Raw genomic sequence first — 72,089 nt, forward strand, 5'->3', positions numbered from 1 at the left:
AGCAATAAAAGTAGTAATATAGTATTACATCTAAAATAAATTTAAAATAATCAAAAAATATCAGCTGAATTTAAGATATACTTCGGAGTAAAAGGGAGGAAAATGGAGGGTAACAGAATTCGCTTATATAATTTTATTTACCATTTCTGTATTGCTAAGTAAATAATGTATCTGTATGGAATGACATTATAAAACTTCTGTTCTATGCTTTACTGTTTCACAGCAATACAGAAAAATAATCAAAATTATATCGCCGAATTATTCTACTACCATCCAAATCTTCTTGCTTACTCCAAAAAATAAAAAGGAACGCAAGATAATATCAGAAAATACAAAATCTAATATTATATAGCGTTAAAACTAATGCAAAATAATATTACGGCGAACGCTAGATAATATTTTTTGCATATAATCTTGTATTATATAATGCAGAACAAACAGCGACCTCTTGTGTCTTTCTAATATTAGAAGTTGTGTAAGATAACGTTAGATTTTACCGGTTTTCAGACATTATCTAATATTAGGTGCTACTTGTGTAACGATTCCATTTTTAACACAAATGATAAACCAGGTAACGAATACAGGTATACATGAAATACTACTTAGTACACTCTATTGTAGAAAACACCATCCATTTTATCGTGAATGGTTTGTCTTGAATAACACAATTCCAACTGACCAATTTATAGACGTTCGCAACGCTCGAATACGCCATCTGGGGAGAAAAAACTAAGTTTAATGTAGTTTTCAGTTCAATATAGTTTCCTAACTTGGCCCATTTCGATTGCCAATTATTTATATTTCTCTCACAAATGAAACGTATTCCCATGAGTTGCTATTTGTTACTGATTGACCATTGAAGAATTTTCACTGAACAGGTAAATTTTCTCCGAAAGCCGTCAAGGAAATATAAGATTTGTTGTTGTTAATTTACGTCGCACTAGAGTTGCATGAATGGACTATTGGCGACGGTCTGGGAAACACCCCATAGGATGATCCGAAGACATGCCATCACAATTCTGATCCTCTGCAGAGGGGATGGCACCCCCGCTTCGGTAGCCCGACGACCTGCACGCGAAATCGAGCACTTTATGGTAGAACAGTTTAACGAGGACCAATACCGCACACCATCGGTCCCTACGCAGTCCCCTTTACTGTGATCCAAGTGGTCACCCATCCGCACGCTGACCGCAGCCAGTGATGCTTGACTTCGGTGATCTGCTGGGAACCGTGTCTTACTGATCAGTCCACTGTGGGACAGAAATATAAGAACTTGATTAGTGAAATATATTTTCTCACGGAAGTTTAACCACTCAGAAAGGTGATCGGAGGTGCGCCAGTCGAATTCGATGAAAATGCTCCCTCAGTCACTCATCAATATTTACTTCCAAAAAAGTTTTGTGCAGTGAGAATCACCCATAAGACTTGCTAAATTTGACTAATAAAGTAACTTGCTAATAAAATAATCTCATTATTGGTGTATTACATTCTCTGCGATTAATACATTTACAATGAAAATAATTCCATGAATTTAATTATCATTTGGATTTTCAAAGCAATGATAACTAAACCAGCCACGAGCACAATATGAGTTAATTAGAAGTGAAGGGAAGAATAATTCAAAATTTACAAATTTTACTTTAAGTTGTTTACTTTGTTTTTATAACTGTTGAAATTACCCTTTAACATTAACTGAGTAAGAGTTTAAAGAATTTTTAAATTTAACATGTTCTTTAATCTGTCATAGTACACTTTTTCAATAAATTTATTATTTCATTTCTAATTTTATCCTATTGCTCAAATGTTCTCCATAATTATATGTAATTTCTTTTCTTTCATGAAATCTCTCATAACAGTTTTGATTGAGAAATCCTATTGTTATTAGTTCGTATTTCAGCGTATCTATTTATGTTTTAAGAATGTGTTTCGTGTAATAAATATTTGATAGTATGCATATAACACATTGTATCTAATATGAATATTCTAATTAATAGACTATGTGTTCTCTAATTACGTTTTATCGTAAAGTTTGTTCTTTAAATTGTTTGATTTAACTATGAACAGTTCTAAAACTGAACGCTTGTATGTGTTGAACATAAAAGAATGGATGGTCAATCGTCATGTTTTACCTGCATGGCAATCATTTCTTGGGACAGTGCTTTGAAATTTATATAAATGTTGTTTGATTCTATAAATAGTCTGACACTTGTAAAAGATAATCGATAATATTCTTAATAAGATGTAAAAAGATGCATATAATCGTGAAAATGAAATACTGAATCTGAAACAAGTAATTTGGGTCTGCTTTTTTTTTCTGAAAATTCCGTACAAAATATTAAAAATTCTATTCCACAACAATATCTAAGTTATCTTTTCTTCGATCAATAAAATTATTTTCTGAAACCTCAAGCATCTTATTGATTGTTTCATCAACTCGGAATATTACAAAATTTTATGTAAATATTTGTATATAGGCTAAAATAAACGAGCAATCAAATATGATCTCAAAGAATGGATATCAGGAATCCCAAACTCCTCTTCTCATCTATGACAACACATTGCTGGACAGAAGGCCATAGTTTAAATTTTTCATCAGCTTATGTTATCCATGAATGTGTTGACCCAAACTTTTGGGCTAATTTCCTCATCATCAAAAGCAAAAGCTATATTGTTAATGATCCTGTTGTTCTTTTAATTTTCTTATCTCTTAAAAAATGTTTTTTTATGCTTTAAAATTCTTATCTTTTTAATTTTCTACACTTACTATTAATTTAACATTTTACTGTTTTTAATGTCAAGTTCTTTGTTTAATGTGATATAACCTCTTTCTTTAGTCTGAGATAACATCTATCAGATAAAATCATTGGCTTCATTAACCCTTCTAGATGAAGGTGTAACTTCATGACATCAAAATTAAGTTCTCATAAAAGTTTTAGGATTAGGAATTTTTACGCCTCATTTTGAATGAAATTTAAAATTTTCTCAAAGAATTTCCTTTGTAGTTATGCTTGAAGACTTGTGTTAAGTAGTTTTATTTTTTAGTGATAGTAATTTGATATTAGGTTTTATACATGTGTTTTTAATTTTGTTTGTCATTCTTTATTAGAAAAATGTCTGCAAAAAAACTGTCTCAAGAAGATTTGAGGAAACTTATGAAAGAAAAAAGAGAAAATTTAAAATCACAAAAAGTTGACTCACCGTTTGCAAAATATCCTTTGATTTATTATTACTCTTACTATTATTTTCGCATCCATTTAGCTGTATGTAAGTAAATGAATTGCCATGATTATTTTTTGTCTTGTTTAAGATTTGATGAGATTAATGATATGAGATAAAGTAATAAAATATGTGATAAGTAAATTTGAAACTAATAGCTATTTGTTTAACTATGTTTTGTTTAATTGTCTTGTTCAAGTATTTTTTTCCATCAAAATTATTGCCTTTATTGGAACCTGTTACATAAGGTTACTAGATGTATATTCTTTAATTATAGAATTTTATTGCTCAAATAAAAATAGGCCCCCAGCAGTTATATAAATTCTAGTATCATTGTTTCATAAAGTGGCATCTTGACTTCCAGTAAATTATCATTTAATTAAAATTTACTGGACTTCTTTAACTTTATTATCATTAAATTTATTTAGCGAGAAACAACAGTGTTGAAAATCCAACTAAAATTAAAATCTGTCCTGCTGAGATTTTTCAATGTTTTATTTATATATCAAACTATACTTATACTAGTAGCATCGCCAGCCAACAGCATATAGAGATTGCTTAATTTGTGTTGTTTAATAAAATGATAAATAGGATTAGAGGGAAAAAATGGTACTAAACACAAGCTTCTTTTTTTTAAGTCGTAAAAACAAACTATTGGATTTATTTTAAGGAAACTTTTGATGCATTTTATGTACAGTGAAATGTTAAAGAAGTACTCTTGGAACAAAGAAAATTGTTTGTTTAGAAGAAAGTAAGGTGTATTCTAATTCAAAAAAGAAATACATATATAGAATTAGGTTAAACAAATACATATTTTGAATTAGGCAGTTGCATTGATTTATATATATATAAAATTGATAAAATCATAATGATTAAAACTGTATAAAAACTGAATGTTTGCTAAAAATGCTATATTGACTACATATATAATTCACTTTTAAAGATTTACATTGATCCAATGGGGACCTAAACCTAACAGAAGATTATAACTGCAAATATTACCAAAAAGAAAAAAAAAAAAAAACCAGATGGAATCAATCAGCAGAAAACAAATGCATTAAAAAGTTAAAACTAAAATGCATAATTGGAAATTTGTGCTTTGAAATTCGCATCAATAATGCCATAAGACAAAACCACAAAGAATGAAATGAAGTTGGCATGAACCAGGGTGTTAAAATAAAGTCAAATTAATAAATAATGGAGCTATCGAAAGAGCACAAAGATTTATGATAAGTTTAAAGTGATTTGAAATTTTTTTTGTTATTATGTAGTATTAGAAAAAGTAGGATTTTAAACCATTTGGATTTATGATAGAATTGACCAAATTCAATTCTACACTGCTGGACAATTGATAAGGACGGATAACACTATCATCCATAGCAACCACAAAATGAAAGGAAGCAAAATGTGGAAAATTAGAATAAGTGCGGGATATAGTAAGAAAAAGTATGCGTATGCAAATTTTTTTTCCACTTCTGCTTATCACGTGATAGCGCTGATAAGAGCTTTAAAGGTTTTGACGCGTGTGGAGAGTTGTTGTTTCAAGTCAAAGTTTTACAGGAAAGATTTAGTTGACGAACTTGAAATTTTCGGCATGTCTTCCCGATATCACTTAGATGATTTTAAGCGTGGCCGAATTATTGGAAAGATCGAAGAAGGGCGAAAAATAACAGATGTTGCCAGGGAGTTCGACATCGCTCACAGCGTTGTTTCACGGCTGTGGAAATCATTTAAAACTACTGGAATGTGTAGTAGGCGGCACGGGGGAGGTCGTGTTAGAAGTACGACGCCTGCAGAAGACAGATACATCGTCCTATCAGCAAAAAGGAACAGGCGCACCACAGCTCAGCAGGTGGCAAATCAGTTTCTTGCTGCCACAGGAAAGCAGATCTCCCGAAAAACTGTTGCCAGACGTTTGAGGGGAGGAGGACTATACGCCCGCAGACCTGTTGTGTGTGTCCCATTGACCAGACAGCACCGTACTGCCCGTTTGCAATGGTGTCGTGAGCATCACAATTGGACTGAACAGGACTGGGCATGCGTACTATTCTCAGATGAGAGTAGGTTCAGTCTGTCATCGGATTGTAGACGCCAACTGATCTGGCGCGAGAGTGGTACTGGTTATCGTCCAGAAAATATCCAGGAAAGGGACCGATATCCGACATGCAGTGTCATGGTGTGGGCCGGCATCATGATCAATGGCCGCACGCGCCTACATGTGGTTGCGAATGGGACTATGACGGGCCAACGATACATTGATGAAGTTCTACTTCCTCATGTTCGTCTTTTCCGTGGTGCTGTCGGTGATAAATTTGTTTTTATGGACGACAACGCAACATGTCATCGAACACTCGCTGTTCAGGATTGTCTAGACAGCGAGGGTATTCAACGCCTCGTATGGCCATCACGTTCTCCAGATCTAAACCCCATTGAAAATGTTTGGGATGCTTTGGGGAGGCAACTTGCTGGTCGAAACTATCCTCCGACAAACAAGAACACCCTCATCTGTGCACTGACAGAGGAATGGGATAAATTGCCTCAACAGCTGCTGGATAATGTTGTGCAAAGTATGATACGAACTGTAGAATGTTGCATCACACTCCACGGTGGACATATCCCGTACTGACACTTTTCTTTAAGTTGCCTGCTGACATTTAGATGCATTGTTCCATTTTTCTGTACGCAGCATCCAATAAAATTTTTTTTTCCTTCAAATGTTTCATAGCTTTTGTACTTTCCAGAACAATGAATATTCTTTATTCTAATGTCTGAACAGTGTGGCAACTATATTTTCTCCTACTGGGTCTCATGTCTCGCTTAATGTTATGCTACATTGCAATTTGTGATCCGTCCTTAGCAATTGTCCAGCAGTGTAATACATAATATCAATTCAATTTTATTTTAGCCAACTTTTATGTAATCAGAGACCCAACCTATGTTACTTAAATGGAATTTTTCAACGCAACTATGACTGACAACGCAATCTGGTAACAGGTCTTTATGACTGTTAAAAATCTAGCTGCATTTCTGTCTGAAGCCCATTCAATGGAAGTTAGGCATCTATCAAATTATACATCTCTTATCATAAACTATTTATCACTACACTGTAACTATAAAAATTCTTGAGAATTGTAAAAATTTTGTTAGATTTATGGCGTTTATAATGTCTATAAATCTGTGTTTGTGTCTTTAATATTTGTTTTAAGACTTTCACTTTCAAATATCTTATATTGAGGTTACTACTTTCTTAACTTCTGTCCTTTTTTTCTTTAAACTGCACAGGTTAGGGGGCATTGTTTTTATGTTTATTTTATTTTAGTTGTGTCTCGCAGTCAGTTGTGTTATCTAGTTATCAGATTTTTATTTCAAGTAAGCTTTTGTTCGTACTTTTCTTATGTATTTGTCTTGTTTTTATTCTTCTGTATTTGCTTTATGTATTTTATATTCTATATTATGTATTATATTCTTTTCCTGGACTTTGGCAAAACCTTTGGGATACAGAGAGAGCAGTTTTAGACTTTTGTCTTGCTCTCTTGATAGATAAGGTTTTGCTTTTATGACTGTCGGAACTGGTACCCCCTGAAGACGTCAGCATTGGTTGTCATGTTTATCTAATTTTTTTTCATATTTTCATTGTCTTGAAATTTAAAACTGGAATTGAAATGGAATTGAGTGAGTGAATAACTTTATTTTTCTACATTTTTGTTTCGCAAAAAATATAATTATTGTTATAATTTTCCACAGATTTCTTTTTTTTCTTTATTTTTTAATTGTGTGAATATTTATTTGATTCTCTAAATTTTTTTTTCCATGTTGCTCTCATTTTATCAGCATTTAAAAAGTTTTCCCACATCCATGTTTTTATTGTATTAGTCAGGATACCAACTACTATAGATTTTACAGAATTTATGCAGGTTTTAATTTTAACTAGAACAATAGGAAAACCTTTGCTACTAAATGTTGTAAATTCATACTTCGTAATATTTTAAGTATTCCATTGTTTTTCAGCATTTTTTTTAAAACTGGCATTTTACTTTTTATAGATTTTTTATAATATGTTTACTAATCCTTATATTTTTTACTAACATTCAATTGTTATAATAACTTTCCTCATAACTGTATTGAATTGTTCGATAAAAATTTTTTTAAACAGTTTTTATGATAATTTCATTAGTTATGAATTTTAATCATAAAAAGGTTGCATTGTTTGAAGAAAAAAAAACTTATGGATTAGCAATTTAATTATCTTTTATTTTAGTTATTTATGAAGAGTGATCTATTTCTATGAAAAATTGCCCATAACTACCTAAAAGTTTCAATACATGTTATTATTTCACATTGATACTATAAATGATTTGTATTTCTATAATTTGTTAAGGTATTTTATAAACTTGGTTGATAAATATCATGCTTCTTCAATGTAATATTTTCAAATAACCAAATATTATTTTAAACTATATTTAGTTTATTTCTATTAAAAGTTCTTTAAGCTTTCATTTTTATTTTACATTATTGACTCATAATATTTTTGTTTTTGCAAAATATTTTCCTTAATATCTGATTACATATAACAGCTCAGGTCAGCTTAGTTGCACTATATGTAATATAGTAATAAAAAGTAATAATTTGTGGGTGGCTCATATTGGAGGAAAAACTCATAAAGAAGTAAGTTTTGTTTTTGCATAGTTGATTTGGTGTCAAAGTAATATGCAAGACTGGTCTTAATATGAGATACTTGATACAGTTATACATTTTATCTAAAAATATGGAATGAACTGGATCAATATGTGACTTTTTGCACTGATGACTATCAAAGGATTAATTAATACTAGACTTATAATTATCAATGAATAATTAAAGCTAGTTATTGAAGTCTTATAATTTTAATTTGGTTTTCTGAATCATTATAGTTTCGGAACAAAATCATTCTAGTTTTTTTCCTTACTGAAGGCTATGAGGTACATTTAAAAAATAAAAGCTTTGAAGTATATTAAAAAATTTTAAACTTATCAAATATTTTGGAATATGAATACAAAGAAAAAATAAATTTAAATACCTATAATGGGTAGTATAAACCTTAAGTACAGACAAATTTTTTTCTTCATTTCCTTGTTTATCTCTTAGCACTGTTTTTCAATTCATATTCATTAATTCATTTGTGTTTGCACTATATTTTTAGAACTCTATATTATGCTTCATGATATTTACTGATTATTGCTATCGAGTATTTCTTTTAGCGATGTCCTACTTGAGTTTTTCAAAGTTTATGGATCCAATTATAACCCTGCAACTTTAAGCTCTCCAAAGTTTTAAAAAAATTTTCTGCTCTTACTTTTATGCCCCGTGGCAGAATCGCAGCGACACGGCAACATTGTTGCAGAATGTTAGAGTTCTTGCAGAAAGATTTTTCTTTCGAGAAAAAAATTTCTTTTCTTTTCTACCGAAATTTAAATACGTCACATTTGAAACATGCATTTAGAAAATCACTTTTTGACGTGCTCAATATAGACGATAGTATTGTAAATCGATGTAATGTTTCGATTATATTTTTGGCAGTTAAAGATATTGATTTTTTGCTTAGATTTTACATTTCCCGATATATTACAAACAATATGAGAAATTTGAATCGTGCATTTGAGTATTTATTTTTTAATGCACTAATTCTATCGAGTTTCTGGCAGTTATTGTTATTGATTTCTTCATAGTTTTTTAATCCAATATTTTTATGCGATATACGTAATCTCAAAATGAAACGCGTATTTGAGGAGCCCGATTCGCATAATTTCATTGTGAATCTTATTTTTTGGCAATTATTACTAGGAATTTCATGATATTTAACTGTATTTTTTATTCTATAATTATTTACAAAATGTGAAGAAAATAATTTGTGTCCCCTCCCACAAAATGTGAGAATATCACCCTTAATATTAGAATTAAAAATTATTACATGTTTTACTAAAAAAAATTATATACTTTTTTTTGTAAACACAACACTTTTGTTATTTTAAATTAGTAACATATATGTTTGTTATTATTAAAAGTATCTTGCAGAAAGATATTAGTGCTAGAGAGTTNGTACATTTAAAAAATAAAAGCTTTGAAGTATATTAAAAAGTTTTAAACTTATGAAATATTTTGGAATATGAATACAAAGAAAAAATAAATTTAAATACCTATAATGGGTAGTATAAACCTTAAGTACAGACAAATTTTTTTCTTCATTTCCTTGTTTATCTCTTAGCACTGTTTTTCAATTCATATTCATTAATTCATTTGTGTTAGCACTATATTTTTAGAACTCTTTATTATGCTTCATGATATTTACTGATTATTGCTATCGAGTATTTCTTTTAGCGATGTCCTACTTGAATTTTTCAAAATTTATGGATCCAATTATAACCCTGCAACTTTAAGCTCTCCAAAGTTTTCAAAAAATTTTCTGCTCTTACTTTTATGCCCCGTGACAGAATCGCAGCGACGCGGCGACATTGTTGCAGAATGTTACAGAGTTCTTGCAGAAAGATTTTGCTTTTGAAAAAAAAATTACTTTTCTTTTCTACAGAAATTTACATACGTCACATTTGAAACATGCATTTAGAAAATCACTTTTTGACGTGCTCAATATAGACGCTAGTATTGTAAATCGATGTAATGTTTTGATTGTATTTATAATACATTACAGTTAATGATATTCATTTTCGCGTAGATTTGACATTTCCCAATATATTTCAAACAATTTAAAAAATTCGAATCGTGCATTTGAGTATTTATTTTTTAATGCAATAATTCTATCGAGTGTTTGGCAGTTATTGTTATTGATTTCTCCATAGTTATATTTTTTATGCAATATATGTAATCTCAAAACGAAACGCGCATTTGAGGAGCCCGATTCGCGTAATTTTGTTGATCTTATTTTTGGCAATTATTACTAGGAATTTCATGATATTTAACTGTATTTTTTATTCTATAATTATTTACAAAATGTGAGAATATCCCCCTTAATATTAGAATTAAAAATTATTACATGTTTTACTAAAAAAAATTATATAGTTATTTTTGTAAAAACAACACTTTTTGTTATTTTAAATTAGTAACATATATGTTTGTTATTATTAAAAGTATCTTGCAGAAAGATATTAGTGCTAGAGTGTTTTGTTGCAGATAGCTCGAAAAAATTCTGCCTCAAGGCTTTTATGAATTCATTGGTCATATACTTATTTATTATTTTAATCAAAGTAAAAAATCTTGAGGGTGGTCTTAAGTAGTTTAACAATGTATATATATATGGTATGTCTCTTTCATGTGTTTTAAACTGGATTGATTCCAGTGAACAATACAGTTATATCATAGAATTTTTAAACAAGGAATTGAGGAATCGTCCATTAAAATGACTTGTACAAAAGTGTTAAGTGGCATATCACTATTTGTGGCATTTCACTGTTTTTTCTCTTTGAGATTTATAAAACTCTAAAAGTTTTTTGATTAAGAATATCCTGAACTCAATCACAAATTTTAAATATATATTGGTGTGAGGGAATATTAAATAATTGATAGTGGTTATTTATTTATTTTTTAATCTAACAGTACCATAAAAATTTTTAATGCATTTACTTGAAACTATAATGAGTTGCTGAGAATTCATAAAATTATTCTGGAAACTTGTTAAAACAAAGTAACTATTCTAAACAAAATAACTCTAAAATTGAAAAAATGTATATTTTATTTTTCGTTTTGAATAAAATTTGCTTTTATCACACTTAAGCAGGGAAGATTAAGGATTTTGTTAGTTTGCCTTTTGAAAAAGTAGTCTGATGTATACTTATCCGAAAAAATGTCCTGACTTTTTTGAAATAAGTTGTTCTTTCTTTTTTTTATTTTTTTTGGTTTATAACAAAGTTTAAAAATGGTGGTTTGAGTAGTTTATAGTAGACTTTTACTGTTCATTGACTCATTGTCAATGAAAATGTTTATTTTGAAATTTTGTTTGAAAGCACAATATTTTTAAACACCTGTATGGACAAATATTTTCTTAAAATAAAAATATATAAATTGGGCTCTATATCCGATGGGGCTGTTTAGTCTAACCGTTTTTAATGGGTGTTGAAACAACTGTTAATTTATATCGCGTTTATGATATAAACAAGACTTTGTGTATCGGTCATATAATGAAAGACTTGTAGTAATAGAGGGTAATACTAAAGAGCATCGACTGTATTTATAGCTCATGAATATAATTTTTAAAATTTATTTTTCAACTTTACAGAATTATGTGAGACATTTTTTACAAGTTAAAATAAATAACTAGTTCGCCTTTTTCCATTGAAATTAACTTAAACAATTAATTGGTTTTACCCCTTGAACTGATAACAAAGTAGTTTTGTTATTGATGCTTTCATAATATATCTATTAGAAATCAAATAAAAATTCTAAATGAATGAGTACCATAACTTTATTCATATATATAAATATATAAACAATAAAGTTAATATCTTTAATAAGACTAATATCTCAACAACGAGTTTGTCATAAAAATATTTTGAAAATATAAAGTTAAAGCTCAGTTTTTGACTTATGATTGGGATAAAAGTTAACTTATGATTTGAATAAAAATATGTTTTCATTAATTCCAAATTTTTTGTTTTTCTAGAATTTACACAAAGCGAAAAAGGGCAGTGCTGACAACCCTCCAAGCAATGATATTGCAGTTGGAATTAAAAGATCTATTGAACAGCCAAATGTTCTGAAAAAAGCTAAAAGTATCTTTTTTTACTCATTTTGCATACCATTATATTATTATTTTGCTTCTACATTATTTATTTTATTCTCATTCTTCATTTTGTAATTTTCTAAATTGTTCTATTTAGTATTTGCAATATTTCTTTGGTTTAGAAAAATAAATTATATTAATCACAATGTAAATTTAGTCTGTGCATAATGTGCTTATAAGTTTTGCATGATTGTTAAAAGTTTATTATTAGTTCAATCAACCATAGCAAAATGTAACACAAGGTAAACAACCAAAATATAGCAGTAGCTACATCTGCCTTTTTAAATAAGTTGAAAATATACTTCATAGTTTTTAATCATACTTATTTTTTTGAGTTTGAGCAATTGAAACCTTCGGGGTTTTGTCCTGATTAGATACACAAAGGTCTGATTGTCCAAAAGTGATTATTCTTCTGTCTTTTTGCATCATACGCAGTTTGTATAATAATCAGTTGATTTCAAACTTCAAATACTTATTGCTGGTCAAGTTAGGAATAATATAATGGATTAGGGCTTGTGCTTCATTAAACTCCACTCTCAATCTAGTTAAAGATTGTTCTAATTCATATTGCTTCATTACACTAATTTATCCCTTTTACAGAATTGAAAATTTTTTACAAGTTTGTTAAAGCAATGAATGATTTAAATCCTTATTGTTTTAAATTTAAAATATTTAATTTATATTGTATTGAATCTGTATGTTTTAATTTGGTTTTTGTAGTGGAGTTTTTATTAAAAAAAAAATGAATTTACACTATGACAGTTAGCTTTTGATTACCATCATCTTTTTAATTTACAAGACATAAAATACATTGTTTTAGAACTATAAGTTTATGTTTTTTATATTAATGTCATTTTTTATATTAAGGCATCTAATCATATATTTATTATACATAGGTTTTTTTCTGCTACATTTTCAAATACATTAAATATAGAAGTTTTCTTCTCAGAAATTTCTTATTTTAAGATCTAAATAACAAACCTAAATGACAAGCCACCATACATAGAAGAAAAGTTTAGTTAACAGCAGTTTTTGTTTTGTTTTTGGTAAACATTATATTCAGAATTATATATTTCAAATATTTTGCTACTTTAAATGTTTTCATGATTCAGAATTTTTAACTTTTAAGTGATTCAGTATTTAGGAAATATAATTGTTTTTCTTTGCAATTGATTACACTGAGAATCTAAGTTTTTAATTTGTTTGTCATTGAAATTCATTAAAAGACATAACTATTTTATTACAAATTTAACCCATTTTTGGAACACATGTCATTTTATGATTTACCAACAAAATGATCAGTTTGTTTTCTTATTAAAGCATTTTGTTTTCATTTATAAATATTGAAGAGGTTAGTGTTTCAGCTTGACCTTCATTGACTTAGTCTCTTAATGGGAAGTGTGGCTGCTGTATAAAGTGAAAAAAAAAAATTCTGCTTACTAACTTTTACATTCTGACATGCGTGATTGATTAGTTAAAATTTTAAAGTTATCGAGCTTGTTTTAACTTTTACTTTTTTCCTTCTTTTTTTAGACAAGAAATTTATATCAGGTATATTTTATTAATTTTCTGTTGATTTTACAGCAGATGAGTTCAAAGTGCCTCAAGTTCCACAGTAAGCAATTTTTAAATATTTCATTTAAGTTTTGCCTCTATATTTTTATGCCGTCGCCAAGATTTTATCTTTTATCTCAAATGCTTAGATGTAAACGCCTATTTTTTGAATTGCCCTTTATGTTTAAGTTATGTTGTTTTTATAATTTTCTGCTGTCACTTCAAGGCAAGTTTGAATTTTTTGTATGGCCATTTATCTTTTCCTACGGTTTGTAATATTTTTATTGCTTATAGTATTTTCTGTTATTTATCAAAAGTTTACAAATTTGCTTTCAGTGTTACGTTCAATCCTGTTATTAATAATAAGCTAAACAGTAAAAAAAAAAGAAGAAAAAAACAAGTAAGCAATTTTATGATACAAAGGACAACATAACAAAAAAATTAAACATTTAATAACATTTTCTTACAAATTTATGAGTTTTTTTTAACTATTTTAGATATAAAATCAAAAGTTTTAAGTCTAAGTATTTTCTCATTCATTTTTAAGTATTTTCTAATAATAATGAAAAGTTTATTAAAATTTTAATATTTTTATTTGTAGTATCGGTCACAAGCTTCTTCTCTGTTTGCAACTTTCTATCTGACATTTCATGTGTACTTTGTTTCCTGTTAATTTGAAATTATTTCATTTTTTGAAATAAAGAAAAAGTAATTCCATTATTGCTTATATAAGAAGAAGAATTGCGAAATATAAAAATTATGTTTTGCTCTATGTCCTTTTTATGTAATATCAGTCACATTTTATATTCTCATTCTGAATAAATCATTTATAATTATCACTTTTTATTTGTGTGTATAATATTAAGCTGTTGAAAAACGTTCCATATAATTTTTTAAGAAATACTATTAAATATATATCAATGAAAGAAAAAGTTTTGCCCATATGCTCATCACCATCAAAGCCTCAGTCAGTACAAATGTGCCATTGCTTTTGCTAGAAAAGCAGGATATCATACTCTATTATGAATGTGAAGAGAAGCAGCAAAAGTGAATCGTTTGATGCATACTTACTTACTTTTCTATCCTACTTGCATTCCAGTGGATTACACAGTTCTCATGGAAACTGCCATGTAACATGTCGACTGTCTAAGGCTCAGTTTATGCAGAATAGATAGTAGCATTTTCTTATGTGCATATTTTTCAATGTAATAGTACACGTAAATGAGAATGTGAGGCTCATTTTTTGTTTAAATGCCAAATGTGCTATTTTCAAGGACTTTTTTTTTTAAAGATTAATAAAAAAGGGATTAACAAGGGATTTTAATCAAGGGATAATAACATTTATGTTTATGGCCCCTTTTTTGAAACAGTTTTAAGCATACATCATATGCTCACCAAAATTATTTTTGCGATATGAACTAATTTATAGCATTCACTTCTTTTTAATTTTATATACGACAAAATATATAAGATGTTTGGTTGATAATATTGTTTTTATTTTTAATTTTAAAGCTTATTCTATAAGTGAATTAATTTTTAATTATTTTTTAATTAACTTGTTTGTACTAAACAAATTTATCAGTAAATACATTGGAAAAGAAATTTTTCTCAGAATCTTGCATCACATTAAGATTTTAATACTTTTTTTGCACTGTGTCTAAATTTTTTTTTAATATAACAAAATTTTTAAGGCATGAATGATTTTTTTTAGCAATTTTCTAGTTGATTGATAACATATGAAATAAATATACAGAATACATATTATCAAAAAAGTGTAACAATGATGTTAATTGAGTTATCGTATTTAAGTAATCAATATATTTTGGCAAATTTCTTTAAAATAAGAAAAGCTTTTATTTCAACAATTCAATAATGTGTTTCTACGTAAAACAAGCAAATTAATTAAATTTCTATGGAGAAAACTTTTTTTAAAAGATCTATGCCTGAAATACTGAATGTAAAGATATCTAAATTTTATTCGTTAAATTTAACTCGAAAATATTATTGAAAATATATTTTTTTTCTCCTCAGACATTGTACATTTCAATTTTTCTTAAAATTTTGTTTTAAATGCAACTCTCCATATGATTGAACTTAAAGGAGAAGAGTTTGCTTAGAGATATTTTCTTTTGATGTGTATTCATAAGGTTGATATTTATTTTTCATTCTAATTTTTGAATCCTTAACCTTTAATTCTATTTCATTTGCTTTCTTTTATTAATGCAAATGGAAACTTATATTGTGATTTAAACTTTTGAAGTTGTATACGCTAAAAGTACTTAAAGATATATTATATAAATTTTTTATATTTATTTAGAGCTACAAAGCCAACTGCTGCAGCTAATCTCTTAGCTAGTTACTCATCAGAATCGTCATCTGATGATTCTGAAGATGAAGACAAAACCGCAACTGCGACTACATTTTCTGCTTTACCCACAGGTAAATAAATATATATTTTTTAATAAATATATTATACTATATGAGTGAAAAATAATGAAGAGCGAAATTTTAGTTCAGCTAATATTTTTAGAATTGGTACTTCATGCTCTGGTATAGAGTTGCTATGGTTTAGGGCATTGAGATACCATTATGAAAAACTAGGGTTCAATCCACAGTGAGTGTTTTAAAGCCTACTCAACTTCAGATAAATACGTTAAATGTTGGAGACTTTGTTCTCTGATTTGATTGAAAAACAACTTCTCACAATCTTGTGAAGAAAAGTGTTTAGTCAGTAAATACAAAGAAATAATTTCATTTTTTAAAGAAAGAAAGTTTTGTTATATTTAAGGTGTGAAGGGATGAAGAAGGTATGTGACACAATGAAAGATTTGATATAGTTGATTGATTATAAATGCCATATTATTTATCCGGAGTAATATAAGTATCTTATATTTTAATCTTAAGCTATAAATGTTTTGAAATAGGGCCAATTTATATTACATATGACAGCACGTTTTTGAGACCAACTTTTATAAAAATAATACTTTTCTTTATAATCTTAATTCAATATTGAAGTAATCCCTTAAAGTGGTTCTGTCATTTCTTTTTTCACTGTGCAAAAGTTACAAAAATCATAATTATTAAGATAATTTTATTAGAATTAGAAACAATTCTTTATGATTTTTTAATAATTTAAAAGCATGTAAAAATAACATGTTTCACACAAAATTAATTTAAACAATGAAAAAGTTCTTCAAAAATAAAAAGTGTTCAAAAATGTCATTTTAAATAGGTTATCATAAATTGTAAAAAAATAAATAATCATAATTGTAAAACATCGACATCATTGTATCATAATTTGTAAAACATGTAAAAATGTTATTTCATTTGTATAATTCTTTACATTGTGATTATTGTTTTAAAACCATTCTGTATGAAACATATTTAAGTATGTAATTTTTTAACAAATCTGTACATATCAAATTGAGATTTTTATTAATAATACAGTGAAACCTCCAGAACAGACCACCTCTGTGTCATGATCTCCATTTACGACCACGCTCGGGTGGCAAGAAATTTTTCCATGGAACTTGTGTTGAAGAAAAGCCTTTGGAGAGATCATCGAAACCGCTCACATTGACCACGGAAACCTCCAAACAAAATGCGGAAAAGGTCAAATAAGAAAACTGGAAAAAATATCAAAATCATCTATTATTTAGAGAGCTCATTTTTAGATTGAGAACCTCATGTTACAGTCAGAGTGTACTAAAGAGGATGCTTTTAATGATTTAGTTTTAGAGTTTAAAAGTAAATTCGAAAGAAAAGTTATTTAAAAATTTTTATGATATAAATTTAAAAGCAAACTTAAACAGAAGACATAATTGTTTATTTATTTAAAATTGTTTTATCATTCACAATTGGTAAATTGGTTTTTACACATAATTGTATCAGTAGGGATCATTTTTATTTACGGTAAAATTATTCATTGATCTGGTTTTCACGATGCCAACACAAGTGGTATTTCTGCGCCAAAAAAATGACACCGAGTAAAATTAAAATTGCTTGCTAGAATCATGTATCTTTGATAACATTTTGATGTCATTGGAGGTAAACCCTAACAATGACCAAAGTCCATCAACAACCATTTTATTGTGAAATAGAAAGTGGTCACTCCCGAAAGGTTTTACTGTAATACTTTACTTTTAATAATGACTTTCAATTTGCCAGATTTTTTTGATAATTCTACACCAAATGGAGTTCTTCCTGAATCTGCAAAAGTTCCAGATGACCAAAATAAAACCAAAGATGCTTCTAAAAAAGCTGAAACTTTACCTGAAGGCTTCTTTGATGATCCTATACTAGATGCCAAGGTAATAATTTTTTTTTATTTTTTAGACCTTTTGCTTAGATTTTGGCATAGATGATTTTATTCATTTCAGAAATCAACTTAATTTAAATCATGTTAAACTCTAGTCATGAAGTCGATGATTAAGTAATTTGAAATCTTTTTCATGTCCTACATTATTATTAAATAGAATTTTTTTTAACCTAATATGTAATTATGGAATTAAAAAAATTTTTTTTTTTTTATATAACCTATGTCATTGAGTAAATAATTTCATAAATTAAATTGTATATTCAATTCTTCATTCTATTATCATCATAGAGGTCAGTGTACAGTTACATTCTTGTTCCATTCATACAAAATTTCATATTAAAATTACTTCCAGTTTGAAAAGAACTTTCCCAAAAAACTAAGAAACAGAAAAAAATATATTTAGTTGATCACAAAATGTTTTTAAACTCTGATTTTTTTCTTTGGAATGTCAATTGGTGTCTTTTCCTGCTGACCTCTTAAAGTGGAATTACTGACCGATAACAAACATTTCTCAAATGATTTTTTTATAATTACAATATTACAATACAAGAAAATGCTATTACAATATTTTGTGACCCACAAATTAAGGAACAGTACATAGATTAAAGCTATCTTATTGTATCTATCTTGTTGTAGTTATAATGGACTAAAAACCTTTTTTTTCTTATTCTTATTAGCATAATGACACTCTTATGATCTTGCAAGTTGTTGTATGGTATCTCTACAACTAATCTACATTATTTTATTAAAATATTTATTTAACTTTCCTTTTAATTGATAAGTGGCTTCAACCTATTTTAAATTTCAGTGTTTTAAATTGTTATTTTCAATTTTGTTTTAAAAAAAATAGTAATAAAGCATTTTATTTTTGGTATATAGTGAAATTTTTTAAACTTTTATTCTGTTTAAACAAGACTTTTATATAGGTTGAATGCATTGGAATAGATGAAAACTTAAACAAAACATTTAAAGCCATTTCTTTATATTACTTTTATTACTTTACTATTGCCCATTCTTATACATCAAATTCATATTATTTAAAGTTATCAATAAATTGTGAAGTTGAACATTTTTATTACCCCATATGTTTATTTGTATTAAATACTTAAATCATATTGGTTAATCTATTTTTGTTTAATTAGTATTTTTGTTCTATGACAAGTATAATTTTTTTGTTCTTTTCTCAGATTAGACGTAATTTTTTTTTATTTTTTTTTTTTATCTTTCCTGCATTTTTAAAACAAGAATTAAATGTAAAAATCTAAATTTTTGATTAACAGTTACAAGTTTTTATTTAACATGCATTGTTCTTTCTGTTGCAAATGAATCTCTTATCAACCTGATAAACCAAATGATATATTTTGATCAATTGATATTTAAAGTTTGCAACTATAGCATGTCTATATTTTAAAACTATTAATTCTATAATATGCGTACAGAAAGAGGATATTTCTGATTGAGGTTTAATATTTTTGCATTTAATTAAGCTTAAATAATCTACTTTTATTTGAAAAGAAATATGAATGTGACAATGTTATAACTTTTATTGAAACTGTATTTCTAAATATCATGAAAACTTCATATTTAAGTCTATTAAATGTTTTTCACAAACATGAAATACTGCAACCAGTTTAAAATTGATGTAAGTACAGATCTTCTAAATACTTTATATAATAGTATCTTGGTACTAAATCTAAGTACTCTAGATCTTGGAAATCCTTGCAGACCAAAAAAACAGCAGTTGACAATAATAATTCTTTGGACCTCTGGCCCTAGCTTATTTTTAGTGTATTTGCTATAAATTTTTAGCTATATCCTATATATTAATTAGTGGTTTTATTGTTAGATTTATTTGTAATCTGTCACAGTTTGTTTATTTCAAATAGTTTTTCAGAAAATTCCTCTCTTAGACATTTAAGAAACCACATGTTTCATCACTTATTTAAATAAGCTAATAATCATTATATGATCAACTCTTGATATTTGAAACTTTTATTTATGTTTATTTGTAAAACCCATAACTTTGCAGCCACTGTAAACTAAGTGATAGATGTTAAGTACCAGAAAGGAATTACTGATCTTTTCTTTAGTCTTGAATCTATTCTAAGTTAATTTTTGAAATTTTTTATTTTGTACTTTTAAAGTGAAAAATTTCAAATGAATATATATTAAAACAGATTGAATATAATATTTTTCGGCATTATTTTTAAACAATACAAGCTTTGTGCTGTATTTTGGAACTATTGAGCTATGGAACATAGCATCCAAATTTATTATCAAAAATCTATTATGTTCTTGAAGGATGAAATGATAGATAAGGGAAAAGTTTCAGTGCAAGAGCAAATTAGGAAGTTCAAACTATGCAAATTTATTGTGAAATTTTATTTTAGTAACCAATTTTAAACTAATACATTGTTATTTCTTTATTATTTTAGGCTAGAAAAGTTGAATATGTAGATCCTCAAGAAGAAGAATGGGAAAGATTTAAGAAAAGTATAGCTGAAGAAACAAATGTGAGTGTATTTTCAAATTAATGTACTATAAATATTTGTATATTGGGATTTATTGTTGTTCGTCATGTATGTAATGTTTAATTTTTTATCAATCAGTTATTTAAATAACAACTAAATATTTCTAGTTATTTGAATTGCTGATTGTATTGCTACTCAATTAAACACAAATTTATATATTTTTTAAAAAGTTTTGAAATCATTGCTCTAAAAACAATTCTGTGATGTGGGTTTAATAACTGTTTAACCTAGTCATGTGAATAGAGATTCAGTAAAAATAGTTTTTTTAATGGTAAGTGGGCAACTTGGCACTGTAGACTCTGTTTTATGGAAATAAAAAAGTTGAGCTTCAATATGATGATTTTACTAAAAACGGGTTAACAAAATTAGAGTATCAATATGTAATAAGTTGAATTTTTTCCACATTTTTGCTTATCCTTGAAACTTTGTTTGGAAATTCTGAATTCTATAACTTTTTTTTATTTTTTTATCTCTACTTATACTTTTATATTCATCTACTCATCTACTACTTATTATAATCATCTACTTATACTCACAACTTCTCTAAAGTAAGCTGTGAGTATTTATTGTATTATTGGTTGAATATGTTTTATAGAATAATAAGCGAAGTTTTTATTTAATTTATATTCCCTTAAAGATGCAAAATATTCAAGCAATGAAGTCCATTGCAATCGTTTTACTTGTCAATAAGTGAGAGCCATCTATCCAACTGACATTATTTGTATCGTGGGTTATGTTAGGCTTTATTTGATTATTGTTGCTTACCTTTTTACGACCCTATTATTATTTTTTTTTTTTTAACATTCTTGCTGTTTTAGGTATCAAAATCCATTATAGAAGAAGATTTGCAAGAAAGTACTACGGAGCGTGAAATATTTCTATTAGATGAAGAAATGTAAGTTATCATTTCCTTCCTGTTGCTATTCTATTTCTAAATATTTTTGAACCATAGTTTAATTTTTTACAATTTATAAATACTTTACTGTGGATGTGGTGTGGAAAGATTGAAATTTATGACATGGCACCCAATTGCTGCTCTTTAAATTACAAACCAAGAGCTATTGACCTCCAAATAACGATCACCTTCCTTCTTGAGAAGAGAGCTAGCGAAATGACAAAATTGTTTAGTAACAATGGTTTGCCAGAGAAAAAAAAAAAACAGTCAAATCAATGGCATCAAGCGGGTGCTATGTCCTAAATTTTAATCTTTCTGCACCATTGCAAAAGGGTAGGTGGAAAAATCTCAATTTTTAGATAGGAAGGAATTCAACGTTCAAAAAAATGTGCCAAACCACAAAACATATGCTCATTCATTATATGGTAATGCTTATTTCCTTTGCATTTTTCACTTAAAAAAGAGATTTAGCAAGAAAAAAAAATTGAGCCCTCATACCATACTTGTTAATTCTTCCATAAAGTAATATTCCTGTTTTCCTTCGACTTCATTCACTGTATTTTTTGGGATTGCTCCTTACACTAATATTACTATAAAGATTAGCACACCTAGAAACAGTTATCAGAAGAAAGAAAAAAATCATAAGTAAGTACAATCTTGAGTGATTAAAAATCAAAACAAAATGATCATTTTTTGCTGCAAGAAATACAAATAAATGGAGGCTCTTGGACCAGCTCTAGCTTGAAAGCAGGATGCTATTTATCAAGCATTGAGACATACAAGTCTTTTATGTCCTGCGCCATCTCGTTTCACAATTGCTGTAAATTGAATAAACTCAGAGGATGTCCAGCTTGCCACCTCAAATGGTCCCAGATATGCTTGTTCCACAACAAATCTAGGGATCAAACAGGCTGGGAAAAGGTGGCAGTGGGGCTGTGCATTGTCCTGTTGAAAAATAGCTCCTAGGAGCCTTGACAGAAGTAGCAACATATCTGACTGAAGGATATGACTAATGTATCACTTAGCTGTTCTGGCTCTGTGGATCAATATTAGGGGTGATCATGTATGATTGCTCCCCACGCCATCACACTAGCTGTTGAAGTGATAAGCTAGGGAGGCTCAAAGAGTTCACCACCATGGAGGCTCCTCATTTATACATGGTGATCACTACAGACTAAATTAATCTTAAATCATCGCTGAAGACAACATGGTTCCATTGGGTTACAGTCCAATTTTGCTAAGAGTGACACCACTTGTTGTGTGTATACTGACTATGCGGCACACCACTTTAACACTTTTACAGCTGGTGTGACTGTATGGGGTGCCATTGATATGACATTTTATCACCCTTAATATTGATTCTATATGCCAAAACAGTCCAGTGGTATGTTCATGGCATCTTTCTACATGTGTGTTGCCCCTAATGAAAGGTTTACCAGGTTCCAACAAACAATGTTTGGCCATGCACAATAAGGGCTCATAGGAATGACTCTTCCACATTACTATCCTTCCCTGGCCTGTATGATCTCCTGATTTGTTACCAAATGAGAATATCCGGGACCACTTAGGATAGCAAATAAGACAGTCTTCAATTTTAGTCAATTTAGCTGTTATTTTACAGCAACTGTAGAACAAAATGCCACAGGAGTCAAATATGCCTGATCTTATGTATTGCTTAGTAGCGCTAATTTTTATTTGGAAAAATTAATGCCCATGAATTAAATTTAGATGAGTGGAAAAGTACATTCAAACCTTGATCTCCCATCATTTCAAAAAATGAAATTTTTTTTTGAAAGGAATAAAATTTTCTCCAGTTTAACATTCATGAGTTGAGAGATACTTCTTATGCTTAGTTTTTAAAAGTCAAGTAAAATTTCCTTTGGAGGACTGCGATGCATCCTGCGAAAATTGAAATGTAGCACAATTTTAGGAAAGATGTTGCTTTTTCCTCACTTGACTAGTGATACTAGCCTTGCAACTATGGCTTCTCGCCTACCCAACAAAATCTCATGTACAACCAGATGAACTAATCTAAGTCAAAATTTTCTGGCAAAAATATTAGATTCTGAAAGTAAAATTGGTATTATGGACTGTTCATATTGCATGACAAAAAGTAACGTGTGAGAATTTGGAGATGTAAATGAAAACTTGATAGGCTGACCCCAGGTATTGTGCTCATATGTTTTATTTTCACTATAAATATTTGTCTCAACTTTGTTATTTGAAGTCAGAAAAGAGGTTTAACTGGTTTTTATGTAACAAGCACACTTCCAAACCCATATTTGTTTAGACTTCAGACAAACTGATTAACATATTCAAGTTTTGGGTATAGACTCATTTAACAATTAACTATACTACGCCACAAAATTGAAAATTTACTTGTGAAAAATTCACCATTGGTGAAGTATATTTACCTACAAATAATTCAACGACCAGGTTGTCACTCTCATCTTTGAATTTTTCACATTCAGTGAGAATGGCCTTATATCATACCATTCAAACTAGGTCTAAATTTGGTTGCCTATCACAGAACACATCGGACTACACATCTTCGGGCATATTGACAGAAATGCATCGTCTTTGTTTTAAACTAATTATCACCTGGTCTAACAGGCTTAGTAATATTTGCTGGTGTAAAGATTTTAGTAGCATCTCTTTAAACTAATTAAATATGACATACTTCAGACGTATTGATCATAAAAAATCAGTGAACTTATTTCAAAAATCAAAGGCTATTAGTAATTTTGGAGAAAACCCAATATCTCCTGCTCCTCTGAATGCAGAAAAACTGTGCTAACCGAATTCTTAGTTTGCACATAACAATTACTAAGGATTCAAAACAGAAGAAAAATCTTAGAGAAGGAGTTATACATTACAGTTCATATGGAGGTGCCATCTGCCATAGCTGAAGGCTCTTGTCAAGTGTTTCAATCAAAGATTTAGATATTTACTAGGTGCTGCAATGGCATATTCAGTTAAGATATAAGCATGGAGAGTTGGGAGTAGTTAGTTCAAACCTGGTGGCTGACAAAACAATCAATACCCACCAAGAGGCATGTTAAATCTGTTGTGGCTGGTAGTGTTTGAAGAGAGAGGTACCAGTTCTGGCATTGTCCACATTGTCTGACCAGAATTAATATTCCCTGGCATACCTGTCTTGGCTGTTAAAAGATGAAACTCTAAAAGTGGGATCAGGTGCTTATGCTTGGGCTATGATGATATTTACCATTGAATTATCTGAGAAGAGTATATATTCTTGCAATCAGATGAATGCAAATTTCATGCTTCCTGAAAAATTTTCGGTCACGATGTCTAATATTGTCTGTCCAAGTTGTGTTTAATAAAGTCTTCTGTATCTTTCTATTCAATATAATGTCTTTCCACAGCTGAATTGTAAAGCAAAGAATTGTGCTGCATGATTCAATGGTAAAGCACTGAACTGTCTATTTTTATACCACCATCTATCCTAAGGATTAAATGAAAGACTGTATTGTATGAAAAACATTCAGAGACTTTCAACTCCCAACAATACTGTGCTAAAATGGCTTCCACCAGCTCTCAGTGCCATATGGTTGCGAAAGAGTGAATAAGGTTGGTTCCAGAAGCAGTCGTTCAAGTATAATGTTATAGCGCTTATAATCAAAATCTAAATTTCTGAAATTTGTCGGAAGATTTCTTATTAAACTAGATAAGCCCGACTACATGTGGTTTTATTTTTTTCAAATTTTTTATTTCATTATCAGCGTTGAGCAGCCGACCCAACTTTTGGTTTACGACTACCAATGTTCAACTCCGTCGCCTTGTAGGTTTGGATCCTATCCAGACGACAAGGGAACCCCTTGATCAAGTATTGGGAGAGATTGCCTTCATGTAAGATTTTTTAACCAAAGCCTGACTAGGACAGGGGCAGTTGCCCCGGGCTCCCACATCAGAGGGGCGTCCCGAAATTGAATAGGAAGTTAATTTTGCATTTCCTTCCTTATAAACTGTTTTTTAAAACAAAATATCAGTTCAGTGAAAAAACTGTCAATTTTATGTTTGCTTCTTCATTAATCTATATTTCATACATCCATGACTTTCTAGGGGCAGAATTGAGCTAAATTTTTGCAATTAAAATTCACAAATTTGATCAATCAAAATTCTGTATTTTTACATATTGCAAAATGCGATATGTTTTCAAAAATACAGGCTTCTGATTGGCTTAAGTAAGCCATCGTTAGTGCGAAAATTTAGCTGAATTCCACCCTAATGTCAGCAGTAACATGAATCTTTCATAGCTAGATGACAAAGTTAACAATCAGAAAACAGCATGATGGACATAGAATTGTCAGAAAATCAATAAAATGGACAGAATGATATTTCGTCTGACCTAACAGGAAGGCTATAGCTATTTTAGGTTCTAGTCAATTTTTTGTTCTACATGTATAATGAGGTGAAAAATTTAAATACCCCAATAAAGTTTGGTTCTTCATTACTGATGTAGTGAGGCAGAAGGGGGCCCCCAAATGCCCTTGACCCCAATTAGGCTAAGTCGGACCCTGTTTTTACAGGAACTACCCTGCATTTGCTTTACATGAAGTAAACCTCGAAAACGTCCCACAGTTAGCCTAAAGGCAAGGGGACTCTAACCCATGATCCATCTACCACTGAGGATATTTTAGGTCAGCACTGTAGTTACTGCAAGCCTGGTGTGGAATTCATATTGACCAGCCATCACTAGGATTCGAACCTGGGTTATTGAGAGGTGAGAACTCCATCCCCTGAGCCATCCTGGCTTTTAATATGTGCGACTGGTTTGTTGTGTAGGTGTTCTAGGTGCAGCCACTTAAACGTGGTAGGCTTTGAATTGTTTGACTAGCATCATTAGCCAAGTGAGCAATAAGCGGTATCTGTATGAAATTAGCACTCCATTTCATCTCCATGGGAGGCATTTTTTCCCCAGAAAGATATTTAATTTGAATTTTAAGGATTAAAAGTTAGTCTATTTTGCGGAAAGTATTTCCTTTTTCAATTTTGACCGTTTTAACGTGTCTAAAATTAATGAAACTTTTAAGGGGAAACAGATTTGATAAAAATTTTTTAAGCTCTTATGGACTAGTCACTTTTGCTGAATAATACTTTTCTCTCAGAAAAAACGTTGAAAAACAAGGTACACTATTCTTCACCTACCTGATTATAACATCTGATCTTATTTGTCTTTTTTAAACATTTTCGTTATTTGGCTTAGAAGCTCCAAATTTATCTCTTGCCCAAGTTGAAGCTTCAATTTCTAATTTTTCTCTGCAAAACCAAAAGTAAATTAAAAACATCAAGATATTATATTCGGTTGTATCTGTATTCTGTATAAAATATAGATACTATAATTAATTTTACCAGACAACTTATTCATTAGGTATCTATGATAAAAATTAGTCAGTATTATTTGTAACTTTTTGATTTTTAATTGTAGACACAACTGGCAACGAAAAAATAATCTTGAAGTACTAGCTGAATCTGTAAAAACAAAAGCTGCTATTAAAGAAGAACCTAAAAATGAATCAGATAGTACTGATGAAGATTTAGATGAAGATGAATTACTAGACTGGAGAATAAAATCAATTAAGAAAAAATGATTTAGTTTTCAAATTCCTATTGTTGTAATTATATCTTGTAAATATTTGTACAGATTGGAAATGATTAAAGCACTATATTTATGTAGATTTTTTCAACTTCAGTTTACTGAAATAATTGATAACAATTCACTCACTCTTTTTATTTTGGATTTTGTAAAATTATTTCTATAAGTGTACTGTATTATCTATTAGTTTGTGATTCAAATTTTAAAAAATTAAATGTGGTATAATGTAAGGACTATTACCTAACTCATTCATATTGGATTGTGGACAACTCTCCTCCCATTGTAGAACAAAGATTTTAAAAGTTAGATTAGTTTAGGTTAACAGCAATGTAGTGTATAGTAGATACCTTTTTTGAATTTATAGTTTTTTGCATTTTTTTTAAAAATATTTCTGGAGAACCATTGTGTTGATTTTTTTAAAAATTTATACATGCATAAAAACTACATATTTTACAATCAAAGATTAATTTATGAGTAAATATTACGAGTTCAGTTCATACCCTGAAGATTGTCATTAAGTAAGAGATCATGGAAACAAGAAGTTTTCAAAGTATTCAATATTTTTCAATATGTGCCACACATATTTTTAAAGAAATCCCTGTCAGGCTACATGTGCTGTTTAGATGCACTTGTATTGAGATATTGATATGTGAACCGCATTCCTAACAGAGTGAAATGAATATTTGATTTGTAATAAATAAAATGTAAATAAATTTTAACTCTCCAAGTATTAACCCAGTGGGTAAAATTGTACGAAAATTTCCTTGCTCTCCCATCAAATAGTATGGGAGAAACCAGTTATTTGATGCAAGAAAGCTTGCCACTAAAGTTGGAACTAAAACTCAGATGGTTAAATGAATTATCAGTAACTACTTCAAACAATGTAAATTTTTTAGTTTTTTATCACATTTTACATTGGCGTGACCGAAACGGAAGGTTCAGTGTCAGTTACGATGGCGCTTGGCGGATTAAGGATTAATACTTACTCTAATTAAAGTTTTATCGTTATTAACTCCGATGAGTGATTATTTATAATATACATTAGGTAGTATGTTTGCAAAAAGTTTGCGCAAACCTGCTATGCTTAAACTTGTATTTTAGTTATCATCCACTAGGCATTCAAATTTATCATCCACTGGGCAAATCATCTCAAAGATAAAAAACATTGTTAGAAAATGTTTGCAACTTTGGTAAGCAAGCCTACTGTGTTTCATTTATCATATATTTCATGTGTCTAAAATATTTAATTCATTTGCTGACCTGAATAATCATTATTCTGTATAGATATTCACTTGTGTAGATAAGACAAATACTTAGGCATTCCTTATAAATATTATAATAATACTTAGACATACTCTATAATTATACTATTCTTATTTAATATACTTCATGATTATACTCCACAGGAGTACTTATGCATTCCATATTCAATACATCTCCAGATAGATGCATCACTTTTAATTTTCTCTTAAATTTCAGTTCTGTTAATTATGATGAATAATAATTTGAAAATAGTACATAAGAAGGAGGGGAAAAATGGTTACCTTAGAAGACAGCACACGTCTTTGAAATGTTGAGCTCTGGAAAGTCAAAAATCAAATAATGTTCTTTAAATACATCCTTTCCTGTATTTAGATAGAAAATATTCAAATTATTAAAAAGTGGGAGATTAATATATTATAAATGCTGGAAACTTAAAAATTTTTGAAGTGAATCTCTAAACAAAGTTTGAAAATTACATAACATTTTAGTTTGTTTTCCTATTGGAATTAAGAAGTTATTAATTTAAGCTGCTGTAAGCCTTAAATTACAAAAGATTGTCAAAAATATATACTTTTATGACTTTTAATTAGTTATATGTCAAGTAAAGTTTGTTTTTTAACTAATTAAAAGACTTGTATGCAAATTAAAATGTAAAGTATTAGTTTTTCTTACAGTGAATTTGATATGCTTATGAAGGTGATTAAATTAAATGCTTGTTTTAATGGATTATATTACAAATTATATGATCTAATGTGATGAAATTAGATTAATTGAATCAATTCGTCTTATTATATTTGTTAAAATTATTGGGGATAATTTAATTTTGCGTAACAAAATTTTGTATTCAAAAAAAATATATTCTTTTTTTTAAAGAAATTTTATATACGAGAGTGAAACTTAGAGATATACACTATTTAGCTGCTCAGAAATGCTGCTTCTAAGTTAAATTACAACGGTTTGCCAAGGAACAACAATCTCAATATTATACTATTTTTGTCTAATAGATCTAATAAATTATGTATGTAAACTTCAGGTATTTTGTGCAAAGAGTATGCTTGAAAAATCACCTTTTCATGGTATAAAAATGCTTAAAGACATCTTAAGTTAATAGAGGTATGTATTGATTTGTTTTATCGTTACATTTCCCTCCATTTTTATTGCCAATAATTTATACATGGGTGATTTTTTGAAAACATAACAATTTGGACCAAAAAATTTCTTCAAATTTAAAGTCTTCAAAATCTAAATTTTTTTTTCGTATACTTATTTAGTTGCATTTATTAATATCTTACAGATAGCAGTGTAGTTTATGGACATTTGCTTAAGAAAAAAAAAATAAAATAGAAATTCACCAAATCTGAATGCCAGGAAAATGACATATTAGCTTAGTTTAAAAAATAGTCATTTTAAGCTAATAGTATGTAACTCAACTTAAGCCTTTATGTTAGATGGACCATAAATTACTTAAATTAATTATCCACTTTTAATCGACTGTGGAAAGAATCAAAATTTTTTTTGTTGCTGATATGTGCAGAATAAAATTGTGTATAATAATCGATCATTAAATAAATAAATAACTTTGATTACATCCAAGCATATTACAATCATATATAAACTTAGTATTAGGTTAATATTTGCTTTCCCTCTTTACAGTATACTGCTTAAAAAAATTCTGGTAGCATGTCAATGTCCTGGCATTCATAAGCCAGGATAATGACATATTTGCCATTTTATAGCATTCAACTTTAACATTTTGGCCTATGGCGTTTACATTCTGCTCAAAACCACAGGATTTCTTGAAATAACTCAGATAAATCTATGTAGTTTATGTTATTAATGATTTCAGAAAGTCAGGAAAATGACAACATAAAAACCTACTCACCTTGAAAAATTTTTGAAATAGATTTTGAACCAGAAAATTGGTTCTTTATTTATGCAACAAGGCATGTTCAAATATGACTGTATGTAATCAATCTATTAACATAAGATATTGATGGCTGGCACAATCTATTTTGATTATAAATCTCTAAATAAAAGTAGCCAGGAAAATGACAGATTTTCTTGTGACAAACAAATTATTGACAGAAAAAATTATTTTATAAGAAGTTTTTGTAAATAATACCCGCTGTGTATATTCTAGAAATGCTTACAACAGTTGAGATAAAAAAAATAGATATTAAAAAATTTATTCGAAGTTTTGAAGCTAGTTATATATTATTGGAAATATTGTTTGTGACATACCAGAAATTCATTTTGAAATTCAATTAAATTTTATAAATATACAAATCAGTCGATGCTAGTACAAGGTCATTTTAAAATGCAAACAGCAATGCTATTTATTGTTATTTTTTTAAAAATGTTCTTTTAGTTGTATAGTATTAGATCTTGGAGCAAGAGACTGTAAATTGTCATATTTCCTTAGAATCTGCCCTCTTACTAACTTGAGCCTTTCGCTCGATTTATCGCCCTTTTCTTTGCACATCCCTTATTGTCCTTTTCTTGTAAGCAGAAGGACTGTGGCTTCAGTTGTTTTTCAATCCTCGATTTCAACATCGAATTGTATACTGTCGTAAAATTTTTAATGAATTCAAGGAAAGTAATTAAATGTTAATTTTAAATCATATAGTTCAAATTTTTTTATTTATTTTTTTATTTAAAATTGCATTACATGTAATAACGTAACAGTTAAAGGAATATATTCTAATGAATATATTTCTACGAAATAGTGCTTTGTCATTATGGGAAAAGAGGTAGTTATCACTTGCACATAACAACATGACACTTATGAAGATTTTTTTACAAAATTCTTTAATGAATATTCATGAACTAGAAACTTACAAATTTCGCATCATCTTTTATTACTTACATTATCATTTTTAATATATTTTTTTAACTTCTTAACTCAAACTAATTTGCTCTTATGAATTTTTAAATCGAAAGCTATTAATAACTTATTAAGATATTTTCATTTGTTTTATAATTTTCTTGGTCTTTTTTTCAATTGTTTAATTAAGCCCTTGCTCAAGAACTTTCAAAGATAATAGATTATTTTTGTGATAAGTCTAAATTTAAATAATTGACATAATACTAATGCAAGCAATTTGACATAATGCTAATACAAGCATTTTATTGATAAAATTATAAATATTTGACAAAATAATTTTCATAAGATTAAATAATTTTTCTCATAACCTAGAGGACCTTATTTTTACCCAGTCGAAATCTAGCAGCGCTTATGACTGCACAGCCTTATTTGTATGTTGCGCGATAAATACATGTTCTCTTTTAGCTTACAATATAATCTAACAGTGTCTTAATTTTGCTCGTGACATACCAAGAGGAAAATATGCAATGATTTACAAGGACCAATATGGAACATATATGGATATCTTTTGACTTCTTTAATCACAAAACAAAATTGTTTTCCCCAGAGATGATTTTTGGCTTCACCTTTGAAAATGAGTTACAGTTTATTTGGTTCAAATGCAGAGAGGAGAAGAAAATGGTGACGGCCCTTAGTATCCAGCCAAATGGAGCATCCTTTTGACTATAAAACTATTGCTATTATATTTTTTATTATGACATTAAGATTTTTAACTGGAAAATATTTGGATTCAGAAAAATATTTTGTGAAAATTAAAATGTGATTTTGAAACAAATTTAGTAACAAACAAGCAAATATAAAACAAATTTTTTAAAGTTTAAATCCTTAAGATTTAAAAATTCAAAGCATTTTAGAAAAAAAAGTAAGATGTTGGAAAGAGTAATTTTCACTTACATTTAAAAATTTTTTTAAAATTTAATATATTAATGTAGACTATTTTTAAATGTTTTAATTAGCTTTTTTTTTCACCCTACACTAATTACACCCACTTTTTGCTCCAATCATCCACATACCTGTGCCTACCACTATTTTAATGGGCATTCAGGATTGCTATTATAAAATAAAAAAATAACTTTATTTTATCACTGCAACAAAATGTGTCGGTCATTATACTAAATAGTAAATAAATATATAAAAATTTTGAGCAGCGTAGAACATTTTCAGTATTGGCGATTGAAATGGACTCGGATGGCACATGGCAGAACTGTTTACCCATTTTCACAATTAGCTGTGGATTGTCATAAGAGTGGTAAGTACGTTAGCAGGGTTGCCACTCCACAGGGAAAACCTGGAAAATACTGGGAATTTTTAGTTTTTCTTCACAAACTAGGAAGATACATGGAATTTTGTTTTTCATTTTCATCTTTTAAAATGTGGTGACCACTCAAAGCTCAATCAATGGCATATTTAAGGATGATATTTCAGCCATACTAAACTATTTAATTTACTCTAGCATTATTTGTTTTAAATATGTTCAATTGTACCTCTTTTTCTCTGAGTTTTTCCGGTAATTAAATTTAGTATAGTTAGTACACAAAAGTGCAGCGATAGTGTGTTTCCTCTTAATATATTGTGTATACTATCTACAGGGAAAACACAGGGAATTTTTTTTTCCAAATTAGAGTGGCAAACCTGGTTAGTTTTGTCTTGATTTAAATGAAGTTTAAAAATTATGTACAACTCAAAACCGCATTAAACAAATGTTGAGAGAATTTTATATAATATTTTTAACAATCTAACCATGAAAAGTATGGATAAGGAAAACACCGTAAAATTTTCCCATACATCTAAGCAGAGGAGGAAAGGAAGGCGCTAGACACCTGGGGAGAACCGGTGTTCTCCCCAGATAGTTTATGCGAGCGTTGCGATAGCGAATTTATTTCCACTTCAGAAGCATTATAAAAATGTTCTATATTCACTGTATTCAACTGCTTTTTTTAAACGCTAATCTATACACATATTCTTGCATGGTGCTGAAATTGAGAGTGTTTATCTATCCAAGTTGGCAATGCTTGATTTATGCTTAAACATCGTAGAACTATTTCAAAAATTCATAATCACACCACATAGAGAAAAAACTACAAATGTTCTATTGTTAACAGACACACGCCATTTATTTCTTGGCCTTCAAATAATATTTATTGTCATGGTATCTTTTAAAAGTCAAATAGGTAAGATAAAAAATAAGAATAAGTAACATAAAAAATTATTGCAACATTAGAGTGTGTAAGCATCAACAACTTCAGAATGGCACAGTTTTAAGAAGATAGCTTTTAATAGATTCGCCAAGTATTGCATAATTTTCAGTTCCGAAACGTCAAATAGATTTGCATAAACATCGATTGTTAGTTAATTGTCGAATTGAAATTTTATACAGAAGTAACTTTTTTCTGTATTTTGAATTTTTTTTACCGACAGATGTTACGATTTATTTCCTTTTTTGATGTTATTATTTTTTAAACATACATAAAATTAATAGTTTTTTTTCTTTCAAACCAGGTATTGTATGAGTACACGGCATCTACAATGATTTATTGTTTTCAACTTTTGTTATACTTCATGAACTTTAAAGCACTGCTTTGGATGTGAAGTTAAATCTCTCTCTAGTACCTTTAGACTTAACACCTAATTAAAGAGTTCACATGTTAGTATGAGTTATAGTAAAGAAACTAGTATAATTACACCTAAAATATCTATATTTTTATTAAAATATTATATTACCACAATATCGTATCATATAATGACGAGTAAGAGCGTGAGGAAGCGTAAAGTGTTTAGATCATGTGTATAACCATACTGTCCATGGCCACCAACGCGTAACACGACCACAAAGCGGCTGAATACTTTTATAATTTTTAAAATTATCAGACTAATAGTATTTAATTCTAATAATAATATTTTGATATTAGCCGAGGGGGTAAGAGGATAGAGCGTTCGCATTCCATTGAGGCGAACCAGGTATTAAATCTCAGCAGTTACTGATCTACACGAATTCTGTTCCGGGCTCCTCAGATATCCTCAGAAAAATATCCTCAGTGGCCATGCATCATGGGTTAGAATCTCCTTGTAAGGGTTAGATGAACATTTTATTTATCATTTGCTACTAAAAATTATTTTTTTTCTTTATTTTTATTTATTTAAAAGAAGAAAAAAAAGATTTAGAACGTTTTTTTCTTTCGTAAACAACTTTTATTTTCAAACTAAACTCAACAAATTAGGTTAGCTACATTTATGAATTTTAGTTTTGTCAGAAAAACTTTCTATGTTTATTGTTCTGTGAAGGAAAAAAAAGAGCACAAAAGAATTTACTATTTGTCTCATGAAAGAGTTTCAATTAATTTTCCTTCCCTAGAATCTTTTTCAAAAAGACTACAATGACAAAATGTCTCGACTTTATTTTCATGTTGGGTGCTTCAAATTCTTTTGCTCAGTCCTTTTGTCAAAGCCTAAGGCAAATCATCGAGAACAATTCTTAAAGAGGAAAAACTAGAACCTGATTTTCTTTCACATTCAAAAGACAAATTACGCCGGCTCGGGTTGTAATTGTATCACAGAAGAATATTAAGTTACTGAAGTGTAGGATGGAGAAATACTAAGGCCAATATATAAAAGGCATTTTATATGTAGAAATTTGTCTGGAAAAGGACTTGTAGTAACAACTATATTATTATTTCAACAGTATTCGGAAAAAAATTATACTGTTTATTTTAATTGGTAAACCATCTGAAAGAAAAATTATCCAATCTCTCTCACCTCAAAGAAACAATTTCAAAAACTTAAATTAAAGTTGGTAAATGCCTATTCCATACATATGCTCTTCAATGCAAAAGGTACTGAGCCTATGAGTGTTGGTACAGGTTTTATACTCTGTTCAACGACAACTGATAGCGAAAATAAACGAAGCCACTTAACACTTGACATTACATTTGAGCGATTGATGCCAAAAATGAGACAAACAGCTGTAATCTGACTAATTGTAATTTGACTAATTGTTAGTAAGAAAAGAAACTCCCAATCCATGATTGACCGGCAGAAGTAGATAACGTTAGAAATAAATAGCAAACCTCTACATTTACTTGAATTATCAGCTTCTGAACAAAATATATTGGGTTCAACTCATTGATAGGACGACGAGATTTGATGTATAAAATGTATACCGATGTATCAAAGTACCTATGTAAGGCACTGAAAATATGATCGTTGGTACGGCGGAGGTTTTATATTCTGTTCTACGAGAACTGATTACGAAAGTTAACGGAGGCATCTGACACTTGGCACTACCTTAGAGAAGAACTGCTGAGGTTTTTTTTAAAATTTTTTTAAATTTTTTTTAATGAGATTTTTCCTATCTTTTCCGACAAATTTGCTGAGATTTTCCCACCAAAATAAAAATTATTGAAATTAACAATTAATTCCCGATTTTTGCTAATTTTTTTATGAACCTCAAATAATATGGCGTTCGATTGCATTTTAAATAATTAGATCACAATTAGATCTAAACGTTATGAATAACTGTTGCATACTCATAGTGGTTATGAAAAAAGTATATTATTCGTAAAAAAAAAAATAAATAAATAAATATCAGCGAAAAATAACTGATCAAAAATCATTCATAAAGTTATTTTATTGTAAAATTGAAATTATAATTATCGAAATCAGTTTATTTTTTACAAGAGAAAACTAAAAAAAATTTTTTAACACTAAATACTCAATACGATAAAAGTTTTTTAGGAATAACTTTTTAGTGATATTTCTAAGTGCTGTATTAATGGTGTGGGCATTAATTTGAGTATTGCCTATAGCTAGATTCGCCTCCATATTTCGTCATATCATGGTATGGTTTTTATTCGCTCCTCATTTAAATATCCTATTACAAGGACTCCAATAGCTTTGTGAATGATAAATAAGTAAAATCTAAAATTGTAAGAAACTTTTTAAATTGATTTAAGGGATTCAAGCGTTAAGAATTTTTTTTAAAGAGAATTAGAAATGATGAATATTAATAAACGTGCTATGAATTAATAAATGAGTTTTATAAAAATAGTTATTGATTTTCGAAATTAGTTTTAATGATTTGGTGAAAGCCAAAAAAAGTTATATTGTTTAACCTAAATAATTTTCTGCATATCTGATTTAGTAATTTAATTTATAATTCGCGCTAATAATTAGAATACCGAAAACCAGTAGGTTAAGGGATATAGCATAAGCCACCCAATGAGGTGAAGCATGTGCGAATCCCAGTGATGACTGGTCGATACGAATTCGCACCCGGCTCACACCGACCACAGTGATGATGTAAAATATCCTCAGTGATGGGCGGATCAAGGGTTAGAGTCCCACTGCCGTAAAACTATTCGTGGTTTTCCTCTCCATGTATAGTTAGTTCCTCCAAAAAGTCTTCCACGAAGGCAAAATTGACCAATACTTGATAGAGGAGTCTTCTGGATTGGGTTCAAAAATACAAAGCTACGGAGTTGAAGATTTGTAGTCGTAAACTCAAAATTTCGTCAGCTGTTAATCGAAGATTATAAGATAAAATACCTTAATCCAAGAGTGGCGGCAGCGCAGAGGATAGGACGTTGTCCCAATGATATGTCCCTGGTTCGCTATGTCCTCTGTGCTGGTGTAAGATAACCTCAGTGGTAAATGGATCATGGGTTAGAATTCCCTTGCTGTCGGGCTAATTGTGAGAGGTTTCAGTGGTTTTCTCCTCAATGTAACGCAAATACGGGTTAGTTCCATCAAAAAGTACTCCACGAAGGCTACTTTGTCATAATGCTTTACCAAGGAGCTGCCTTGTGTTCTGGATTGGGTTCAAAATCAAAATGCTACGGAGTTAAATGTTGATAATCATAAACTCAAAATTGGGCTGCCTGTTCAATGCCAGTTAAAAAAAAATATAGATAAAGCAGTAAATAAAGTTCCCCATTACAGACACATGATGAGAGGATACCGGGCTTTGAGCTAGCATTGTATTTCTTTAAATAAGAATTGATTAATTTTTTTACAACTTTGACTGCCGTGTTTCCTCTTTACAAAAGGCTAGCACCATACAATTAATTTACAACAAGTAATATTGCTCCTTTTTTCAATGCAAAGCAAGTTTCCGAATATTTAGAAACAAAGCTTCATTATACAATACTGTTTCATTAAAAAAAATATTTATCTAAATTTTTTTATCATTATATCTGATTTAAATTTTACAGAACATTGAAAAATAAGTTTTTTTCATAAACATCTGTGAAAATATCTGTGAAATGCAAACATCTGTGAAAACAATGTATCATTGTTTTTACTTTTTTTTCCCGATATATACAGCAGTTCTTTTTTCTTTTCTGGAAATAAGTTTAGTTTTATTGTAACGTTTAATTTATCTCATTACACTGATAAAATTAATTCTTAAAGAATATATTTTCTACCATCACTTATGATAAAAAAGACTATTTTAATTTCCTTTAGTCACAAAAACTTTCAATACAAAATTGTTTACTCGGCAAAGGAATTTATCAGAAAGAGAATGACTAAAAACAATTGTTATGCAACTTCTAAGTTTCTTTTTTTCTGCTCATTAAAGTATTGTATTACTCCAGAGACGTTTATCTTATTTTGGCGATACAATTCAACATTTTTTTAGAGACATCTTGAATTTAGTAATATGATAAAAAATTTTTTTTACCGAGTGATCTTTCTTTCGTTTATTAATTATTTTCAAGGAAATTAATTGTAACAATATTTTTTAGATGCACGAAATATTCTATAATAACTAATTCTATTTTATGGCTCAAAATACAGAAATGTTTATATTTTTCAATGCATTAATAAATGTCGCAGTGAAAAAAAATATTTATAAGAATGAGCTTATTTATTTTCATAAAAAGATGTATATTATATTATTAACAGGATTACGTAATTAAACATTGACGGACGAAAAAATATCCGTATGCCATGAAATATTGTTTTTCATAAATGTATGTTTTGATTAAAGATTACAAATGTTTCTATTAAAATAAAATTGTAGAGTAGTTGCTTACATGAGTTTTATTTGGAGTCGTTATGGTGACTCTCTTTCAACCTAATCCTATAATTTTCCTGACATCACCTTTTCTACGTTTTAATTTAATCATTCTCAAGACTGCTGAATGACTGCAACCAATTGTTTTAGCCATCACTAGTGTCGATTATTGCTTCTTGAGAATAAGCAACTTCTGCGCAACTTTTCCCATGCCAATTGAAGATGCGGAGCTGCTTGAAAAACGAGTTGAATGACTATTTTTCCCTTTGGCTATACTTATGATGGAAATCGGATAAAGTAATACTTTAGAAGCATCATGCTGTACCATATCCTACAATATCATACGATATCTTAGTGCACCATACCGTACCATATCATGCCAAACCATACCATACCGCACCATACCATACTGTACCCAACAATACCATAATGTACCCAACAATACCATGCCTTACTTTACCATACCATACCATTCCTTACCATACCATATGTATAAAATAATATGGTAAGTACCATACCATATGTATAAAATAATTTTATACCCTCCGCAATACCAAACCATACCATATTATACCCAGAAATACCACACAGTACCATACCATGCCATGCTACATCATACCATATCATTCCATATCAGACCATTCCTTACCATACCATATTATTTTCTACCCCGCAATACCAAACCATACTATATTATACCCAGAAATTCTGTACAATACCATACCAAACCTTTATACCACACCATACTGTACCCAACAATACCATCCCATCCCTACCACACCATACCATTCTGTACCCAACAATACCATCCCATCCCTACCGCACCATATCATACCATACTGTCCCCAAAAGTACCATACCATACCATCCCTACCTCACCATATCATGCCATACTATACCCAACAATACCATACCATACCATCCCTACCGCACCACATCATACTACACTGTACCCAATATTACCATACTATACCATCCAAACCGCACCATATCATACCATACTGTACCCAACAATACCATATTTTCCCATACAATATCATACCATACCATATTATACCCAGCAATATAATACTATACCGCACCATACCATACCTAGAAAGCAGAATGATTTATTATCTTTTTCAGTAATTATTCTAATTTCGTGTGTTTAATATTATGTAATGTTAACGCATTATTACGTATTAATTTCTTTTTGGTGGTGCAGTGCTTTTGTCCGTCACTCTCTATACTGCCACCATCAATCAGTATATTTTGATTTTAAAATTAACTAATTTAGAAAAGAGATGAACCAAATATTTGAGATTAATTTTGAAAGCAAACAAATAAAAATGCATACTATTTTTTCACTGGCAAATCTCGCATCAACTCACTGTCAAAAAATTAATCTAGTGCCTAGACAATTTAGGGCATATGCTCAGCTTTTAGTATTATTAGTAGTTTTGAACTCAGCTCAGAAGACAAGAGAATTATAGTTCGTACACCAGGAGGTATCCGACGATACTATTTCGCTATTTTTGGGAGAAGGATGTGATCAATCCTGAAAAAGGTTGATATTTGGCAATCGTATGACAAAAATATTTATTTCGCAATCTTTATGTGCATTTTTTTTAACATTGAATATTTCATAAATTTGAGGATATTTCTCTCTTTTGAGTGAATAGTTTGTCCTTTAAGACATTTTTCAGCAATATATTTAATTAACTAGAGTAACAAAAGGTATAATAGCAGATGATAACGCGTTTAAAATAAGTGATTAAAAAATAATTCACTGTTTGCGTTTGGCGCGCATTAAGGGTGGTCTCAATTTCAAGCGCGGAGACGCTTCACCTCTGACTCCCTCGCTGAAATGAACTCTTCGTCCGAGGAGGTGGAGCCAAAAGCCAACTCCTGGTGAACGAACTATAGTGAATTGAGCGTCAACGAATTCGCTATTGTGGAAATAATATTTGCGCTAATATTGCACTTTATCAAAACGAAGAATGGTAAATAAATATGCAAAAATTTAGTTTAGCTGGATTTATGAAATAGATATCTGAAAAAAAAAACATTTCTTAACTATTTAATGTTACTATTTCGGTTATAATTCCGTACATAAAAATAATAAATATTGTTATTATTTCAGTTTAAATTTAAACTATTCTACTTGTTTAACATAACTGAAATTAAATTTGATATGCGGTAGTCATGTTAAATATTTATTTTATAGCGTTTCATTTTCTTATAAATTAAAAAAGTATGTTTTTACAAAGAAATTTTCATCTGACATTGTTTATAGTTCAGTAAAGAAAAATATTTTTCGAGATCATCAAAGGAGTTTTATTTTCACTCTGAGGTTACTTTGCTTGAGAGAAATATTTCAAAAAAGTTAAAGTGGCTTTTTTTTTATTCATCAAAGCTTTTTCAAGTGCTTTTTCGTTTTTTTCTTTTTATTTTGCATAAGTGCCAAAACTTTTTACTTGTTATTCAACTATTGCTTGTCATATTCGCAGATATTTTCATAAAGATAAGTTTTTGTATTTTTCCTTGTTCCATATATAATTTTGTTTTCTCTAAAGTTTTGGCTTCAGAAATAACAAAAGGTACAATGCAATACTCTACCAAAAATTGCTAACTATAATTTTTCTTATAAAACATTTAAATCATGGATTTTGGGATACTGTTATAGGAATTTATTTAGAGAAAAGTAAAACAAAGAGAGAAAAAAATTCGATGAAAGATTTTCTTCATTGATTTCATTCATATTTTAACATAAAAGTTTCAAGTTCTTTTTGCTGATGAAGAACTAAACAATTTCAAAGTATGAAGCTTATCGTTTTAAAATCATTATAATTAGAGCTCAATAAATTATGCAAAGTGTGGGAAATTGTGTATTAACAAATATCCATACATTCGCCAATTAACAATTCCACATGATTTTTATTTTTCAGTAAAATATCTTTATTCACCAAATAAATTTATTTTCAAGGTTTTCTGTCCTATGCAACTCTACCTTCTATTTCAATTCTATATGACACATTGCGGAACCAAATTTCATTTCAAGTACCGATAGTTATTTTTATCTTCTTCATCAGCCGTAACTTTGTGCTCGAGGACTTTTGATGTCAAGGCAACTGTAACACGTTTCTTAATGTCAAAATTTAATTCATATTACATAATATTTTGAAGGTAAATTTTCGCAATTTTTTATTGTGATTCTGACGAAGATAATGAAGATTGCATATTAGTGCGCAGGATTCCAAATCTTACACCGAAAGATATTGTGGCGTCATTTAATATTTCCCTATTTATAAACAACGATTAGGCGATAAGGTAACGAGTGAGTTAATGAAAGATTTGATGAATTATTGGCAGAGCCGCAATGGCTCAAGGGATAGAGCATTTGCCTTCCAATGAGGTGAACCGGGTTCGAATCCCAGCAATAGCTGGTTTTTACAAACCCGCATCCGGCTTGTATCGACCGCAGTGCTGACGTGAAATATCCTCGGTGGTAGACAAATCATGGGTTAGAGTCTCTTTGCCGTCAGGCTAACCGATGGAGGTTCTCGAGGTCTTCCTCTCCATGTTACGCAAATGCTGGTTAGTTCCATCAAAAAGTACTCCACGAAAGAAAATTTCTCACAATACTTGATCCAGGAAATATCCTGTCTTCTGGATTGGGATCAAAATTACAAGGCTACGAAGTTGAACATTAGTAGTCGTAAACCCGAAAATTGGTCGGCTGTTCAACGACTGTTATAAAATATAACAAGAGCCCCAATGGCTGGATGTGAACCATGTAAAAACCCATTGATATGTGGTCGATGCACCGATCACAGCGTTGATATAAAATATCCCAAGTGATAGATGAGTCATGGCTTTGAATTCTTTCGCCGTTAGGCTTACCATTTTATATTTTCGTGATTTTTCTCACAACGTAACCCAAATGAGGGTTAGTTCTATCAAAAAGTCCTCCATGAAGGCTAGTAAGCACCAAAGCTTGATCAAGTAGTTCCTTCACCTTCTGGGTGGGGTTTAAAATTGCAGTGTTTTCTTTTTGTTGATGAAGAACNAGGATGTATACATGGTAGATATTTTACAAAATGCCTAGGTCTGGGGATATCATCTTTAATAAATAATTCGTAATGATAATTTTTGTGTAGAAAAATAATTTCAATATAATAAAATTAATGGGAAACAAATTGACCTAAAATTTTAATTGTAAATTAATGCTATGACTTTTTAACTGATATTAAACTATTTTTCCGTCGCTTCTTTTCTCCATTTTTAATTGATTGTAATTATAATTTAGAATATCTCGTGTAAAAAATAAATGTTTTAAAGTATTTCTTTACATTTTTTAAGATGTAATTAAAAATGTCTAAGACTTGTAAAACATAATAACTTGCAAAATAGGAAAAAAAGTTAAGCATGCAATAAAAAATAAACTTACTAAAGATATGGATAGAAAGATATTTTTGGAATTTTTTCATCCTAACAGTTATAATTTTCTTAATTTTTCTGCAATTTTTATTTTTTCTCTTTTTTTCACCTTCGAAAAAGCACGTATGTCTTGAGAGTCTCAATTAAAAAAATATTATCAAGGAGTGCTTTTACATTAATTAAGCATTTTTTAACCATTAAGTTCTTTCCAATGTTCGCAAATTTAATGAGAATTATTAAAAGTTTGATTATTTAGTTTTTTTTACCACTTTCATTAATTAATAGCATTTAAAGAATTGAATAGTTCAAATAAACATAGTACCGTGCGTTAAGCGGAAAAAAATGTCACATGGTTAAGATTTTCTTTACATTTCTCATTACTTATAAACGTCATTAGTACGTTTTCTATATAAATTAAAAAAATTAAAAAATTAAAATTTGCACTTGTAAATGAGAAATAGGCAGTAGAAATAACACATTTAAAAAGGCGTGAGTTTTTGAAGCATTAGTGAAGTAATTGTGACAAATATATTGTTTAGATTTTTCCATTAAGAAAAAAAAATCGGTTTATTGAAATATTTTTAATTTAACTACATTAACTGCAACTTTTCAGTTTTTTAATGCAACTTATAACTTTATTTTATTTTTGAGAATATTTCCTTCGCTATAATTAGCTTCGCGTTTTTAGTTTCAAAGTAATGAAAACGGAAAAAACGCTAAAATTTTCAAATCATTGAATTAAAAAAACAAATAAAAATTTATGGACACATACAAGCATATTCTATAACCTTGAATTACTCCTTCGACATCCAATTCTACTCCTATCCCTTGTTCTATAACTCGAAATTCCTAACCTTCTATAATTTGCACCAGTAAGGTGCTTCATGCATAAATTTCTTAAAAAAAATTTCATGATTAAGTTATTTTAATTTAACTTCTCCCGGTTATTTTGAGCCATCTTGTTAGATAGTTTTTTCCCCCTGAGAAATTACAAAATAAGTTACTGTTCAGTTAACCATGATTTAACCCGCTAGCTAACCGTATTCAAGATTTGCGATCGCAAATTCTGAAACTGATTGGTATTTCTCAGTTTCAGAAACTGATTGCTATTCTAAAATTTCATAAGCAGTTAGCGTAGCAAACAGAGCATGATTCCACTAGTTAAAATAGCGCTTTCCACTAGATTCCACTAGTTAAAATAGCGCATAATGAAATAAAAATTACTTTCAGCAAAGAGAAAATTAAAAATCATGCCAGTAATACTAATTCTCTGTACTTTTTCCATTTAAAGGATGCATTATATTAGAAATTATACCACTATTATTGCTAGATGTTCGTTTTCGATACATTTATCTATTTATTTCATAATATAAGAATTACTGAAAAACACTTCACTTTTGCAAGTTCTTAATGCAGTATCACTTTGAATCGAAGTACAGTTTTTAATATATGTTTGTATAAACTTCTATCTGTCTGTGTAAACTATTTAAGTATAAACTTTTTATGAAAAATATTTTTCATTCTTGATATGCATTTTTGCAAACCTATTTTAATGTTTTTAGTCAAAAGGCAATTAAACTCAAATTTTAAAGATGGATCAAATACATGATTTAACTCCACTTACAATTGACTCGACTTAAAATAAAAAATATTTTTCAGAATGTTCAAAGCAGTAAACAACGCATGTCCCCCGAATCAATTTTTTTCCTCAATTACAGTAACTTTTCATATTAAAGTTATTTTATGCTACTTTTTGAGTATCATTCATGAGTTTTTTAAATTTAATTACATAATTATTTAATTATATATTCCAGATTTCTTTAAATTTATTTACGTGGCAATATTATGCGACATTATCTGAAAGTAAAAATTCAGAAATGCTTCCTAATTATAAATTTGTTTTATGTATTACATCTTTGATATGTACTCTTTTAAGTCTATTTTCTCACTCATTTTCAAGCAAATGTTATTTTACTATCAAATTAAGATTTAAAGAATAGATCAAATACTTAATCCGACTGCAATTACAATTCAAAAGAAGATGCTTTTTATTAGCTCTAATAGATGTTACTTTGTTTCGAGAATTCTATAAGTAATTACATCGTAAAAAGGCATTACATTATCATCAAAAATTTCTTTAGCAATAACATATCTTTTTATTAACCTTTATGATGATATATACAGTCATAGTTTGATTTCTTAACCATAAAGTATTTCAGTCAAAGAAAGAAGAACCATATATACATTTATACTAATTTGGAGCTGAAATGTTTTTCTGCAGCAATAATTTCCTTTTTATGCATTAAGGTAGATTCAAAGATATAATACTCTGTTAGATTGATATTTATCGCCAAAAGTATGTCTTGCAGAGAATATATATATTAATATTAGAGCTCCAGGGAGAGACGAAATTAAGCCTTTAATTTAAACATAAATTTAATGTTCTCCATTAAAAGGGAACGTCAAGTAGATCTTTACCGAGAGAATTACATATTTCATGCTAATATAATTATTAAAGAATAGTAATAGTTAAAATGTTAGTACAAGCAATTTTGGGTATAGCATTTCGGGGAAGATATGAAAAATATAATGAACTGTTTGGAAAATACTAGATTGAGAAAAAGCCTCATTAGTTAATTGATCAGGAAAGGAGGAGATTTTTGTCTATTTTTCCTAAAAATGATCATTGGATTGCCATAAAATATTTTATTATGTAAATTACAACGAAAAAATGCATTGCAAACTTTGAAATTACAGGATGGGGAATTCTGAGAAAGAAAGTGATTAAATTAAAATATTTTGAAAGTAGGTGTGTAGATGTTGCAAAAATTTAAAGTTTCCCAGTACCGGAACCATTTTTGGGCTAACAAGCATATTAAGAAGTAGATTTTTATATAAAACTACGCATAAAGATCGCTTTATATTTTTTTTACTAAAAACAAATAAAGTGATCAGAAATATTGCATTTCTCAAAGAGTTTTACTACGTCATATTAAAGTTAACAGCGGCCTGTTACTTTCACTATAATATGATGTGTTATGTCACTGTACATAATGTCACCATATATGATATGTCACTATACATAATGTCACCATATATGATATGTCACTATACATATTATGATATTTTCATATGCTATAACGAGGAACCGAATTTTTAACACCTATTTTACTAAGAGTGTGATTTCAAGATTTTCTAAACGAGTTGTTAGTATTTGTAAATTTGATAATGTCGTTTGATTTTTTTAAGATTCTAGTTTGAAGTGTCTAGTTTTTGAAAAAGAAAACCGATTCTTTTTAAAGCAAGGAGCATATATAGAAGAAACAGATTACAAATTCTGACTAAGATTCTGCTGTAATTTGAAAATTACTACATAATTTACACATTGCTATTTCATCGTCATACTATAACAGCTACAGAAGATATGTACTGGGTAGATAAAATTTACGTGTAATTGTTTGTTGATTTTGCTTTTCAGCACAGAACCTATTTTCCTTTGTTTAAATCACCTTTAATTTTAAATTATTTACCTCTATGGAAACACGTTTTAAAAACATGACTGTAGACAAAAATAACACGTGGTTTCAAATAATTTAGAAATGCTAATTCAGTGATGTAACATTGATCAACATGCAATTCAGGTTGAATGCCTGAGCTTGTAAAAATAATTAAACATTAAAGAACGTGCAATAAAATCTTAAGCAATATCGTCAACACTTTTATTTTTCAAAGTGACAAATTCTAAGTTAATACGAACAAATCATTTTTCAAACCTCATTCCCGAACAAACAAGTCAAAATTTTTTGGATGGGGAGCCAAAATTGATTCCCTTATTGGATGCCCAAATTTCAGATCTCCAGAAAAGTCCTGGAGATATAAGAAATTCGAAATAGCTTTCCTCGTCAAAGACAGACAAAAATAGTGAGTTTACGCAAAATAAAAGTTGAGTAAAATAATTTGACAAAACAGCCACAATTTTTCTATGGTTTTGGATGAAAAAATAAGAAATAAATTATTGGGTGTAACTTGTAGAAATCGAGCTGATATAGTCTCCGTTAATTTTCAATATTATTGTTTCATTACATATAAAATTTATCTTAAAATGTGTTGCAAGAATTTCTCAAATTTTTTATTGATGTTGTTTATATACGTCGCACTAGAGCTGCACAATGGGCTATTGGCGACGGTCTGGGAAACATCCCTGAGGATGATCCGAAGACATGCCATCACAATTCTGATCCTCTGCAGAGGGGATGGCACCCCCGCTTCGGTCGCTTGACGACCTGCGCGCGAAGTCGGGCACTTTACGGTAGAACAGTTTAACAAGGACCAATTCCGCACACCCTCGGTCCCTACGCAGACTGATCCAAGTGGTTACCCACCCGCACACTGACCGCAGCCAGTGATGCTTGACTTCGGTGATCTGCTTGGAACCGTGTCTTAACGATCAGTCCACTGTTGGACTTACATTTTTTAGTTAGGGAAAGCAGAAAAAAGTAGGTGGTAATTAGATTAGTTTATCTATTCTTATCAGTTAAATCAAAATAATTTAGTTTTGGTGATTTCAATTGAGTGTAAGTCGAAGTCGAGTTTTCATTCAAGTCCGGAGTTGGAGTTAGATTCGAACTCGTTAGTTAGATTCAGGAAAGTAATATAATTCCATAAACTTGAGACGACAATTGAAAGTGAATCAAAGAAACGCAGGTTAATAACTATAGACCAGTTTTCTAAGAGATACAAGGATTTAAAAAATACATTAAATGCATACATGCGTAATCTCCAAAGCTAAATAATAAAGTGGTGCAATTAAAACCAAACAGCAATTTTAACCTTAAGAAAACAGAATTCTTTTGGAATTAAATGCGTGATATGAATTATACATCATATTACGGCTGCATTGAACAGTAATAAATTATACTTTTACACATGTTTAATGTTTTATACAAAATCGACAGAAAAATATTTAAAAAATTTGAACCAAAGGAAAGTTTTAAAAAGTTTGATTTTGAAGCAATGCCTTTAGAATTTTACGAAACTGCTTTTGAACTATTTTATTAAATGCATAAATTTTAACTTTCGAAACTTAGTTAGAAAATTCCCAATAAAATAAGCCTGGAGGCGCCCGTTCTGATTATGGAATTAAAGTTTATAACTTATCTTGAAATTGAAGCTGAAATTTTATAACTGATTTTGGAAATTTCATTTCATAATAATGCAAGAGTCATAATTAAAAACATTAGGATGATTTATTAAGTGTTTATTATGGAAGTATTATAATTTAATGGTCTTTATTCAATAAACTAATTTATTATTTGCTATTTATAGTCGAATAGTTAAATTTTTTTAATTATATTTCTCGATTCCTAACATAACGCAAAACAATTTTATTTTTAATAATTTTTTTTTAATTAATTTAATAAATTTGAAGACGATTGATTTAAAGTTTCCCAAAATGACGCAAAATGCATTCATTTTAATGAAGAATGAATTTACTAATATTAAAGAAGATTAAATTTTTTTAAAGTTGAACGGGTTCAAATAAAACACTTTTTTGTTTTGTTTCAGTTAACATTACTGTTTTCTTTTCTCGGGATATTTATTTGATAACAATTTACGAGCACTTTAAACTAAATTTATTTTCTGATAGATGAGTTCTAAAGCTCCTAAACGTTTTTCTTCTTTAAATTCCATTTCACTGGTCATTCATCTTTGTCAGGTGTTACTTTCTATAAAGTGGTTGTCAAATAATTTCTTTCGAAAGGACAATTTTGATTTATATAAAAAAAGTAAGTATCATTTCAGCATCTTACATTTATCTGATAAATTATTGATTATATGGATACTTTATGCTAACGTAGCTAATACTTTATTCATAAAAGAAAACGCACAGAGTTATGATTAAAGTTTTTTTAATACTAAACATTTAAACATGTCAGAGGTAAGTCGACTTAAAATTAATGATCATTTTTGAAAAATGATGTATTTTAATCCCAAAATTTTTAGAATGTCTTTTTCTTACAGTAAAAGTGACGTGTAAATTAATCCTATTAAATTAACTTTATCGTTTACCGGTAATATGATATATTTCGTTGCGGCTTGAAATAAGAATACAAATTAATATCTCAATAAAGAAAATAGCGTCGGTGATCATTTTTTTACGGATATTGTTTAAATTTGCGGTTTCAACGGCAATTTCCTCTAACGAACTAGCAACTAGTTAATAAGCATAATTTTAGTCAAGCATAATTTTTATAAAAAAAAAATTAATAGTCATATTAGAAGTTGAAGGAACGAAATCAAATGAAGTTTATTTTCGTAATCATATATTTTGAGTTCTGTTAGTTTTTTTTAAAAACACATTTTGAGTTATGTTGATTTTCTTTCATACGCATTTTGAACAATGTTAATTTTTTCAAACGGATTTATCAGGCTATGTACATTTTCTCAAAAGAGCATATTGAGCTCCGTTTTTCAAACGTCCATTTCTTGCTTTCTTAAATGTGTATTTTAAGCACTGACAGATTTTTAAAGCGTTCCTCGATTTGAGTTTATTTCGTTTCATACGCATTTTGAGCAATTGTCATTTTTTCAAACGCATTCCTCAAGATTAGTGCATTTTCTCAAATGAGCATTCGAAGCTCCATTTTTCTAAGCGTTCATTTCTTAATTTCTAAAATGTGCATTTTGAACACTGCTTTTTTAAAAGGCATTTCGAGTTATGTCGATTTTCTACTATACCCATTTTGAGCAATGTCCATTTCTTTCGAACCTATTTGTCAAGCCATATCCATTTTCTCAAAAGCATTTATCAAGCTATGCGCATTTTCTCAAATACACAGTCTAAGCTTCATTTTTTTTTCAAACATCAATTTCTTAATTTCTTAAAGAGCATTTTGAGCTCTGTCAGTTTTTTTAAACTCACTTAGAGTTATGCATATTTTCTTCTATACTCATATTTTCTTCTATACTCATATTTTCTTCTATACTCATATTTTCTTCTATACTCATTTTGAACCTTGTCCGTTTTCACAAATGCATTTATCGTCTATACCTATTTTCTCAAAATCATTTAACAAGCTATATTCCATTTCTTAAATGCCCATTTTGAGCTCTATTTTTTTCAAACCTTCATTTCTTAATTTTCTTGAACATGCATTTTACGTTTAGTTTGAGTTCCGTCTGCTTTTAAATTTTTTTTTTATAAAATGCAATTCGAATTATGTCTATTTTGTTCTATATGCATTTCGAAAAATGTAAATTTTTTTCAAACTTATTTATCTAGTTATGCCCATATTTTTTTTTATCTGCATTTATCAAACTATGCTTATGGTGCGGCAGAAGTCGAATTCTTGGCCATACATGGCGCCACTGGAAAACGAGAACAATCGCCCCCCCCCTCCTCTGAATAAACAGGCATACGTCAACAACATGAAGCTATGTTCATTGCCTCAAATGTCCATTCTAAGTTCCTTTTTTGTTCAAACGTCCATTTTTTAAACGTACATTTTAAGTGCACTTTGAGCCATGTCAGATTTTTTATTTTAAGCACACTTCAAATTATCTCCATTTTCTTCCATGCACCATGTCCACCTTTTCAAAAACGTTTATCCTGCTATGTACATTTTTCCTCCGCATTTATCAAGCTACTTTTATTTTCCCAAGAGCCCATTCTGAACTCCATTTTTTTCTTATGTCTTATGTAGCTAAATTTTTTAAACGTGCATTTTGAACTAAGTAGACATTTAAAGAGTTATTGTTGTATTTTATATTGCGTTGGTCATTACAAAAGTGACAGATTTATGAACAGATTTCACTCTTACATTTCAGTTTGATCACAAAAGTATAAGCGGTGGTTTCGCGGTCACAGCTATCTGAATTTTTATAACTCTTCTAAAAATGCAGCTAAAAATGCATGCATGTTAGGTCTCTAAATTTATTGTTTAAACGAGGATGAAATTGATATTATAATGAAATCTGTTGAAACACTAATGAGTAATCACTGATAATAATAAAAAGCAAGTTAAATGTTTGGTGAAATTTGGAGATGTTCTTATCATTGACTTTTAATTCCTCATAGTTTCATTAGGCAGTAGAACAGATTTTTATGTTTTTAGCAAAGCCATCTTCAGTATTTGTTAGTTGTCGCTTAAATAATAGCCTGCAATCCATAATGTGTGTACGTCTAATGTGTGTAAAAGAAGTTCTATACGAAATTATTTCATCTTAGGAAGAATCGTTTAATAATGTCAAATAATCATGCATGGGAAATATTAAACTTCTATATAAATGTAGGCAATAAACTTAATTTAATATATTAAGGTCAATCATTACTGAAAAGCCTGCATAATCATAAAACACATTCTTTTGGTTAATTTCTGGGATTGAATCTGTTCAAAATGATTTTGTTCTTGTAGGAATTGCTCACATATGCAAAATAACCATGCATGCATATAAACTTTTGAATTAAAGCAGTCAATCAACTTAATTTGTGAACAAATACCCCAAAAAATATATGTTAAGTTAGGTCATTACTGAAAAACATGAATATAAATTCAGAAAAAAAATTTCCTTTCATTACTGGGACTACATCGGTTCAAAATGATTTCGTTCTAGGAAGAATGTCTCATATGAGCAAAATATTCTTGCATGCATGTAAACTTTTAAATTAAAGTAGTCAATCAACTTAAATTATGGCAAAGATCCCGAAAATGTATATTAAGGTCAGTTATTATTGAATACCGTGCACATAAATTCATTAGAAGAAAATAAAAAATTTTCGTAAAAGAAAGCAAGTTCTATACAAAATAATTTCATTTTGGGAAGAATTCACTTTTTCCTCATATATGTAAAAATCATGCATGCATTATATAAAATAATTCATTATCATTAAAATAAATACAGGATGGCTACAGTCTGGAGAAATTTAAAAAAAGTGGCGACAAATGTTTAATGAGGTAATTCTAATTTTTATAAGCCTTAACTTCAAAACTATTTCACGAATTCAGTCAGTTTTTAAATTACTAATATTTTTGATTAATTGTAAAAAGTTCATTTTGTTTCCCCGATCATTTTCTCCCAATTTTCTAAATGTTTCTGGAATGTTGATACCCTGAAATATTACATAAATAATGAATATAATGTAACTATAAAAACGAATTATTTATTCAAAAATCAAAATTATTTTTAATTATTTTTGCAGCATTTCAATTTGAAAGATGTGTGCAATTTTTGTTTTCTTTTCGAAAATAGCGTTTCTTTTCATAATTTCTTAACGATTAGTTATTAATTACAAAACTATTTAAAATTAACTTCGAAGTTAAAATTGTTTTTAGTTATTTTCGTAAAATTTTAAGTTGCAAGATAAGTACATATTTTTTTTTACTTTTTATTTTCTAAATTAGCTTTTGTTTTTATAATTTTTTTAGCGATTGGTATTGATTGCAAAGAATTTTTCATGACGCCAGAAAAAAAAATATTGTCAAATATATTACTTTCATTTATGTTTTAGAATTCAGAAACCTTTTCGGAAAGGTAAACAAAATAGCTTGCCATTTACTCCTGAAACGTTTTTGAAAAAGAAATAAATTTTACTTTTCAAGCTTGACGTAGTTATGATTTGAGCAAATCGGAAACTTTATGGTTGATTTCAAAAAAGAAACTCATTTTCTTAGAAAACTTATTTCATAACTCGACGTAAAGTACTAACGTTCTTTTCTTCCCTTTTCTTTGAAATATGTCAAAAGCTTTTGAAAGTATTGCATTTTGAATTGCATGAATTTTTCATATTTAAATTATAAAACATATAAAATATCATGTTTAGAAATTTTCAAAATTCACTTATTTAGATCTTACCTAATATTTTTAAAACTGAGTGCACTGTAAGAAATATTAAATAGACTAAATACTATCTCAAATTATTATTTGGATTTCTGTATTGAAATTTCAATGTCATAGTCTAGACACACTATAAAAATAAAAAATTAAAAAAGAATTTTATTAAATGCTTCTAATACTAATTAATTATTGAAACAATAGATATAATTCAAACTTTTTAAATTCGCTTTGATAAGTTTAGGGATTTGAAACATTGACTTGCCGTACGCAATTTCACAATTGCATTTTACATTTATTGCTATTTATGGTAGATGACTTTTATTCTAATGAATAAATAAGTAATAAGGGAATGTATAATAATATGTATTAATTCTTTTTTATCCAGGAGTTTCATTATTTTAAAAATAATGATTTCTTAATTATTTCTTTGTTATATCTATATTTAATATTGCATGCATAACTTGCAATGGAAACAATTTTCTAATTTACTTAAGTAAGAAATCATATATATGATCATACATAATACATTGAAAGAACATACATACATAGAACATGCATACATAATACATTGAAAGAACATACATACATAGAACATGCATACATAATACATAGATACATACATGGAAATCATACATAATCAGATTCCATTTCACTGACAAATCTCTTCAGGGTAAATTTTGTTTTACCTCAATAGGTAATTTTAAATTTGTATAAAAGAAAGAGATTTTACACAAACCAAATTATTGGATTATCTTAACTTCAAAACGTAACTTCGTTAACTCCCTTTCAAACGTAACTTCAAAAGCTGATTTATTTTTTTCAATAAATATCCAAAGGCAAACATATTATGATAGCATTACTTTCCAACTTCGTAATCGTAACTAATCCAGTCATAACACTGTACATCATGAAAATTGAAATTATATTTTGTTTACCTCACTCTCTTTGCCCCAAAACCCACATTTTTGCTTGGCTACTTAATGAATTTTAACAGCACACAGTAACAACCTACAGGCAAAAGAAAGGCACACTCACTGATCTTTGGATTATCGCCAAATTGGCAATTTTGTCGAGAAACGCCTTATCTACATTCCCGAAGTTTCGAGGCTCTAGATGCAAAAAATAGGATGTAAAGTATCTCAGAATTCAGTGGATGGTCGGTGCTTTTTCTTAGCAACTTCTCTTACAGAAACGGAACGCGATAGACCATCTTGGTTTCGATATATAATCCTAGCATCTTTTGTGTTTACAACAGAATCACGCAATTTTTTCCAAGCCACCGAAAAACTTTGAAATTTGTTAGGCAGTGTAGTTTGTTTTCGTCTGGATAATGTGACAAAAAATATAATTCGAAGCTTCAGTGTTTACTTTTTAATTAACTGGAGCTCACTTTTTTTCTATAATTTATTAAATTTTGAATTATTAATGTACTCTTGATAGATTGTACCCTTGATAGATTGAACCACTGATAGATTGTCCTCGTAAAGGAAATATTTTGAAATATGTTATTTATATTATATAAATCAAACATTTTAAATTTTAAAAAATTAATTCGAATACATTTTTATTTCAAAAGTTTTCATGTTTGCGATATGTTTAGTTGTTCTTATCACACTTTCTTTAAGAATTTAAATTTATAAAATTAATTTTTTTGTCACATATAGGACATTCAAGCAGAAGAATTAAAAACTTTTTTCACAATTCAAACCCCACTAAAGGGAAAACTTTTCTAAATATTGAACTTGAACTAGACATTTTTTTAAATTTCCTACTTGTTTTTTTAAGCACTCCCTAAGCAATTAGATTCAAACAATCAATGAAATATTATATAAATATTATATATATATACACACACTAGTATATATGATTTTTTAATATTGTGCAGAGATACATTTTTGAAGAATTATTATAATTAATTCATCTCTCTCTTTTTTCAAATTTTTTCTGCTAAAAGAAGGAAATAAGTATGTTTATCGTAAAAATAAATTTTTTTTTTTTTGATTTTCATTAATAATGTGATTTGCCTATTTACAGATTCGCTGCACATAATTTGAATAAAAAAATTAATTTTATATGGCTGAAATTATATTTCTCTGAAATGACTTTTTCTAATATGAATTATTATTAATTATTTCTTTCCTTAATTTTAAGAAAATGTTAAGTTTTAAGATGATAAAATTACTGTCTTTTTAAAGAAGCAAGATGTAGTTTTTTTTCTTCTCAAAATGAAGAAAATCACGTTTCCTTTCTATTTTCTAACAAAAGTTCTCAATTTTTTTCTTAGAACTTCGATAAAAGAGTCAGATAAAAGAACTTGTAGTGCACAGTATAAGTAAAATGAGGACACTGCCATGATATTTATTCCTCGGGAGAAAAAAAAGAATTCTTGAGACAGAAATTTAATTGATAAGGTTTTCCATGAAAAAGAGGGCCAACAATAAAACCTTTTGTGCTCATTTCAAATCTTGGGTAATAAACATCCGAAAGCTTTAGATAGAATGTATTCACGGATCTTGCAGGAAACCTAATTTATTTGGCAAAGTAATAGAGATCTGCGATTTAGCTGTCAGAAAATGACTCTTTATATGGAATTAGTGTTTCCTTTATAAAGGAATAAAACAATTTCGCGAAATAAAAATTTCTCTTAGAATTTATTTAACAACTATATAAATTTAGCAGGAGACAAATTTATTTTTAAAACTTTTTTACATCACTGATATTTCACAAAAACTTACAAAAATAAATGCAAATAAATTTAAGTACATTTCAACGTATATGGGAGATAGAGAATAATTAAGAAAGACAGACTGCCGCTTCGGTACTATAACGAGCACCATTATCAAGCACATAAACTTTTACAGAGCACAAACCATTGCAAAACACCATTACAAAGCGCGTAACGAAGAGAAACACTATATACATCCAGAATCAAACAAATTACAACACGACGTTAATGCAGTAAATGTGACCGATTTCAAATTACAAGGCAATCACCATCTATTGATTAGCAAACAAATGCATTTAACAAAGACAAATTCATTTCTCCATATTTATAGAATCCGACTATATTTATGTTTGCTTATAACATGAGAATGGGAGCACTGATTCAGATCGGAGTTTTCTGCAGTTTATAAATTTTTATGGGGTGATTTGTACGCGCCACTCTCCGGAGTTTTGTAGTTCGGATGCAAAATCGTATAAATGAAATTCCATAGTTGAAACTCATTGTTACAAGAGAAAACGTCTCTTAATATGTTTTGAATGATATCACCGATTGGCACTTTTTGCTACAGATTGCTATTATATTTTGGAACATTTTGCGATATTTCCTACCCTTTTACCCTGAGTTGTTTGTACACAGTGCCGAAAAATGTGCTTTATCCTTGTTTAAACGACATGCAGTCATAGAAACTACATCGGTACAATATGTTTTAAAATATTGAAACAAAAAATTAAACTCCTAATTCAAGCCCACTAAGCTCATAGTTGAATTGCTGAAATAAATTACTCACGGGAGAAATAGGCAGGGTAATACAAGTTGTCAAAAATTAAATGAATACTATGTTTATCCTTTACAGGTAAATAATTTCAAACATAAATGTTTTTATTCTTATTCATCCAAACGGCAGTTCAATTTAAAGGTGTTTAAATTAATTAAACTCTAATACTAAAACTTTTCGTTACCAAATAATAATAATGATTATTATTTTTGACATCTTTTTTCAAATATTTTTTTTTTAATTTTCTAACTGTACATTAATGTTATTTAAATGAAAATATTAGAACATTAATAAAAATAATCTAACTTATTAATGGCGAGAGTTTGTGTACCAAAAGCGGCTAGATGTATTAAATCTACACAACTTATATGTTTGTGTTATGAGTTAGATTACTTAATTCTCAAATACTAGGTGTAGGAATGTGGTGGCTCAGAGGATAGAGCACTTGCCTCCCAATAAGGTGAACCGGGTTTGAATTCTAGCGATAGCTGGTCGATTTGAATTCCGCACCCAGCTTTCCCTGACCACAGCGCTGACGTAAAATATCTTGAGTGGTTGACGGATAATGGGTTAGAGTTCCCCTGCCATGAGGCTAATCGAGGGAGTTCTCGTGGTTTTCCTCTCCATGCATCGTAAATGCAGGTTAGTTGAAGTATTTTCCTCGTGGTGGCTATTTCACTCGACAGAGAAAAGTCTAAGAAAGCTCATCCACCCTATCAGTAACATTGCAACAGATGCAGTTGTCATGTTGGAGAACTCCATTACCAGGGGGATAAAAGTAGAATATAATATATTTTACTGCAAAACTTCCCTAAGTTTCTCAATAAGATGGAAGTATTTTCCTCAAGGTAGTCAATTCACAGGACTGAGAAATCTGAGAGTGCTCATGCAACCGGGCACGAGCAGAATAACATGTTCAGTTGCCTTATTCTGCCACTCCATTACCTAGTAGACCATGAATGAATCATGCTTACCTTCAATCTCATTCTCGAGCAATACTATTCTTGCGGAATCATGGCTCCCGAAACACATATGGTGAATTGGTGCCTTACCTACTATTTACTGACAGTACGTTAGACAACCTGATGGAACTGGGAATTAATTTGAGCAATTGCTTGGAATTACAGACTACGTACAATATACCAGAGAAGTCTCATACCATGTTTGATTAAGGCTAACAAACTTTAGCAGTTAACCCGATTACTAGTTTTCTTCCACATCATCACAACATTCTTCGTATTCTCTTGATTTTGTCGACCTCGTAAGGTGTATAAAAAACGAAGAAAATAGTATTTTTTTTATTATCGACAGCAAACGCGCTCTGATAACATTTGGAAAGAAGAAAAGATCATTGATGGTATGTGTGCTGCAGTTTTCTCTTGTCATCTGTGTGTTTTCATCATCCATTTATTATGCTAAAAATATTATTCCAGCTTCATTTTGGAAAAGAAAAACAGTTGGTGTTAACAAGCTTAATTGTTATGATCTTGAGTGCATACATTCACATGCAAGATAATCGGAAATTTTATTTTGATAAGGTGGATAAACCGTTAGGGGTTCATGTATACAAGTTTTTTCTTGTGGCAGTTATAAAGTCAAAAAAATATTAAAAAAATAATTGGCTAGCAAAAGCATGAATAAAAGTAAAAATATTAAAAATAACGGGCTAGCAAAAGTATGAATAAAATAAACTAAACATATAAAGAGATAAACAATGAAATAAAAGCTGAAAAACGCAGAGCTATAAGCGATAAGCAGAGAGCTCGCCGCACTTAACTATACTCAATACTCAATAAAAGCAGACGATAAAATTAGAAGATTTTTTGTAGAACAACAGAGAGTTGTTGATTTTTTAGAGATTAGTTTTTGTTGTGGAATTTAAATTTTCATTTAACCCGTTATGGGCTTATCTAGTTTTTTTTAATAATATTTTATCTATCCCGTTACGGGTGAGTTTTCATATATCCCGCTACGGGCACTTTTTCTAGTTTGTTTTATAAGATTTAACTATCCCGTTACGGGTACTTTATATTTGTAACTGTATTTGTTGCGGTGTGAAATAAACGTTTTTTTAGTAAAACAAGAACTGTTTCTTAATATAACTTGATACGTTACACCATTCTGTATTTAGAATCAATTACGTGTAGGATCAAAACTTTAAAAGGCAATAAAGACATAATTTTGGCAATCATTTAGGGATCATATATAAATAACTATGTACTAAAATAACTTTTAAATGTTAATAAACATGTTTAAAAACTAGTTAATTCTTAATTTGTTTTATATAGTTAAAATATTGAAAAAATATTACATTAATTTGAGAAGTACTAAATATAGTTTTTCATTTTTAAACAGTTCCACTCGTTAACTTTAAGATTTGCGTCCTTTATCAAAACACTGAATATATTTTAATAAAAAGAGCTTGAAATAATCTTGAAAAAATGCAGAAGGGAAGATTTCTACACCATTATCATAGAAATAATTTATCTTTAAAAATGTGAAAAAACTCATTCTTATCATCTCAGAATTACGTAATAAGTATTTAAATAGAAATACTTCAAGAAAAGTTTTTATCTAACGCTATTTTAGGTATAAAATAACACCATACATAATCGTAATAACATCATAAAGTTTAATATTATTTCTCGTATATTTATCTAGCTATGAAAAATAATGTTCCTTAATCATTTTTGTAACTTTTTTTAGAGCATATTTTATTAAAAAATGTATAATAAAGGTTTCGGTTTCTTATCACTGGATGGAAATTAATAATATTTTAAAAATAGAGAACAGTTAAAATTCTTCTTTTTATGATTACTTTTTCACCTCAAGGCTTTCATTTTTCATAGCTACAAAGTATCTAAAAAGTGCCTTTTGAATATGAACATGACTTTTATTAGTACTGCCATTTTTTTAATATAAACTTTCTTTTTTGCAGAAGAGCTTACTGTTCTAAACAGAGTTTGGAATGTCTAAGTACATAAAGAAAATTAATCTCGAAGAAAATAAAGTCGTTTTACATTTTTTTATCTTATCGTGTGGGAAATTAATAGAAAGTATATGAAAAAAATCCAGGTGTAAAATATTTAAGAGATTCTTTAAATGCTAAAGTCTAAGGGCATAAAATATATACAGTTACAAATACCAATACAGGCTTCACTCTTTGCCGTTTACCAACCCTCAATAATCGCTACGCAATTACACAGTTATTCGTTTTGAAAGCAAAATTCATAAAAAAAAAAAATTCCTGGTGATTCCTCAGTTTTAGTAACTCATGTATAGTGAATCTGCAAAATTAAAGAGTTACAATGGCGCTTATTATACAAACAACAAGGCAAACCTATAACATACTCAAATACAAAACTTGTATGAAGCGGGGAAGCAATAATTATTAACACAATGAAATTTTATGGGGCCGGGATAGCCTGGTTTGTGGGACTCTGGGGCCATGTCCAAGAGAGCGTGGGTTCGATCCCCATCGGCCGAAGACTCCCCGTGTAGTAAATTGTGACTGATGCACGTTTAATCTGTCGAGTCACGAAGTCCTCCATGTTCCCCATAACAAATCATACCTCTGGGGGTACTGATCCAGTAGTTTCCTTATCTTCTGGATTGGTTCAAAATTACAAGTTTACGGGGTTGAATATTAGTAGGCATAAACCCAAAATTGAGTCGGCTGTTCAACAACGGCTATAAAATAAAGTATAATATTATATTAACCGGAGATTAATCATCATTTCCGAAGCCTGAGTGGATAAGCGTGACTCAATTCATTGCTGATCTTATAGGCTATCGAACGTTCTATATATGGCGTTCACTCCCTTATTAGTTCAAATTTTAAACAGAAAACAGTTAAAAACTATAAAATTTAGACGCAAATTGAAACCTTACTTAATTTGTTATCTTACTTATTTTAAAATCAAATAGCATTGAAAGCAGTGAAACTATTGTCGACAATATTGTTATCGTATGATATAATTTAGTTTTGATTATGCAGTGGAATCATTGAAATATGATAAGTGAATATCAAGCTTATTCAAATTACTTTTTCTCACTGAATTTTAATAAAAAAATTTAACTAGAAAACAATTGTAAAATTATGTAATTATTCAATCGACGAAATTTTATCTCATTAAAAAGCCTCGAAACTTAGACGTTTCTTCGCCTAGCATTAAGTTCTCACATATTAATATCATTACTATAAAAAGCATTAGCAAAATGGCGTCATTAAAAGTCAACAACAAAGAATATCATTGTAACCGGAAAAGGAGTTTTAGTAAAACTAAACGAAATTATCTCCAAGCCAAGGACCCTTCGATTCTACACCCAAACATAGCGCTAGCTAAGTATCGTTCATATAAATGAAAGTAATATATCACTATATAAATTTTATTTACCTATGTATAAGATGATATTTTTGAGGCAAGTAACATTCACCCTCATTCACAGGCATGTAACATTCACAGGCATGTAACATTCACCCTACTTCGGAAAGCATAATTATATCATTAGTTGTTTAACGACATTTTAAGCTTAGGTTAACGGTGCAAATAGCATTTCAAAAGAAGTTTGGCCACAAGTATTGCTGGAAAGCTATAGTAAGTAGTATAACATTCTAGCTAGCGTTTCATGCGTTTTCAATTCTGATTGGTTGTTTTGTGCGTTGCTATTCTTTGGTTTTCTGTAATTGGTTATGTGTCATCACTTCATTCTCTTTTTTTATTATAAAGATAATACATATATCAATAAATAAATTTGTCGCGATATTTTAGCAAGGACTGGTATATATTTTACAAATCGTATCTAATTTTAGGATTTCAGTATTTTGTGTAGTAAAATCATAAAAGTTTCATTATTTTTAAAGGAGATTCAATAACTGTTCGAGTTAAATCCTTTTAGAGGATAATAATGATAATAATAATGAAAACTGCAATCTGCACATAAATGTTTTGATTTTTTCTATACAATTCATTATTTGGAAATTTTTGAACTAATAAATAGAAACCAATTACTAATTACGAGCTAATGAGAGAAATATTTTCTATTAAGAAAATTACGACGTATAAATAAATAGTTTGATTAAAATTATTCAAAATAAATGTCTCAAATTAAAAATGTTTCATTTTAAATAAATTTATCTTATTCTTTGATAGTTTTTTTGATATTTAATTTTAAAAATAGTATAAGGGAAATATAGATTGCTTTAAATGCATGACGTAAAGTGTTGATAATTTACGTCTCACCGTTCTTTAAATGCAAATTTTTCATAAAATTATTAATTTTTAGCGATAAAAATTCAATTATAGAATAAATAAGAAGCATTAATATCTTAATTTTCATTCAGATTTTTTTAAATTTATTTTTCATTATTATTAAAAATACATTTGAATAAAATGTATTTAGAATTTAAAAAAGAAACTTCTCTAACTTTGCACGAAATAGTAAGAAATAAAATATTGGTGGTAACTTAAAAGAATCAAGATGATATAGTTTCAGTTAATTTTTCAGATATTATGCTCAGTTTGTACTAAGTTTATCCTAAAATTCCTTGTAAAAATTTCTCATAATTTTTCTTAAAAAATAAAACTGTTAAAATGCTAGTGGTTTATTTCTTGTTATTATTGTTATTTGTAAATCGTCGACTTTTCATCTACCTTCTTAAAAAATTTTATGAGAAATTCTTACAACGCATTTTAGGCTAAACTTTTTATAAAATAAGCATAATATCTGGAAAATTGACCGAGACTATATCAATTCGTTTTATTTTAAGTTACACTCATTATTTTATTTCTTTCCTGTTACGTGCTGAACCACAAAAATGTTTTTTTTAAATGTTTTTAGATTCTTTTATTTCAAATATTGTATGAACTTATGATTTATTAAGTATATTTCTAAATGCGCATTTTTCTTAATATTTTCTCTTTCAAATTTCGTAATGACACTAAACTTCGATTTGAGAAAAGTTTTTTTGTTTTAACTAAACAGCTGACAGAAGATATTATAAATCTGCTTAGATACTCTGTTATTAACAAAGTAGATATAAAATTTTTAATATTACAATCGCAATTAAATTATAACAGTTAAATATAAAAATCAGAATACCAAGTAAATATTTAAAGTGTTAGTTAAGTTATACGATTGAGTAGGAGTCGGAATTTGAGTCGAAATCTCGGTAAAGTCTAAAGTCCGAGTGAAACATTTTCAATATTGACTCCTCAGCTCTAATCAACACTGCAAAATCATGCACAGAAATGAAAGATATATGGCAACATAACATAAAATATTTCTATTTTTTTCATTTATTGCCCTTCTCAGTGGTTGAATGTTATTAGATTAAGCAAAACAGTTTTTTAGTAGCTTATCCCATCAAAATAAAGTTTTGCAGTTATCAGCCAGTATTATTGGGTTCGAAGCAGTAGCTAACGTTTCGTGTTAGTCGAATTGAATCAAAATCAAGCAATTTTCTGCGGAATATAACAAATTAGGTGGACCCTTAAGAACCCGCTACAACAAAACCTATAGTAACTATATTTGTGTATATGGTACCTATTACAAACACAGCCCCAATTAAACCATGCTATCACAAGCACTACTTCCCAAAACTAATTGAGGTCTATAGTGTTAATAATAGGCGTCAATAACGGTTTGCCTAATCAAATCAGAACTCTTTCTCCATAACTTTATTTTTCTTCATTTCAATTACAACTGATTTTAAAATAGTTTGATAGATAAAAATAAGCTTTCGAAACAACTATAAACAAAATAAACACGTGTGAAATTATGTAAACATAACAAGAATTATATATCGAAAATATTATATAAAATTGAAAAAATAGAGCAAAAACAATATAGTAAAATAATCAAAATCTTCTAGCTACCTTTTTTTTTTATAATCACTTGATTAGGGTATAATCACTTGATTGCACACATTTCTATATATAATTTCACATCCATGTTATTCGCATTAAGGTGGCGGGAAACAAGGTTTCACATAGACTTTTTTCAGTTTCTAAAAGGTACGTATAGTAACAGTTAAGGTGTAAAGTGTGAGAAGTATCGGACAATACCGTGAGAGGTTGTCGTCACTAAAATTTATTTATTTTTCCTTGAAATAATATTTCTTACTAGTTTTATTGCCTGTATTTAATTGATAAAAAAATAATTCTGAAAGTAAGATGGATTATATAAGTTACTATTTTCAGGGGGTGATATGTTAAAAAAAAAAAAAAAATAATTGACTAATTTGATCTGGCACTACAAGACTTGACATGAGTTAGGCTTTGAATTGTCTTGGACTTACGAAAAAACCTGGTGGATCGATATAATATTAATTAAGAGCCTCGACATGTAAATATATCTTATCAGGAAATGCGCCGATAAAATTGGTTTACGCATTTTTTTTTCATAACAAGAACATGAAATTTAACTAGTAATCAAAAATAATACTCTGCAAATGCAGCACCTTCTTAAAAATATTGACAGATATTTATCAAATTTTACACCTTAATTATTACTAAAACATTTCCTGATGTCTTTCAAAATTCACTTTGGGAAATTTTTTATTTTATTTCATACTAATATAAAGTGTGGTGAAGTTTGTAATAAATGAGACTAGTACCCCTTTTTTATATATGTGATCTGTTCAGAACTGTTAAGTATTTCTTTTGTCAATACACTCCTCTAAAAGGTTATTGATTTAACACAACTAATTATAATTGCATTCAACATAAGAAATGACAGGATTATTAAAAACAAAAAGCCATCAAAACGAGATGAGTATGAAAACTCATTAAGTATTGAATTTCATTCATCCGGAAGTAAGTATTTTTTAAAACATATATCTTAATTTCAGTGCTTAAAAATGTAAAAGGTTTTAATATAGGAAAAAAACCTGTTTCAGATTACTAAAAATAATAAGTTCTGTAACTGAATTAAATTTAATCATATATTTTTACTGAGAAAAATCCTTTAAATAATACAACACTAAAATTATGATATATAGGAAAGCCAAAATAATCTATTTATAACTAATCCAGCTTTTAAGGAATCTGACATTTAATCAAGTCTTGAATCAAAAACAAAAAAATTGGATTATATTTAATTTAATTAATAGAAATTAATTCTCTTTTAATAAACATAGAAGCTACTTGATTGTTCAAATTCGCTTTGAAATATTTTTGAAGGGAATGTTTGACTAAAGATTAATTACGGATCAAATTTATTAAATAAAAGCCATTGCTTAAATTTAGTTTCATTAATATTGTTTATCGAGGGCTTTTAATTAGTGCAAAGAGCAAATATTTAAAAACACGATTGCTACTTTCTTATTTGTTTGATGTTCTATATTCTTAGGAACTTAATTACTTTTATGTTACACTGTATATCAAAGTTATCTTTTTTGTTTTCTTTAGATAGACTATGTGGTTTTGTATAAAAACAGGCGTTTGATTCCTATATTATAACCCAAATGATCATTCTCAACTTCGTTTTTGTTGGAGAAAAATCATCAAGCTTCTACTTTGTTCTACAATATCTCGCCTCGTAATGCGTCAAGAGCCTCGAAACTTCGGGAAGCTAGATAAGTCTTTTATTTCCTCCTAAGTCACAAAGAGCTCCAAAATAGATGCATGGTTAGATCCTACTGCCAATGAGTTTCTATTCTGTGCCGTGTTAAAATACTTAAAATATTTTAACGAAAATATGGACAATTGGAAATAATTACTGATTCATTATTTTCTAATGAAATTACTCAAAGACCACGTATTTTTAGATAAGCGATATTTTTATGTTGTACAGTGTTATGGATAATTTACATTTGAGGTACTAAAAGTTAGTCATGTTAAATAAACAAAGCTACTAAAACCCACTTTGACATAAGGTTTATTCATTTGATTTTTAAAATGCTTCTGTCTTTTGTTCATAGAATAGAAATATTTAAAAATTTAAAAAAACTGTGGAACGCTTTGAACTAGAGGATTGTTCAGATTTTCTGCCACAGTAACGTATTGTCTATTTGAACTGTTATAATATCATGCAAATTTGTCTTTTTAAAACCTATATAATTGATAAGTTCTACACCTAGGAAAGATTGCAGTAAATGTACATGAATAAAATTCCATGTATCGACATTATGATTCAACGTTAAACCTATTTTCTGAAAAGTTGTGAAATAAATACAAATTATTTTATTTTCTTCTTATTTGCTTTTATATTTTACTGCTAACATTTTTACATATATATCGGATAAACTAAAATTTTTAAAAATCCATGCAATTTTACTAAAATTGTGACACATGATTTAGTTAAAAATAAAAGTTATTAATTTTTTTAGAATGTCACTTCTTCCCCAATTCTTATGATAAAAGAAAGTAATTTTAGAAAAGTAAAAAAGTTTTCAAAGTTTCAAAAATAATTTATAAATTATACATTGATAATTTTCTCAGGATTTAATTTTTTCCCTTATTCCTGCGATGATGAAAAGTAATTTCAGGATAGAAAAAAAAAGTTTTCAGGATTTCATAAAAAAATTATGTTTTAAATACATATAGTGTGTCATACATGCCATAATTATAAAATGGAGTAATATTTAAGAATTGAATTCGAAAATAATATTTATGAATTTTTCCGAATAATAATGTATATGAATTTTTTAAAATGCAATTTTTCCTCTTATTCTTACGATAACGAAAAATAGTTTCAGTTAATTAAAAATGATTCAAATTTCATAAATCTAAATATTTTTTAGATGCGCATTGTGAGGAAATCATGTGATGATTATTAAAAAAAAGGAAATAATAACGAGCGAAAGTTAAGTTCTCAGCTTAACTTTAAGAGAATCCAGAGTAAAAATCATTTAGTAGTTATTCAAAAATAATTAAACACGATCTAAAAACAAGTAAAAATTGAGAAAATTGTAAATAGATAATACATTTTAATTAATTAAAGGTCCCGTCGTAATTTTAGACTGATAAATTACTGGAGCAGTGAATTGAGACAAAAGTTCCAACCTACGCTCTTTAAATTCCAATGATAATATTAATTAATCCAGCAATTTTATGCAACCTCGTAAAAGTAATTAATGAGAAAGACTAAACTAAAGTTCAGAGTTCTCATTTAGGCCTAGTGTGAATTTTCATTTGACAAATTTTCGATCAGGTAGCTACAACAGATTAGCTAAATTAAAGTCATTATCGAAACATTATCCAGTGTTTACGCATGCAAATTTATCGAGTTTTATTTACTTACTTCATCTAAATTAGAATAGTATTTTAGATATAGTTATGGGAATGTTTTTGGAATCTATTGAATATAATGTTTTAGATTATTGCATGGATTTTTTATATTTCTTTATTCGATATTAAAGTCATTATTGAAATATAATCCCATGTTTGCGCACAAGTTTTGTTTAGTTACTTCAACTAATGAATAGTATTTTAATTGCAGTGTACGAAAACAATATTTTTTTTATTATATAGACTATTATACTTTAGATCACAACAAGTTAAGCCACTAAAATTTGAGTTTTTTAAATTCTGATTCTTTTTTAAAGTCATTATCGAAACAATATCCCTTGTTTACGCACTCAAATTTTAAATTTTTTTCTACTTTCTTTTAAATAAGAGTAATATTTTAGTTGCAGTTAAATAAAAGAATATTTCTAGAATGTGTTGAATATTGTGGTTTTGATTGTCATATAAAATGAACTTTTTTAATTCTTAATTTGTTTTGATAAAATATTACATTTCTATCTTTTTATAAATTTGTAGTTTTTATGTTAAAAGAATTGGAATCTTATTTCTAAATCATGAGTTTAAACTTTATTTTTATTACCAATTTACTGATTTTTACATTATAAAATCATTTTTCTCTTATTAAAAACAGGAAAATTATTATTTTCGACTGCCAAATGTTTTGCTGAAAATAAGTTATTATTGAAATATAATGCTATGTTTTTTAATAAGTTATTGTGTGTCGTTTCGTATTAAAGCGAAGGAAATATTTTTTAATTTATAAAAATAAATATAATCCCCTGAACTTTTTGCATTGTTGTGTTATAGAACGAATATGCGAAACAGGATTTCAAACCATACTACGGCATATTAAACAGTTTTAAATTGTTTTTCATGTAATGTTTTTAAAATTTGATGTTGTAAAAAATCAAATGCATTTAGAGCTAAACAAGGCCCATCGAAGAGTTTCTAAATTTGTTTTAATAACAAAACAAAACTTGGTGCACAAGGAACTTTCTGAAGCTGTGAGAATCTATATATATATTTCTCTTACACGGCACCAAAAAAAAGCCTCATTACAACTCCCCGAATGGCAACGTTAGAAAATCGCCCAATGATTGCTGCTAAAAATGTCACATGGCAAATGTCACATGAGGTGGCTCAACATATAGCGCTTTTAAAAACGGAAACAATAACCAGAGTGAGCATTATCAGGTTGTTCAATTCAGATTCATGCCCTAAAAACATGATAATATTTAATTTAAACTCAATTAGGAATTAATTAGGCTGGCCTTCTCCATGACTATAAATAAGTCACAAGGTCAGACTTTTGAGAAAATCAGTTTAGTATTGACTAAACAAGTTTTTAGTCATGGACAACTTTATGTTGGCCTGTCAAGAGTTAAGTCATTTGACAGCCATTCAGTAATTGCTCCAAGATGCCAAATCTATAATTGTGTTTTCAAAGAAATTCTAAATGCTTAGTGTTAATTTCTTGAAGCTTTGCAGAAAAAAATGTTTTTTGGAAAACGATTAATTGAAACTTCTATTGGCAGTAGGCAAGGGGAACTAACAAAATCAAAACTCCCCGATTAGAAATGCAGCATGGCGACCTCCACGTGGTATTTCTCGAGTAATGCTAATGAATGATATAGAATTTTCTCATTTAGCTAATGTTTTGATTCTTTCCTCATGTACAATCTAAATAGCTAATATACTTTTTTAAAAGCCAATAAGAACATTGATAGAATTCTTCTACGATGATAAAATACTATGTCTTTGATGATAATATGCTATGTCTTTGTGCTAGAAAATTGTGTTAATTGGCGAGCGAGCGCAGCGAGCCATGGTTCACGGCGTGAACCACATAGGATTGCGTAGCAATTCTCGGGGGTTGGCGAGTGTTAGCGAGCAGGGGGCGGAGCCTCCTAGTACTAATAATTACATTACGAGAAAAAGTAACTTTGTCAAAAGCAAACGATGTATGGACCTCAACAAATTCATAATTTTATAACTCGGTATGAAAAACTCTGATTTAAACACGGTTTGTTGCCTTTTACTTAGCAAAGTGTAAATTTTTTTAATATCTCAAGAATCAAATAATGGATTTTCGAAGGATTTTTCTCATTTTGAATGCCTAGTGTCCTCTTTAAAACATTACCTATAACAAGGGATCGCATAGGTTTTGTGACATACTTCTATGAGATTTAGGGCAAATGATCAGGATTAAAATTGCAAAGAAACCCATGCCCGGAAATGTCGTCCTTCACCGCTAGGTGCGCTTTTCTATTTTAAACTGTTTCATTCTGTGCTTCTGAACAGGTTAAAATAGGGCAACGCTCTTAGCCGCGAACAGGAGCATTTGGGGGTATGAGTTCCAAAGCTGTTTAATGATGTGACCTAACTCTCCTAGAAATTTGTCGCAATATTTATAATGTACATAATATCATATATAACATTTTAATCTTGTACATTTCTACAAAAACAAACTAGCAACATCATTTGGAAAAAAAACCCTGTAACTTTAGGAGCAAAACTACTTTCAAATTTGAAATCACCACACCCGACTTACGGAAGAGTAAGTAATTGTATAAATGCAGTAAAATTTGTTTCCCAGTGTTATTGAAAAAAATCCATATTGCAGATGTAATGTATAGTTTTTTCACTGTTTTTCTCGTGAAATTAGAAAATATATTTTAGTTTTTTTTGTCAGATTTAGATGTCAGAAACAAATTAAATAATTACAAGGTATTATATAAAATCCTTGTAAGTTTAAGACACGCTTAAATTAGGTCTAATTACTTCTAATAGATTGAAACCTGAAGTTACTTCATATGTGTTGATAAGAACCACGTATGATTTAGAATCACGTATGATTTTAAGAATCACGTATGATTTTAAGATATACTAAACTTATATATTTTTAAGGTTAATGTTTATTTTCCGGATAATGATTTGCATTGTAGGTATTGACGTTTGGGATCTAACTGAGCAAGATTGGTTACACACTGTTTTAGATTGTAAAAAGTGAAAATGTATTGATATTTCGAGTTTTAACAGAATAAGATTGGTCATCTAATATTTAAGTGGCTGCACCGTAGTTAATCCCTCATTCTTATTCCTATTATTAACATTATTCCATATTTTCATCTGGATAATTGTTATTTTAAGTATTTTATTTCTTAAATAGGAAATCAGACAAAATGACTAAGTTTGATTTCTAGTCTTGAACGAAACTGGTTTTTTTAATTTATATTGATCAACGGGAAACAAATGTGCATTAATTATAGTTTTGAAACAAATACTATGATGGCGCAAATGCTAGAGTAAATATATATCTCAATTGAAAGTATATCTTGGGTAAGTTTTAAAAAGCTATGGAAATTTTTTTAAACATAATAAAAAATAAATATCACTCAACTTTATTATCAAAAAATATGGTATGACTTTATCACTTCATCAAAATATTGTTCTCGGCATTAAAAACACATAAACCTTTATTTCAAAGCAATTTGAAAACAGTTTTTACTAACTTGTCTTAACTTTCTGAAGTGTGTCAAAGATTCTGTGATATATATTTTTTCCTTTTAGAGAAATTGATGCTCTTTGAAGATTTTATCTACAAAAAATTGTAATAGATTCTCTCCTTTTTTGGTTTTTCTTTCATACAATGTAAAAATACTTAAATTATTTATTTCTACAGTTTTTCATATTTTTGAAATATGAAGCTAGGCTGAAAAAATAAAAATTTTGTTGTTAAAAACCACTTGTTTTTGTGAACAGAAGTAGAAAAAAAAGTTTTCCATTGTATTAAATCATGAAATAAGCTTTTATTCTAAAAGTAAAAAAACAAACAAATGTAATAATTTGAAAAATATTTAAAAAAAAATACACAATTTTATCTTTGCAAATGCTATTTTGATGTGCTTACAATTACGATGAAGTGCTTTATTTTTTAATTTGCATTACAGTCTTAAAGTACTTCAAAGTTTTGTTCGAAATTTATCATTTACGATCTTATAACACTGTCTTTTAAAAGCCGACGAGTGAAAAGAAAATTTATGAATTCGGAAATATTGATTTCAATTTCCGATTTCTGACCTTCGATAATAATTTTGTGATTTAAATAATATTGTATAGCTTTTCATAACCAGCTCCAGCAGTTTGCGGATTTATTCAACAATTTTAAAAATTAGAGTTAATAAGAATAATTAGAAATAGTTAGTTAGAATAATTGGAATTAGAAAGTAAATAAGATAATGAAATAATTGTTCTCTTCAGAAGGTCACAGCAAACCATGCATTTTTGTAGCTTTCCATTTTTGTTTAATGATTTTTTCAAGTTATCGGTCCTTTGTGACGCAACTTCTTTCCTATGAATAACGTCAAGTGTCCGTTTTGCAGATTTCTGCTTTTACGTAACTCTTTGGGAGAGAAATTAATGTCATTAATTGATGTTTTTAATTACAAGGAAAACAAGGTTATTACAATTTTTTTAAATATGTTCAAATGTAAAAAAAATACTCTTTTAAATATAAATGGAAAGTTCTGTTTTTTTTTTACTAAAGGAGGAAGTAAATGCAAATGAGATGCTTATTAGCATATTTGAAAAGAAGAAGTTCATAAATGGCGGATCTTCTTAACGACTCTCTATCTTTCAACATTTTATAATACATTTGATAACATTGTCCAGCTAAAGAAAGAAGGATATAGAGCATTGTACGAGGGAAAAAAGAAACTTAGTTATGTCTTCATTTAGCAAACTAAATGCTGCGGATTACTAAATTGAGTGCAATTTCAACCTTCTACAATTACGTAAGATTTATATGTCTCAATCGTTAATGGTTAAAGTTTCTAACAGTGAAGTTAGAGCGTGCCCTAACAATAATACATGTTGTTTCAGATAAATGGTTTTTTACTTGTTATTGCAAAAAAAAAATATTTTAACATACTATACAGAACTAAATGTCACCATTAATGTCTAAAGGAACTGAATTGAAAAAATGAGTAACTTCAATTTTGTATATTTAGATTAATTTAACATATTCATGCACTAAGTTATATCAGTGAAGCTGGTAGGCTTTGCAGGTGATATCATGAAAAGAGTTTTTCGTCAAATAATGTTTTGATGTTAATCACAAAAGTATTTTTCAGTGAGTGTTAATATTATTTTTCATTGACAATAATAAGTGCTATTTTTTAAAAATTTATATCTGACAATAAATGTCATAATAGTAAATGTACAAAATTATACACGATTTTAAATTCCTTTTCAAAAGATAGGAATGAGCATCATAAATGATTAGAAGGATGATCGATTCCAATTCCGCATCCAGCTCGCGCAGACAACAGTACTGACGTAAAATATCCTCAGTGGTAGATGGATCATGAGTTAGAGTCCCCTTGCCGTCATGTTAACCTCAGGAGATTTTTGTGGTTTTCCTCTGCATGTTTTGCAAATGCAGGTTAGTTCCATAGAAAAGTCCTCCACGATAGCAAACTTCTCCCAATACTTGATACGGGAGTTCTCTTGTCTTCTGGATTGGGGATTAAAATTACAAGACTACGGAGTTGAACATTGGTAGTCGCAAACTCATAATTGGGTTGGATGTTAAACGACGGTAATTAAATATAAAAAAAATGATTAGAACTTATTTTACTATTTATTTTAACGAATTTATATTATTTATAAATTTTCGTTATAAATTATTTTATAACTGTATAACAGTCGTTGAACAGCCGACCCAATTTTTGCGTTTAAAACTACTAATGCTTAACTCCGTAACCTTGTCATTTTGAACACAATTCAGAAGACAAGGGTGTTCCTGGATCAAGTGTTGGGAGAAATTTTGTAGACTGACTCAAATGTGTTGAAAGTGTTACAAGGATAGGGTAATTTCTTTTTGAGAAATGAAGAAAACATTAACAATTATCAGCTCTTGGATTACGCTCTTCGTTTGTGAAAAATAGCATATAATTGCATTGAAGTATACATCTATGCATTATTTATTCTTTATTTTATTTTTTCTATAATAAATAAAAAAAACTATT

The 72,089-nt window shown here is 28.9% G+C and overlaps 1 protein-coding gene across 2 annotated transcripts; it reads left to right on the forward strand.

Moving 5' to 3' along the window:
* The first annotated feature begins 1,436 nt into the window (after positions 1-1,436).
* On the forward strand, positions 1,437-26,975 carry LOC107453576 (zinc finger protein 830). Of its 2 annotated transcripts, none has more exons than XM_043041623.2 (10): positions 1,437-1,696; positions 3,107-3,208; positions 7,782-7,881; positions 11,864-11,972; positions 13,568-13,598; positions 15,855-15,976; positions 17,705-17,847; positions 20,291-20,368; positions 21,205-21,281; positions 26,731-26,975. In XM_043041623.2, exons 2-10 carry the CDS (start codon positions 3,111-3,113, stop codon positions 26,891-26,893), a joined length of 921 nt encoding a protein of 306 aa, XP_042897557.1. In that variant the 5' UTR covers positions 1,437-1,696; positions 3,107-3,110; the 3' UTR covers positions 26,894-26,975. The 2 variants fall into 2 exon arrangements, with proteins under 2 accessions (XP_042897557.1, XP_071033781.1); XM_071177680.1 differs by having other exon boundaries at positions 1,648-1,820.
* Positions 26,976-72,089: the final 45,114 nt, after the last annotated feature.

This window comes from Parasteatoda tepidariorum, chromosome 2 (genome assembly GCF_043381705.1).
Source record: "Parasteatoda tepidariorum isolate YZ-2023 chromosome 2, CAS_Ptep_4.0, whole genome shotgun sequence".
NCBI classification, from domain to species: Eukaryota; Metazoa; Arthropoda; class Arachnida; order Araneae; family Theridiidae; genus Parasteatoda; species Parasteatoda tepidariorum.

Bases quoted from the DNA above. Each gene is read 5' to 3' on its own strand.
- LOC107453576 (XM_043041623.2), top strand. From the start codon at position 3,111: ATGTCTGCAAAAAAACTGTCTCAAGAAGATTTGAGGAAACTTATGAAA. The intron at 3,209-7,781 runs ATATCCTTTGAT...ATATCTGATTAC, and splicing joins GTTGACTCACCGTTTGCAAA to ATATAACAGCTCAGGTCAGC. The intron at 15,977-17,704 runs GTAAATAAATAT...TCAATTTGCCAG, and splicing joins ATTTTCTGCTTTACCCACAG to ATTTTTTTGATAATTCTACA.